This window comes from Medicago sativa, chromosome 5 (genome assembly GCF_051527215.1).
Source record: "Medicago sativa cultivar Bolivia chromosome 5, Bolivia_mono, whole genome shotgun sequence".
NCBI lineage: Eukaryota > Viridiplantae > Streptophyta > Magnoliopsida > Fabales > Fabaceae > Medicago > Medicago sativa.
In genome coordinates this window covers 40,577,045-40,649,133 of record NC_140753.1, presented here as the reverse complement: position 1 = coordinate 40,649,133, position 72,089 = coordinate 40,577,045, and the positions used below count along the sequence as shown (strand labels likewise).

At 36.7% G+C, this 72,089-nt stretch overlaps 5 protein-coding genes and 1 non-coding gene across 6 annotated transcripts; 4 read left to right on the top strand and 2 right to left on the bottom strand.

Annotated features, from left to right (window-relative positions):
• Positions 1-5,168: 5,168 nt before the first annotated feature.
• On the top strand, positions 5,169-5,275 carry LOC146922117 (small nucleolar RNA R71). The gene has a single exon (XR_015012925.1). It is a non-coding gene; the product is annotated as a small nucleolar RNA R71 (small nucleolar RNA).
• A 15,613-nt stretch (positions 5,276-20,888) lies between these two features.
• On the top strand, positions 20,889-21,257 carry LOC146922116 (uncharacterized). Its single transcript, XM_085711466.1, has one exon. It carries the CDS (start codon positions 20,889-20,891, stop codon positions 21,255-21,257), a length of 369 nt encoding a protein of 122 aa, XP_085567592.1.
• A 4,977-nt stretch (positions 21,258-26,234) lies between these two features.
• Positions 26,235-27,593, bottom strand: LOC146922115 (uncharacterized). Its single transcript, XM_085711465.1, has one exon. It carries the CDS (start codon positions 27,591-27,593, stop codon positions 26,235-26,237), a length of 1,359 nt encoding a protein of 452 aa, XP_085567591.1.
• A 12,841-nt stretch (positions 27,594-40,434) lies between these two features.
• On the top strand, positions 40,435-45,599 carry LOC146922114 (uncharacterized). The gene has a single exon (XM_085715218.1). It carries the CDS (start codon positions 43,194-43,196, stop codon positions 44,685-44,687), a length of 1,494 nt encoding a protein of 497 aa, XP_085571344.1. The 5' UTR covers positions 40,435-43,193; the 3' UTR covers positions 44,688-45,599.
• Positions 45,600-61,425: 15,826 nt separating this feature from the next.
• On the bottom strand, positions 61,426-62,991 carry LOC146922113 (uncharacterized). Its single transcript, XM_085711464.1, has one exon. It carries the CDS (start codon positions 62,989-62,991, stop codon positions 61,426-61,428), a length of 1,566 nt encoding a protein of 521 aa, XP_085567590.1.
• Positions 62,992-67,047: 4,056 nt separating this feature from the next.
• On the top strand, positions 67,048-67,560 carry LOC146922112 (uncharacterized). Its single transcript, XM_085711463.1, has 2 exons — positions 67,048-67,270; positions 67,331-67,560. The coding sequence occupies exons 1-2, from the start codon at positions 67,048-67,050 to the stop codon at positions 67,558-67,560; spliced, it is 453 nt and encodes a 150-aa protein (XP_085567589.1).
• The last annotated feature ends 4,529 nt before the right edge of the window (positions 67,561-72,089 follow it).

Here is a 72,089-nt window from a genome sequence, read left to right as displayed (position 1 = left end):
AGCTGCAACAGGGTAACTTGGGCTTGAAGAAAAGCAGCAAAAGTGGCTTCTGGAGGTGGCACGGCCGTGCCACATGTTGGCACGGGCCGTGCCAAGCTTCTGACTTGGTGGGAATATATTTTTGTCCCGTATCTTCGTATTTTCGCACTGTATTTGCTCCAGTCCTCTTTCTTTTGCTCCAAGACACCTTCCACCATATATTCGTTCGTAAAATATAATAAAAAGCAATTTGAAGTAAAATATTCAAAAAGGAAATAAATTTCAATAAAATCAAATCAAATCTTTAATAAAACTAAACTAAATAATGCAATAAAATCAACTAATTAATGACTCATCAAACTCCCCCACACTTGAATCTTTGCTTGTCCTCAAGCAAAAGGCAATAGACATAGCAGCAACAAAAGATTAATCATGGCAATACTATTAAGAACACATGTCTCAAAAGAAAGGTTTTGCTTCAAGTACACTAATCAAAATTTCAAACATTCCTCGTGAACCTATTCAACCCAACATCAAGTCTTAAGTGAGTGTGTGTGTGCAGTCTAACCTTTTTCTTGCTCCTGTATAAGACAGATATTATGAGGAACAGGTTCTATCCTTAATGCTAAAGTAACCGAGAAAAGTCCTTTCTTCATTTCATGTAAGAGTGATGGGAATTTAAGTTAAAATTAAATTAAATTAACAATTAAGCACAAAGAGGCTGCAGATGCTTAGGGGCTATCTATCCTCATAGGAAGTCTTTTTGGATGTGATTGTCCTTTCCTCCTAGATTTAAAATCACCCTAACTAGTGCTGCAAAATTTTATCATCTCCGCATAGGAAGTCTTTTTGGAGAGGGTGTCCTTTCCCCCTAGCATTGATGAATTTATTTTCCTCATTCGAGGGATTTGGAACTTAAGTTCAATTAGGGAGTCACCACCACAATTAGGAAGTTAGGGATTGTCCTTTCCCCCACATGTTGGTGCCATTCTCCCGCCCCATTTAACTTTAACAATTTAGGAATAAAACAATAAAGCACAATTGATTAATTTCCCACACAAACTTATACTACTTTTACTCTAAAGACTTTAAAGGGTCGAAGTTAACACTAAAGATAGAACGTGCTCCTTAAAATACCTATTCATACACTTGCTCAAAGATTGCAACCGGGTGCTTTTCTCATTGGAGAATTTTTCACAATAAAACAAGATATAGGTATAGCAAGAACAAAAGAAACACAAGAAACTACTTTCATGTACAAGAAACAACCTTTAAAGAAGAGACAAAACAAAAAAATTTATGCCATATTTTACATTAAAAACAAGTTACTAGTCATGCCTTTCGCTATAAAAACAAAACAAAAGAATAAAGTTCAAGGGAGTTTGGAAACACTACGACTCTAGACACTTTATTAGCCCCCCCCCCCCCCCCCCACACACACACACTTAGGGGAAGCATTGTCCTCAATGATTCAAAAGAAAAAGAAATTAAAAGAGAAGAAGAAGTAGAAGAAGAAGAAAGTAGGAGTAGAAGAAGAAGAATTAGAGAGAAGAGGGAGAAGAAGGGAAGAGAGGAAGAGGAAAGCTCACATTTGTTTATTGAGGTCCGTAAGGAGGACCTTGAAGTTGGAGGTGTTGCATCATCCGACGGAGCATCTCATTATTTTCATCATTGACACGGTTGCCCTGTTGAACTTCATTGTGAAGGCCGGATATTTCAACACCTTGCCTTTGTTGCTCGGTGCTCATCCTCTCGATCTCATTATGAATCCATGTCCATCGTTGGTCTTCATTAAGTTCACCAGCTTCATGGCCATGGTATTCTTCCTCTTGGTGCAAGTTAGCACCTTCTCCTACATCATGGTGCAAGTTAGCACCTTCTCCCTCATCATCATCTTGCTCACCAAGAACCTGCACATCATCAACACACAACCAATTTTCTTCCACCTCGGTGGTAGTCCGAGATGGGTTAGGCAATAAAAACATGATTGGCACATTTATCTTAAGTTGATAATGGATTGGTGGACGATGTTTAATGAAATTCATAGCAATGAGGGTTTCCCAGTTAAGCTTATTGTTTCCCTCAATTGGTTTGATCCCTTCATCATCACTCACACCAAAACACCTAGCTATGTATGTAATGATGCCACCCACCACTATGTCTCCCTTTCCGGGTGGTCAAGTACCTAAAAAGTCTAGTAATCAATCAAATAAAAACCAGTGTTGACGGGGTGGTTGTAGAGCATTGCCCATAGCATGAACAACTCATCGGTTCTAGTGTTTCCTAGCTCGATTCTACCCCAAATAGTGCAAGCCATGACCCTCTGAAGGTACCTAAGTACGGGGTTATGAATGTTACTAGCTTTGTTGGCTCTAGGAACATAGTTGTCAAGGCCGGTGATACGTTTCCAAAAGGCAGCTGGGTCATAGTTATCCGGTTTTAGACTATCATCCCAATGATCATGAATATACCCCTCATTGACAAAACCTAAGGCTTCACAAAAGTGCTGAAGAGACATATTATAATCAACATTCATTAACCGGAAAACATCTCTATGGTTAGGGTTATCAAAATTCAGCTTATCTTTGGTAAAAACAATAGAGCTCAAAAATTCATAAGTGAAATTCTCATAACCCAGCATAGGTGTTAACATATCAGTCCAACCTAACCTTCCTATTAGCCTAAAAACATCATCTCTAAGCCCTAGCACATTCAAATCATAAGAATCAGGATATCGAGAGGGATGTAAGGTCTTAGAGATAAGAATCTTGTACCTGTCCCGTTGAGAGTTGTCTTTAAACTTGATCCCATGATTCTTGACTTGTGCTTGCTTCTTTGAGGGAGGACCGAAAGAGCTTGCTGGTTCCTTACCACTTCTTCTTGAAGCCATTGACCTTGGTTGTGGATTTGTTTGAAGGTTTAGGATTTTGGAAGAATTTTGTTGGAAAGGATTGGTTTAGGGTTTGGGTTGATGTTTGAATAAGGTTTAGAGGTTTGGTTATGGAGATTAGTTAAGAATTTGTGGTTTTTGGGTTAGGTTTTGAAAGATTAGGTTTTTGGTGAATTATGTGTTTGAGTGGATGAAAGTTGTTTTTGATTGGTGGTTTGTGGTTTGGGTGAAGTTTGTAATTGATTTGTGGAAGAATTGAATTGGATTGATGGAGTTTTGAGGAAGATATGAAGGTGCGAAGATGGATTGTTATGGAGGTTTTAGAGAGAAGTTTGATGGTAGAGAGAGGTTTGTGTTTGAGAATGAATGGAGAAGAAGAGAAAAATTGGGTTTATAGAAGGCTAGGAATCGGGCACGGCCGTGCCACCCTTGGCACGGGCCGTGCCAACATTTTGTGGGTCTTGGCCTTTTTGTGCTTCAAATACTTGGCACGGCCGTGCCAACCTTCTGGTCAAAGAGACTTCAAAAATTTTCAATTTCTTGAATCGTACTTGGACAATTACCTACAAAACAACTTAAAACAAGGAAAAACAAACAAAACAAAAACAATTAAATGCATGGGTTGCCTCCCACGAAGCGCTCTTTTAGTGTCATTAGCTTGACGGTTAGAAAGAGTCCTTAGAATGGATCAAAGATATCATATTGTGTAGATGACGTTATAAAACGTTCTTTCACATTATGATCGTTAAGCATGCAACAAGAGTAAATAGCGGGACCTTTCATAACGTTTTCCAACTCAAATCCTACCATCTTATCACTCACTTGAAAGACTATCCTACCGTTCTTGACATCTATAAGAGCTCCCGCAGTAGCGAGGAAAGGTCTACCTAGGATTATAGGGACGTCTTCGTCCTCTTCAATGTCAACGACTACAAAATCAGTTGGGATGTATATCCCTTCTATCTTAACAGGTATGTCCTCAACAAATCCTACTAGTTTCATGGTAGAACAATCAGCTAACTTCAATTCTATTTCGGTAGGTTTCAACTCTCCTATCCCTATCCTTTTAAGAAGAGACAAAGGCAGCAAACTAACACTAGCTCCTAAGTCACATAAGGCTTTGTTTATGGTTTCATTCCCAATTTCACATGGTATGGAAAAGCTACCTGGATCTCTAAGCTTAGGGGGTGCCTCTTGAATGATTGCACTAGTGTCCTTAGCCAAAGATATTGTCTCACTATGCTCTATAGGCCTTTTCTTTGAAAAAATTTCCTTTAAAAACTTGGCATATAGAGGCATCCTAGACAAAGCTTCTGCAAAAGGAAGTTTAATGCAAATCTTCCTAAGTATGTTGACAAATTTTTCAAACTTACCCTCTAATTTAAGCTTAGTAAGGTTTAGTGGGGATGAAGTTTTGTTTTCTTCAAGCGGTTTTACTTCTTCTATCACAATTTTATCACCTAAAGGCTTGACACTTTCTTTCCCAATGTTTTTAACCTTAGCAAAAGTTTCGCCTAACTTACTACCCCCAAAAGATATAACATTAACTTGGGCTTTGGGATTGGCTTCAGTTTGACCAGGAAAGACTCCCTGTGTTTGGGAAGAGGTAGCCACTTGTTGGGCTATTTGGGCGATTTGAGTTTCAAGCATTTTAGAGTGAGTAGCAATAGAATCGACTTTGGTATTGAGCTTGGAAAGAGAATCATTCAAAAATTCAGTTTGGTTTTTGAGTTCTTGAAGTTGTTTGTTTTGGTTGGCAATAGAATTTTCCAACAAAATTTCCAAATTAGATTTATGAGTGAATCTCTGGTTGTTTGCATAACCGGGTGGTGCTACTTGTCCATAGGGATTTTGGTTTTTATAAAAATTTTGATTTTGTCTCATCCCTTGGTTGTATTGAGCATAGTTCATTTGCTCAATAGCGTTAATAGCACTACCTAGTTGGCAATCAACACCAGCATGACCAGTTATACCACAAATTTCACAAGAAGAAGTAGAAGCAGAATTAATAGTACTAACATTGAGTTTTTCTAGTTTTTCAGTTAGTGTATCAATTTTAGAAGCAAGGTGATCATAGTTAGAGACTTCGTACATACCTGCCTCCTTTTTGGAGGATGAAGAACTAGTGATGGCTCTCTCGTCGGTCCATTTGTAGTGATTTTGAGTCATGTCTTCAATCAAGGCATATGCCTCCGTATAGTTCTTGTTCATAAGAGCTCCACCTGCAGCTGCATCAACAGACATCTTAGTAGTATAAGACAAGCCATTATAAAAAGTGTGGACTATAAGCCACTTCTCTAGGCCATGGTGGGGACAAAGTCTTAGCATTTCTTTGAAACGCTCCCATGCCTCATAGAGAGATTCCCCATCTTTTTGATTGAACCGTGTAATTTGGTCCCTAAGTTTAGCAGTTTTGGATGGGGGGAAAAATCGGGCAAGGAATGCTTGCCTCATCTGATCCCATGAAGTAATGGAACCGACTTCGAGGGAATGGAACCAAGCGCTAGCTCTATCCCTTAAGGAAAAGGGAAAGAGATGAAGTCTTACAGCCTCTTGGTTCTCCTTCATGGTTCCACTAATTCATAGAAAAACAGATATGTGAAGATTGGGATCCTCGGTGGGGGATCCCGAAAATTGGTTTTGCTGCACCAAGTTAAGTAGGGCAGGCTTTATTTCAAAGTTGTCATCCTCAACCGTTGGGTACACAATAACAGCTTGTGGCTCAGTCGTAGATGGCGTTGCATACTCTTTCAGAGTGCGATTAGCCATGGCGGTGTTATTTCGTGCGTCTCTCTTTCGTTTATGCAAATATCTTTCGATCTAGGCGATTATTACCACTCGATTTCTGGTTTTTCGCATAAAAAATTGAGAACCCAAGAAGTTAACGATAACAGAAAAAAGTTAAAAATAAAAATAAAAAAAAGGAAAAAGAAGAAGAGAGAAATCTAATCACTAAAGAAAAGTTAATTAAATTAGTTAACTCCCCGGCAACGGCGCCAAAAACTTGATAGGCCCAAACCGCAAGTGCACGGCCTATCGAAGTAATAGTAGTAAGAAGAGTATCGTTTCGCTAGGGAGTTGTTCAATTCAATTAACCTTTAAAGAATGATTAGAGGAGAAGAAAGTTTAGTAAAAGGAGGTTTATTTGCTGAAGGTAAATAACAATAATGATAAAGAGCCTTGGGATCATTGGTTCATCATAATAACGAATCTTTTCACAAGCAAGCCTTAAACTTATAATTATGCTTTAATCTTAATTTCTAAGGACAAGTTTCTCTTTAGCATATCACAGCTTCTCTCGAAGTCAGTGAGTGTATCCCTCCAACAACCACACCTATTCTCATGGGTGATTGCCTTTGGGACCCTTGAAGATCGAAACTTTATGTGTCCCAAGGTTTGCTAGACTATTCTCATGTTTCGCAAACCTTGTCTAAATTCACTTGTTCGAATATCAAAGCTCCGCGTTCGCTTTATGAATTGATATTTGAGATGATGAATTAACCATTATCAAACCCTCGGCGTTCGCTTCCACAGTTTGATAATAATTAATTCATGTTAAAGCGGTGAATTTAGATTAGGAATTAAGGTAACATATAATTAGGGTTTAAGGCTTGGCTTGATCCGGATTACGTCATTAGACTTATCCAACAATCCCAAGACAAAGAAGTCTACTCATTCATGTTCATCGTAGACATGAGGGAAGAAGAGAGAAAACGGTAAAGTAAATTGCAAAGAAGAAAGTAAATAAAATAAAGACTTTTATTGAAATAATACTTAAAATATTCAAAGGAAAGGTGAATGTTTATGGTGGAGAGCTACTCTATTTATAGCTTTACAATCGACTTAGAAACTAAGCAACTAAAAGGGCAAAACAGTAAAGCTGCAACAGGGTAACTTGGGCTTGAAGAAAAGCAGCAAAAGTGGCTTCTGGAGGTGGCACGGCCGTGCCACATGTTGGCACGGGCCGTGCCAAGCTTCTGACTTGGTGGGAATATATTTTTGTCTCGTATCTTTGTATTTTTGCACTGTATTTCCTCCAGTCCTCTTTCTTTTGCTCCAAGACACCTTCCACTATATATTCGTTCCTAAAATATAATAAAAAGCAATTTGAAGTAAAATATTCAAAAAGGAAATAAATTGCAATAAAATCAAGGGGGCTTCTATGGTGAAGTTACTTTTGTGACTTTTTTGGAAAAGTCGCTTATGTGGCTTAATGGGAGAGTGCCACGTGGATGTCTTTTTAAATCGGTTATTTGGAACAACGATTTTAAAAAGTTTTTGTTTTAAGAAAAAAGATATTTTTAATTACTTTTTTATTATTGTTTTCATTTTTATCCCTTTAGGATTGTGTTCCTGGCTCTGATACCAGATTTGAAGTGGGGTTTTCAGCGGAATTTTCTCGAGCTTCTTTTAGAAGTTTCTCGATGTTATCTAAACCTTGAAAAGGTTGTAGAAGTATTTTTGCTCTTTTTCTTTGAATTTCTATTTTTTGGATAGATGTGTTGACGGAATTTTCTTCTATTTCATTTTCTAGATCTTCAATTAGATCTATATGTGTTATCATTAAAGATTGAGCTTTATATATTATTTTTTTGAATGTTATTAGATCATAATACCATTCTATGTCACTTACTAGATGTTTCAACCTAGTTTTAAATAACCTTAGTTCTTCTTTTAATGTTAAACCAGGCATATTTATTGGTGGATTTGCCAGCGTAGGTTTTCTTGTTCTAACATTTGTTCGGTTTTTATTTGTTTTAACTTTTCTTTGATTTTTGTTAAACCTTGAAAGGGTTCTAAAAGCATTTTTGCTTTTTCTTGCTGAATACTTGTAAGAGTATCCAAATCTTCTATTTCTTCTAATAACTTAGAAATAGAATCTATATGGTAGAGTATTAGATCTTGTGCAGCAAAAAGAATTTGTTTTAACATAATTCTTTCATTTTGAAAATTTATTTCAGAAACTATATCTTCTAGTTTTTTCTTATAGAGTTGTAACTCCGTTTTTAGATTTAATCCAGGCATTTTAACTTTTATAGTTTTTGATTAATATTATTAACCTGTATCGATAAAGTTTTTATAGAATCTTGTAGATCTTTGAGCTCTTTCTCTCTGTTTATTTCGAAATCCTTTCTAGGAGGTTCGAATGAAGTATTATTTAAGGATGAGGTATCATCAAATATATTTTGAGAACTTAATGATTTAAAATCTTTTAGATTAGGTGATGCCATTCGAAGGCTTTGGCTTTTAAGCAATGGTTTTTCTGTTTCTTCAAACATATTCTTTTCTGCTTTTATTAAGGAAAAGCTATTTCTTGCGAAATTTTTATAGATTGGTGATTCCAGAGAAACTAATGGCTTAAACAACTCATCAATATGAATTGTATCTTTTCCTAGGAATTCTATGCTTTGGTGTGAATTACTCAGAGCATAATTAATTCTATAATAAATTGTAAAAGGATGATTACCTTCTTTCATGAATTTTGAATTTTCCATTTTATAATGAAAAACTATGGATCTATATCTTTTAAGGATAATCCTATTTGTAAATTTATATCAAATTTTATTTTTCCATCTTTAAGATTACATTTTCCTTTTGCAATTATTGCATGGTTTTTGTCTAAAATCCTAGAGTCTTCTAGGGCTATTTCTAAAGGTGAATTAATACCTTTCATGAAGGTACTTTTGATTAAGAATTGAATGGTTGATATATGAATATAACCAATTTTTCTTCTTTCGTTTTCGGAAAACGTTTCAAGTCTCTTTATGATTTGTTCTTTGTTTATAGTGGATATAGCTATTCTTCCATTAGTTGTTTCAATAGGAATTGCTTCTTCCCCTGTTACTATTCCAAATTTCAGAATATTTTTTCTTGAAATAAATTCTCTCAATTTACTAAATTTTCTTTTAAAATTTTCTTCAGCAGTTAAAGACAAATCTGCTTCTTCTATTTTATTATCTATTATGCTATCAACATAATAACTAGATGTTCCTTCAAAGTATGAGATTTCAGACATGTTTTATAATAATATACAATAAATTCATACCTGATTATTTCTTCAGAAATATGGTTGATTTTTGCTTCAGCAATTTGATTTCTTCAGCAGTTTTTTCTGCTTGTGTTTGAGTTTTTCCCAACTCAGGGCGAATTTCTCCAGAGTATTACCTCAAGAATTCTCAGCTATAGTGTTTTACCACTATAGGACCATTAGTTCTTAAAACTAAGAGGCAAGCTCATATCAAACTGATATAACTTATATTGCTTCAATTCATGGTGGTTACAAATGAGCTTCGAGGCCCTTATTTATAGGATGAGAGACTCACAAGTTGGCCTTCATAGTTGGCACAACGTCTCTTTCCTTTACAGCACACGGAAAAGAAATGACATGACAGAAAGAAGAAAACGACAAAGAAAATTATATTACATAATTGCCTTAGAGATAAGGCTTATCTCTAAATGGGTCCCATGCCCACTAATTTTCTACATTTTCTTCGTTGTTTAGTGAAACGTCACTATCATACAATGATTCTTTGTCTGCCACGTTTTTTATGTCTTTTGCACACCACTTACATTGGCGTCCTTTGTATTTTTGAAAGTGTCGGCAGCACTCCTGTTGGATTGGGTCGGGTAGACGGCCCAAGTCTGTTTCAAGCCCACTAAAGTTTTCTTCGAACTTTAGAATTTGCTGAAGGTGTTCTTCTCTTGCTTGTTTTCTTGAGTCGCTGTAGACTAGAAAACTTTCTTTTGCAGTGATTACCCTGAAGTTAGGTAATTTTGATCCAAATCTAACGAGAGTATCATAGAATTTTTCCATTTGATGCAGAAAACATTCTGGTCTTGGATCTACATCTCTTCCATCATTTGTTGGATATGAATGATTTGAAATGCCAATCTTGATTAAGTGTCTGGCTTTAATAACTTCATCGTCTTCAAACCATGGATAAGTTGAAGTAAAAGATAAAAAGAACTCTTTACCTTTTGCGAAGCTATTGTTGAATTTATAAGCGATTTCGCCTATATCTTTTGGAAGAAGTTCTAGTTCATGAATTTTTCTTCCTGCATCTTCTTGAAGATACATTGTTTTAATCATTCCACAATCATAGAATGATCTGACTAATTCTTTGCTTACGCCTCGGACTGTTACAGCTTTTACTTCTATCCCGTTGTTGCTGGGATAAAAACATTCTGTTTTTAATTCTTCTGAGTAGTTGGTTAACCATCTCCAGTTTTTGTAGTAGTCTCCAATGGTGACTTCTTTAACAAATTTGCTTTCTCCATAGATAATTCTATCTACAGATATTTTCTTCTTAGTCTCCATTTTTGATGGCTGGACTATATTGTTTGCTGTTGCAACTTCTTTGTAAACAGCGTTGTAGGCTGTTTTTGCTTCTTCAAGGGTCTCATAACCTTTGTATCTGACATTTTTGCCATTTGTATGTAACTTTGTGGTTTCCCAGTTTTGGTAGATACCTTTCATAGGTCCATCAAAAATCACATAAGCTTTCTTTTTGCCTCCAAGTTGACTGTCAATTTTTTGGTTGGTTTGTTGATCAATGGATTCTGTTTCTTTTCCATTTTTTCTTTCATCTTCTTCAACTTTATCAGCCCAAGATGTTTTTGGTAAATCTGCAAGGACAGTTGTTGGGGTTGTTGAAGATTTCCATCCTCTTGGTTCTATTGACTCAATTGGGGTGTTTGACTCTTTTGGAGCTGAGTATTTTACATAGTAGTTGAATTTTCCAGAATCTTGACCTAGCAGATCCCAGTTTTCACTATTTTTAGATTCTGAAACTGTTGATGTTTCTTTTTTACAAAGTTTTTCAAGGTTTTGAATTGTTAATATCATCTCCCCCTCTTCAGAAAGAAGAGTTTCAAAACGATTTTTTGCAGAGGCAATTTGCTCCTGTTTTTGTCTGAGAGAATTCTGTAGTGTTTTTATAGCTGCTTCCATTCTCTTGTCAATGCATCTGCAAAGCAATTCTTTTCAGATTTTATATATTCAATATATGGGTGAAACGGCTGGAGTTTCATCTGCCATCTTACAAGTCTTCCATATTTATAATTAACACGAAGGTCATATTTCCAAAATCCGGTTACATATTTGGAATCTGTTCTTAATAAAAATCTGGTTGGAATTAATTCCATTTGCCATTTTGTTAAAACTTTAACACAACTTAATGTTTCTAATTCATGAATTGGATATCTTGTTTCGGTATCTGTAAATGATCCTGAAACATATTTACAAAGTAAAAGATCTTCATCTTTTATCTTATTTTTAATATTTTCATAAGAATAATCAATCTTAGTATCTTTTGATACTAATTTTTCTGATGAATCAGATAGTTTGTCCAATTTCTCTTTCGAGCTACTAGACTTAGCGTACTGGGTTGCTCCAGTATCTTTCATTCCTTGTTGATGGGTTACATCATCAACATAGTTTCCCGAATCATCAAGATTCAATATCGCTTTACCATTAGGTAGAGCTCTCATACAACCTGCCCAGGTTGTTTTATCAGCATCAATCTCAACAATTAAAAAATCATTTTCTGTTGGATTGTATAGGCTGGGTAAAACTTTAATTTTTCTTTTAATAGTTTTTACAGTTAGAGTATCTTGTTCAGTCCATGACCATGGAACCTTTTCAGATATCTTTTTCTGTAAAATCTTTCTTTTAGTTGCCAAATTTTTGAAAAATCCTTCATTGGCAATATAATTCAAACATCCTAAAAATCTTTGAATTTGTTTTCGATCTTTCAATTCATCAGGGAAAGCTTGAATCTTTTCCTGAACATGTGGAGATAAATCGAGAGTGCCATTTTCTTTAAAAATAAGGCCTAAATACTCGATTTCTTTTTTTTGCTAATTGTGATTTCTTTTTTGAAATAACAATTCCCTTTTCTGAAATTCTATTTAAAACAATTTCTACATCTTTAAGATGTTGTTCTTTAGTTCCTTTTGTAAAAACTAAAATGTCATCAATATATGCCAAACATATATGTTCTAATCCTCTAAGAGCATTATCCATAAATCTTTGGTATATAGATGGTGCTTGTTTTAGTCCAAATGGAAGGACATTCCATTGGTAATGACCTTGTGGACATGAAAAAGCTGTTAAAGGCTTAGTTCCTTCTGAAAGTCTGATTTGATAGTATCCTGATTTTGCATCAAAAGATGAAAACCAATCACATCCTTTTATTTTTTGCAAAATATAATCCTTTCGTGGTAATTTATAAGAATCTCCGATTGTAGCATCATTGAGTTTCTTATAATTTATCACCATTCTAGATTTTCCTCTTTTTATTTCATTGTGATTTGTCACATAAAAAGCGGGTGCTGAATGTGGACTTGCAGATGGAGTAATTAACTTCTTTTCTTGAAGTTCTTTTATATCTTTTTGAAATTCTAATTTATCTTGTACTGAATAAGGCATTTTATATCTTACATTAATCTCCTTATTGGGATCTCGTAATTTAATGGTAACAAGTTCATGATTTGTATTTTTTAGATTATCCAAAGGATCTTCTGAACATACAGTATCAAGTTTTTGTTCTATTTCTTCAAGATTTAAAAAGAACTTTCCTTCCTCCCAAATACTCTTTAGGTTTATAAGATTTTCAGAAATTAATTGAATAATCTCATTTCTAGTTATAATTTTTGTAGTTATAACTTTTGTCTTTTCTTTGGGGTTTGCTAAATTTTTCCAAAGTAAAGAAATAGTTTTTACATTTTGCACAAATGGTGCATATAACTTTAAAAAGTTATTTCCAATGATTAGATCTAATCCTGAATCATGGAGATAAATTGTTGGTATGAAGAATTCATGACCTTCTATAGTAATTGAGATGTTTCTCAAAACAAACCATATTTGATGTTTTGACTTATCTTTAACAATTATTTCTTTGGGTTTTTGTAGCTCTTCCCAATTTCTTGATATATTTCGTTTTCCAAAACATAACGTTGCGCCTGTATCTAAATAGGCTAAAATTTCCTTCTTGCGAAATTTTACTTTGATAAAGGTAGCACTAGGGTTTCCTTTACTCAAAATCTTGGTTTTGCTCATCTTCGGAATCTGTACAAAGTTCATAGAAACTTTGTTGCTCCCAATCAGAATCTGAATCTGATTCTACTGGTTCATAACCTATTCTATAGATCATGTTTAAAACTTGTTTCTTTTCTTTAGAAACTTTCTTTGGACATTCATTAGCATAATGTCCTGTTTCATGGCATAGCCAACATGTGCATGATTTGTTACCTTTAGGACAAGTTTTATTTTTTCTAGGGTATTCCCTTTTTCTTCTATAGAATCTTTTCTTCCTATGTTTCTTTTTATCATAGGAAAATCTTTTAAATTTCTTTCTTCTAGGATATTTTATTTTTCTCCTATTTTTGTCACAACCATATGCTCCAATTTTTCCTTGGATTCTATCACAGCATAATCCTATTTGTGCATCTCGTTTTGATTGTTTCTTTAGGCACTGTTCTTGCATCCAATTTCTAAGGATAGAAATTCTAGCTCCTAAAGTATTTTTAACCTTTCCTGAGGATACTGCATTATTAAATTCGGTTTGAATTATTTGGGACATTGCCATAGGTAATTTTTGGTAGAATAATTCGACAACCCTTTGGCTTTCTCTAGTGTCTTTATTTAAATCATAATATAATTGTGAAAATTCACAAATATAATTTTCTATGTAACAAGGATTACATATGGATAAATTCATTATTCTCCATAATTTTTCAGTGTTAAAGGCGATATTTGAATCTATCGTATCTTGCCATCGTTTGAATTCATTTAAAAGCCATTCAAAGACTTTATTTATCATATCCATACTGTTTTCTGCAGTTTGTTCTTCTTCAGGTTTTTCAGCCAGAAATTTATATGCATTACCTTCTGTTCTACACAAAAGATAATTAAAAATCTGATTTGGTTTTAGACCTTTTAAATCACTATCTAACTGTATTTGGATAGTATTTTTATTATACCAGTTTTTTATGGCTTGGACAAGATTGTCAACACAATCAATATTTAGAATTCCACTTCCATCATTTACACTATGTTTGGGAATATAATTCATAGGAATTCTTTGGAATTTAGCTTGAGAAAATTCTCTATGGAATTCTGTATTCCAATTATAAGAGGGTCCTCTTTTTGTTCCTGAGCTTTCGCCCATTTCTAATTGTTCTATTTTAACGAAATTTCCATCGTCTTTTGATTCATCATCAGAACTAAAGTCGTAGACAAAATCTTCTAGATCTTTAGGTTCAGGTTCTTCCTTAATGGAATCTTTTCACTTATGTCTAAAGTAGCCATAAGTTGATCTAATTTTTCGAGTTGATACTCTATATTTTCTTCTATACTCATTTCTTATAGTTAAAAAATAGAGTTTTTTCAATTTCTTCAATCTTTTCCTTATTCTTCCCCCCTTCTTGAAGAGAAAGATGTTGTTTACAACAATTTTTTATCAGATAATTAATCATGTCAGTTATATTGTTTAATTGAGGGTTAAAAGAATGATATATATGAGGATATTTATGATTCTCATTTTTGTTATAACATGGAAAATCTCTTTCCATATTTACCCAAGTTTCATAGGGTCTTTCTAATCCTTGCTCATAATCTTTTGTGAATAAACTATTTTGTTTAAAGATTTGAGGTAAGGTTTCAAGAAAAGAAATTTGTCTTTCAAATCTCTCATTTAATTTCTTGGTTTCGTCAAGCAAAGCCTTGACTCTGGTTGTGAGTGTATTGTTTTCTTCACTCATCTAGCTAATTCTTTAAGTTTATCCTTTAAATCTTGAGCTAATCCTTTATATTCATTATATAAAAAATGATCTTCATTTTCATGGCTTTCATATAAATATTTATCTAAAAAATATTCAGCCGTTTTATCACACCATCTAATTTGTGCTTTTACTAGTGTAATATCTTGATAATTTGGACATAATATAAAGGGTTGTAAAATACACTTCCCTGTTGGTCCTTTAATAAATTCCATTATTTACTTAGACTTTTAAAGCCGGTTTTTGAACAAACTGATTTAAAAGATTTGACTTTATTGGAAAAGTCATTTGGGTGACTGCACCGTAGAATTTCCTTAAAATCAAATCAAATCTTTAATAAAACTAAACTAAATAATGCAATAAAATCAACTAATTAATGACTCATCAAAGCGCAGAAAGTTGATGTTAAGTTTGTGGACTTGTTGGTTGCTGATAATCAGACTGAAGATCGTGACTTTAAGGTCGATGATCAAGGCGTGTTGAGATTTCGAGGTAGGATTTGTATTCTAGACAACGATGAGATGAATAAGATGATTCTTGAAGAGAGTCATAGAAGTATCTTGAGTATTCATCCGGGAGCTACAAAGATGTATCATGATTTGAAGAAGTTGTTTTGGCGGTCTGGACTGAAATGTGATGTGGCACAGTTTGTGTATTCATGTTTGATTTGTCAGAAGTCGAAAGTTGAGCATCAAAAATCTGTTGGATTGATGACACCTTTAGATGTGCTAGAGCGGAAATGGGATAGCATATCCATGGATTTTGTGACGAGTTTACCGAATACTCCTAAAGGGAATGATGTCATTTGGGTGATTGTTGATAGATTGACGAAGTCGGCTCATTTTATTCCGATTAATATTAGTTTTCCTGTAGCACAGTTGGCTGAGATTTATATTCGAGAAATAGTGAAGTTGCATTGTGTTCCTTCGAGCATTGTGTCAGATAGAGATCCAAGGTTTACTTCTAGATTTTGGAAGAGTTTGCAAGAGGCTTTAGGTTCTAAATTGAGGTTGAGTTCGGCGTATCATCCACAAACAGATGGTCAGTCGGAAAGAACGATTCAGTAGTTGGAAGACTTGTTGAGAGTTTGTGTTCTTCAGCAAGGTGGAACTTGGGATAGCCATCTACCGTTGATAGAGTTCACGTACAATAACAGTTACCATTCTAGTATTAGAATGGCACCATTCGAGGCTTTGTATGGTCGGAGGTGTAGAACTCCGTTGTGTTGGTTTGAGTCAGGTGAGAATGTGGTTTTAGGACCAGAAATTGTCCAACAAACTACTGAGAAGGTAAAGATGATCCAAGAAAAGATGAAAGTGTCGCAGAGTCGACAAAAGAGTTATCACAATAAGCGTAGAAAAGACCTTGAGTTTCAAGAGGGAGATCATGTGTTCTTAAGAGTTACTCCCATGACCGGTGTGAGTCGTGCATTGAAGTCAAAGAAGTTGGCTCCGAGATTTATTGGACTGTATCAGATATCAGAAAGAGTTGGAACAGTGGCTTATCGAGGGAGTTTACCACCACATCTTTCTAATTTGCATGATGTGTTTCATGTGTCACAACTTCGAAAGTATGTCCCGGACCCATCTCATGTGATCCAAAGAGATGATGTACAAGTTAGAGATAACCTTACGGTTGAGACCTTACCAGTGAGGATTGAAGGTCGCGAAGTGAAGAAGTTAAGAGGCAAGGAGATACCATTTTTTAAAGTCGTTTGGGACGGAGCAACTGGTGAAAGCTTGACGTGGGAGCTTGAGAGTAAGATGCTGGAGTCTTATCCAGAGTTGTTTGCGTGAGGTATATTTTCTAGGACGAAAATTCTTAATGTTGGGGAGATTTGTAACGCCCTCCTTGATTATTTAATTATTTTAATGAGTTTTAGCATATATTTATATGTGGTTTATGTGATTTATGAGATTTACGTGATTCATATGATTTTTGTGTGAATTAAGTGGATTATATGATTTATGTGAGTTATATCATTTTTAGAGATATTATGAGGTGATGTGACTTATTTTATTATTTAATAAAATAAGATTTGAAAATAAAATAATTATTGAGATGTGGGGCTGTTTTATAAATTTAGAGAGTTTAGTCGTTAAGAGGAAATAGAAAGAATAGAAGAAGGTGTTATAAATAGAGAAGTTAGGTTTAGAGAAAGACATAATGTACTATCAGTTTTGGTGGAAAAGGAAGAAAAATCAAGAGAAGAGGAGAGAACCCTGGAGGCTGCCGATTTCATCTATTATAAGGTAAGGGTGAGACTATCTTTCACTAATATTAAGTTTGTAAATCATTACGTTGCATCTAACATGCTTTAGGATGAGTTTGTGAGATTATGAGAAATTAGGTTTTGAGTGAGGATTGATGATTATATGATGGAAAACCAATGAATTCATGTAAGAATCATGTACAGACCTTAGATAATCCATAAGGTGATGTTTAGAAGTTGTTTTGAGGTTAGAACCATGTGATTAGAGGAAAATTTGTAAAAAACTGAATTCTGTCCGAGCTGACATTCATCGCTCGCAACGGCGAGTAACGTAACTCGCCTCGCGAGCTATGAACTTCATCGCTCGCCTCGCGAGTAAAAGAGCTCGCAACCACGATCAACCCAGTAGAAAATCTGATTTCATAAATTGATGTTTTGGGTCAAGTTTTATATGGTTTAGAGTGACTTAATAGTTATAAGAATGATTAGGCAAGTTTTTGGATTTAATCTGGGCATGAGGAAGTTAAAAATGGGATTTTTGGGTGTAAAATGTCAAGAACCCGAGAGCTACCAGAATCTAGCTCACCTCGCGAGCACCTGAGCTCGCAACAGCAAGTAGTCCAATTTGTGAACTCGCAACAGCGAGTAAATGAGCTCGCCTCGCGAGCAACTCAATAACAGACAACCTTGTTAGGTTTTTGCGATCCTTTTCGCACGTGTAGTCTTGAGATGAACTTGGATTAGGGAATGAAGGTTGTTTAGAATATTAGAAGCTGTCCAGAAGCCTAAGTTGAGATGGCTAAGATTATTTAATGATGTGATATTGTTATTTATGCACTATATGTGTTATTTATGATGCTTATGTTGATGTGATGCTTAAGATGCTATTGTTATCATTTGATACTGTTATGTTATGATGCTGATATGATATGACTTTATAAGTTCTGCATATGTTACTATTGATCTTTATTAAGATATAAATGTCGGTCTAAGTCAAGGAGTTATAAGATGTTCATGAAGTTTCTAAGACGTAAGATGTTGAGTCCATGCATACTCATTTCAAGATGAGGGCTCATGCCCTAGAGATTTTGCTCAACCAGAGACGAGGGCTCATGCCCTATGAGCTTTTGCTCAATAGCGACGAGGGCTTATGCCCTAGGAGTATATTTATACTCATAAGCGACGAGGGCTTATGCCCTAGATTGGTACCACATGCATTTGCATTTCATGATGATTCGAGATGGTTTAAGATGTTAAGAGTTGCATAGTCGAGTTTAGATGCATTGTCGAGTCAGGATGTTAAATTGTGATGTTTTAACGAAGTGACTAAAGATGTAATATGATTATGATGTTATGTGACGATGATTATGACTGATGTATGATGATATATTTGTTAAGATGAATTGATGATAAATATGTATTTGAAAATAATTGTTGAATTATATGAAATTTGAGTTGTTAAATGTAATTTATGATTTATATACTTAATATTATTGTTTGAGAAATCTCACCCCTTCTGCTTGAAAATGTTGTTCTTCGTATGGGTAACTTTCAGGTAATCAAGATTAGGTGTGGTCGTGAGTAGACTCCTCACAAGTGTGTCCTTAGGTGCTCTGATACGTAACGGGATGGGAGTTTTGACATGTTTTCTATTCCTTACGTATTGTTTTATGATATTTTTAATGAAGTTGTTAGATTGAACTGATTATGATGTTTTAGACTATTTATGAGACTTTTATGATGAGGCCTTATGTGCCAAAGACTATTTTTAGATGTCGAATAATTCCGCTGCAAGATATTAAGTACTTTGTTGATTGAATTTTTGAAGGATAAATTATTATTTAATCCATTTATTATTTTTATAAAATGTGACATTCCGTTTACGATGAATTACTCTGATTTTATTATGAAATTTTTATGTTGGGAAAACGGGGTGTTACAAAAAGGGTTGGAACCCGTAACAATTTTTGACAGAAACTGAGACAACACGCTTAAGCGTGCTGCAGCGTGCTCTAAGCGTGCAGCTTTTGGGGTTAGGACGCTTAAGCTTGCTCCAAGCGTGCTAAGTCCATAAGCTACTGGAACTTGGACGCTTAAGCGTGCAGACCACGCTTAAGCGAGCAGCACCCTGTTCAGTAACTTTTGATTTTTCGTTTTGTGCACTTGGGGACCAATCCGAGCTTTCTAAAATGTTTCTGTTAACTTGTTTAACCTCTGTTTATGCACTTAATCCTACTGGAACTTCATTTGAATCAAATTGGACTTGAATTTGTGAAATTCGTTAAACTTTTGAAAAATGGTCCAAACGTCGATTTTTCCGAAAACTCGTTTTTCTCCGGAAATTAAAGTAGGATTAAAGTTGTATAATGTTTATATGATTTCTAAAAATGGTTGAGATTGGTTTCATCAAGTCTTAACTTGTTTTGCTTTGAAAATGAGAATTTTTGTGAAAAGTGACAAAGAGATATGAACTTTGTGATTTTCATGAATTCGTCGTATTTGGCCGGTGAAACGCCAAGGTATCCTCTACTGCACTCATAGGTGGCCTAGAGGTATACTTAGTTGAGGCATTGGAACTTGTTTACTTGGTTTTGGCTTAAAAGCTCAATTATTTCTAATGTTGTGATTTTGAAAGACGAATTTTGTTGAAAATGTTTTAAGAGTCGATTGCTTTATGAATCCTTTATGGATGGTTGATATAATTTATGTGGAGATGATTGATGATGTATATATGTGATAACTATTTGTTGGTTGAAATATGGATGTTGTTGGTGATTGTATATATGTTAAGTGGTGATGAATTGTTGTCGATGCATGTATACTAAATGTTGGTGATGGTGAGGTGATTTGTTTGTGTGAACATATGCATTTGTAGTTGAGTCATATGTTCATGCATTCATGACTGATGGTGGCGAATTTTATATCCAATTGAGGTGATTACGATCTTTTTGTTGCATCGAAGGTGACGATCTTGAGGTGAATATCGTATTGCATGAGTCTTGATTGATGAATTGAATGATAAATGTTGATGATGAGTGTGCTTGTGAATTCATACTTGCAATGATTGAGGTTGTTATATGAATATGTATATGGAGCTTAAATGTTCATGATGATTAGAGGAGAATTGAATTGTTTATTTATGTCAAGTTAATTATATTGGTTATGATTGATGTCATGCTAACCTCCAGTAGTTTTGACCGCCTACTTGTCTGTATGGATGGGTAGACGTTGTGCAGGAGTAGCCCGCTTGCGGTGAGTGCTTGGATAGCGGGAGCTAGCCTCCGTAATCATTTCGGCGTCGTAGTTTAGGGCTCTGATTAGGATGTGTCGGTGTCCTATTGTTATTCCGTTAGATTATTTTATTTTAAGGTGTACTCATTGTTGAGATTTCGAGAATTCTATGATGATGTTATTTGACCATGGCATATGTATTGATTTAGAGATGTATGATTTGTATCCGCTGCGACTGATGAGATTTTATATATGCATGCATGTTGTTGTTTTGATGAGGCGTAGCGTCTATTTATTGAATATTTATTATATTCGCGTGTTTTATCGCTTTAATAGAAATAGGGCGTTACAGAATACAGGTGTCGTAATTGTTCAGGTGAACAAATATTGTAAGGTGCAGGATTTGACAGGTCATCTCAAGCATTATAGTGGAAACTCTCACAAGATTGTGAGTAGTTGACTAACCCACATTGGGTGAACCACTATAAATCTTTGTGTGTTCTTTCACTCTTCCCTATACTCTTTAATTTCAGTATACACTTCACACACAAACACATTTATTTTCTTTAAGAGTTTCTACAAAAGTACTTCAGAACTTTCTGAAGTCATTTCACTAACTTAACAATTCCAAGTAAACAACTTGAGAATTAATTTTAAGTTACAGGTTAATTTTTAAAGGGTCACAATTACAAACCCCTCTTCCTTAGGACTATTTTATTTACTTCATTTGGTATAAGAGTCTGGTTCTAAGGGTTTGAACACTTAAACAAATGTTAGAGAAAAGATTCAAGAAGTATGTCTAAAGTCAAGTACATAGCTGAAGGAGGATCATCAAATAGACCACAGCTTTTTGATGCTTCAAACTACTACTTCTGGAAAGACAAGATGGAACTCTTTCTCATATCTCAAGACACAAATATGTGGGGAGTTATTACAGATGGATACTTTGTTAAAACAACCAAAGTAGGAGTTTTCAAAGAAAAGAGTGCATGGTCAACAGATGACAAAGCTCGGGTATTGTTAAACTTTAAATCTGGACTCTTTCTATCATGTGCACTAACCATGGAGGAAAGTGAAAGAGTTGATGAATGTAAGAATGTTAAAGAGGTATGGGAGAAACTAGAATTGAAATTGGAGTCAGAAAGTTTGAAGTCTTTAAAATGAGTGAGAATGAAACCATTGATGAAATGTATGCTAGATTTACTACAATAGTAAATGAAATGAGATCTCTTGGAAAGGCATATTCCACTCATGAGAGAATCAAAAAAATATTGAGATGTCTTCCAAGTATGTGGAGACCTATGGTCACTGCAATTATTCAAGACAAAGATTTAAAATCTATAAACCTAGAAGATCACATTGGTTCACGGAGAGCTCGTGTAGTTGTACTTCAAGGAGAAAAACCAGTGAAAAAGGTAAAATCACATGCCTTGAAAGCATCTCAGTAACTGAGGATGATGTGCAAGAACCACAAGAGATAGAAGAAGTTCATGAAGAAGAAGTTGAAGATGAACTTGCACTAATCTCCAAAAGAAAACAAAGAATGCTGATGAGAAGAAATCAAATCAGAAAGAAGTTTCCAAACACCAACAATAGCACCAGAATTGAAGATGATAAAAGTCAAGTCACTTGTTTTGGATGCAACAAAACTGGACACTAGAAAAGTGATTGTCCTGACATTAAGAAGGTGCAAAGAAAACCACCCTTCAAGAAGAAGGCAATGATGATTACTTGGGATGACATGTAAGAGACATAACCTCAAGAAGATGAAGAAACCCACATGTGCTTTATGGCTCAGTCATATGATGAAGAAGAGGTAATTATCTATAAAACAGATTCTTTATATGAAGATCTTGAAAGTAAAATAGATAGTCTCTTATATGATTCAAGTTTCTTAGATAATATATGTCATTCATTAATCAAGGAACATACTGAACAAAAAGAAGAAAAAGAGAAACTTCAAAACAAGTATGGAATCTAGAAAAACCATATTTTGTAAGACTCTCAATTCAAAATGTATGAACAACAAAAAGAGTTGAACAGAAAACATAATAGCATTTCATCTAAACCTTCTGAAGTACAAAAAGAAAACACTCTTTTGAAAAAGGAAGTTGAAGATCTAAAAAATGATCGTACATGTTTTATAAAGTCCACAGAAACTTTTCAAAACTTTTTGGGATCACAAGGTGAAAGTGCTAAAAAATCTTCTTTAAGATTTAAGGATCCAAACAAAATTATTGAAAGCTTTGTACCTCAAAAGGACGAGATGATATCAAAATGTTCTTACTGTGATAAGCTAGGACATAGTGAGTCAACATGTTATCTTTAGAAAAATAAGTTTAATCTTAGTTCAGAACGTTCTCATCTCAATAGATCATAAAGTTCACAAAAGGTTGAGAAGCCTAAGAAGACATGTTTCTACTGTAACAAATCTGATCCTACAAGACAAAGTGTTACATTAAGAAAAGATATCTTAGATGAACTAACCCTCAAGGACCCAACATTACATGGGTACCTAAAATTTTTGTCTTGTCAGATGTAGGTTTTACCTCAAGGTGCAAGAACAAAGCCATGGTACTTGGATTGTGGTTGTTCTAGACACATGACAGGTGATAGGAACTGTTTTATAAGAAAAGAAGGATGGAGAACTAGTGACATTTGGAAACAATGACAAAGTTAAAACCAGAGGTAAAGGTACTATAGGTAAACTTAACTCTGCTAAAATAGAAAATGTTCCGTATGTAGAAGGTTTGAAACACAATCTACTTAGCATAGGTCAATTATGTGATAGTGGATTTGAAGTTGTCTTTAAACCTAACATATGTGAAATAAGAAAAAACTCCTCTAACAAACTATTTTTCTCTGGATCTAGGAAAAAAAAAACTTATATGTTTTAGATCTAAATGATATGCCAGTTGAATCATGTTTTATGTCTCTTGAAAAAGATAAATGGATTTGGCTCCGAAGAGCTGGTCATATAAGTATGAAAACCATTGCTAAACTTTCTCAATTTGATTTAGTTAGAGGTTTGCCTAAGATTAGCTTTGAAAAGGACAAGATCTGTGAAGCTTGTGTGAAAGGAAAACAAGTAAAAAGTAGTTTTAAAACAATTAAGTTTATTTCAACTCAAAAACCTCTAGATCTTCTTAACATTGATCTTTTTGGTCCAGTTAAAACTGCAAGTCTAAATGGCAAAAGATATGGTTTTGTTGTTGTTGATGACTTTTCCAGATTTACATGGGTTCTATTTTTAAAACACAAAGATGAATCTTTTGAAACATTTCAAAACTTTTGTAAAAGAGTTCAAAATCAAAAAGGTTCTAATATCATCACAGCAAGGAGTGATCATGGAGGTGAATTTGAAAATGCATCTTTCAAAACATTCTTTGATGAAAATGGTATTAAACATAATTTTTCTTGTGCAAGAACTCCACAACAAAAAGGAGTTGTTGAAAGAAAAAACAGAACTTTACAAGAAATGACTAGAACAATGCTAAATGAATCAAATGTTGAATATTATTTTTGGGCGGAAGCCATTAACACATCTTGCTTCATTTTGAATAGAGTTTCAATAAGAAAGTTTCTTAACAAAACCCCATATGAACTCTGGAAAAACATCAAACCTAGCATATCTTATTTTTACATATTTCGTTGTTATTGCTTCATTATGAACAAGAAAGAAAATTTGGGTAAGTTTGATCCTAAATTAGATAAAGCTATCTTTTTATGATACTCTACAACTTCCAAAGGTTATAGAGTGTGTACAATCTAAAAATCCAGACAACTGAAATTAGTATGCATATCATATTTGATGAATATGATGAACATTTTCAACCAAAAGAAAGTGAAGACACTCAAGTGCCAACAGTTCATAATGTTCCCATTCAAAACACTGTAAGTACAATGGAGAAAGAAGATGATCAGAATGTTCAGGATTAAACTCTTCAAAGTCCACCTAGAAGTTGGAGAATGGTAGGAGTTCATCCTGTAGATCAAATCATTAGAAGCACAACTGATGCTGTAAGCACCAAAATGTCCTTTCAAGATAAAAACATGGCAATGATTTCTCAATTGGAACCTAAGTCAATCAATGAAGCCATTGGTGATGACTCCTGGATTGAGGCCATGAAGGAGGAACTTTCTCAGTTTGAAAGAAACAAAGTATGGAACTTCGTTCCAAATAATCAAGGCAAAACCATCATTGGAACAAGATGGGTTTTTAGAATCAAGCTTAATAAAGAAGGTAAGGTTGTCAGAAATAAAGCAAGCTTAGTTGCTCAAGGCTACAACCAACAAGAAGGTATTGTCTATGATGAGAATTTTGCACCAGTTGCAAGGTTAGAGGCTATCAGAATTCTTCTTGCATATGCTGCACATAAAGGCATTAAACTTTTTCAAATGGATGTGAAAAGTGAATTTTTAAATGATTTTCTAAATGAGGAAGTTTATGTAAGTTAACTTTCTGGCTTCATAAATGTGGAAAACCAAATCATGTTTTTAAACTCACTAAAGCACTTTATGGTCTTAAACAAGCTCCTAGAGCTTGGTATGATAGACTTAACGCATAACCCTGACATAATCATAGTTTAAGTTTATGTGGATGATATCATTTTTGTTGAAACCAAAGAGAAAATGTTGTTGGAACAAAATGTGCTTGACATTACCCTTTAGAGTTTTGATGATAACAAGGTATTAAAAAAATTTCAATTGGATATGCTAATATTTGTTCAAGTGTGCAGGACCATAGACAAAAATTTTAGTGTCTATTTAAAATATAGGTTATGGAAGAACAAATGAGAGCAATGGAATCAACTAGAAGGAAGTTTGAAGCATCTGAAGAAAAGTGCTCCTGAAGTGATGATGTCATCAAAAGCAATATAACTAGAAGCTGAAGTTCATCAGAAGATGAGAGACTTAAAGCTTCAAAGGTTGTTCAAAGGACTTAATCATGTCTAGCATTATAGAAGATCAGAAGAGTGAAGCAACGACTAATTCAAATGAATTTGAAGACATTGGATGCTTGTTCTTTGAAGAGCGTTGACAAAGTACAACTGTACAAAATGTACAACCACTACCTCCACTACTCTGTTTGTGTCTCTGCTGTAACACCCCGTTTTCCCAACTTAAAAATTTCGTAAAAATTGTCAGAGTTTATCATCATAAACGGAGCATCACATTCAACAATACAACATTTCCAACAGTCATCATAATAGAAAATACCATTTATTAAAGCAACCTGTCTTTATAAAATCCAATAATCAAATGCAGCAGAATTTAGTTTACATCATCTCATAAAATTCTTGGCACTAAAAGGCCACAACTTAACATCTTAAATAGTCTTCATAAAATACTTCGACATTATTAAAAAGAAATACGTAACAAGGAAAAACAAAGCATCAGACAATCCCCATCTCGTTACGTATCAGAGCATCCTAGACGACACGGCGGAGATTACTCACAACTGCACTATTCTTGGTTACCTGCAAGTTACTCATACGAAGAGCAACATTTTCAAGCAGAAGGGGTGAGATTTCACATTCATTAATGGCAAATAACAATTCGTAAAAACTAATCAACATACACATGTTTAACATTAAATAAACATCAGTTAACATCATCTACTAAGGTCAGATCAAGATTATTATCATCAAGAACAGCAACAACAACTCAAGTAATCATCGTTTATATCATGTTATGACGACTCTACGATGCAACAACGACTCCTAATCTTAAACAACATCAACTTAGACAACTTCAACATGCATGTGGTACCACCAAGGCATTAAGCCCCCCATCTCTCTAAGGTCATATTTGGACCTGTCGGGCATTAAGCCCCCATCTCTAAGGTCATAAAGGACCTGTCAGGCATTAAGCCCCCATCTCTGACTATGCAACGACACACCTCTAATGCACCAACTTCATTTTTTTTAAAATGTTAAATTCATTAACAAGCATTCACAAGAATTCATCATATCAAACAGCACTCACTGGAACAACAATTAAATCAACAACATCTTTCATTTATATAGCAGAACCTACCCCATCATAGAAACCAGTCAAAATTGCAAGAATTTGCGAAACAGCAGGTATGTACTGCACTAGCTCGCGAGGCGAGCTACACTACTCGCAATGGCGAGCTCATCAGGGAAGCTCGCGAGGTGCACAACATTGCTCGCAGTGGTGAGCTAGAGGGTTACTCGCAGTGGTCATCATTCTAACTTGTTTGAGGACATTATCAAGTTGAGAATTTAGTAATATTACCTCTTTGTTTAGATCAGAGATTTTAGTCAGATGATCAATCCTTTCTTCCTGAAGATGGTCAATGATTTCTTCCTGCTCCATCACACGCCTGGAAGTGCGATCATGTATGTCTTGATAACCACGAGGCACAGTTACTTTCTCATAATCAGAATCATCATTTTCAGATTCAGGTTCCACTCTCCCAGTCATAGCACTGACACGTTTAACAGCATCACTATCAACATCTCCATCTGTTCCTTCATCATCAGACCAGGACACAATCATCCCTTTCTTTTGCTTCTTGAGGAAAGTTGCACATTCAGTTCTGATGTGACCATAACCTTCACACTCATGACATTGCACACCTTTGTATCGACTGTTTTTCTCTTCATTTTTATCATACCTTTGATTACCTTGTTGCATGTCAGTGTTCCATCTGATGTTTCGCCCATTACCTCTGGATCTGTTACTTACTTGTCTGAGAATCTTGTTAAACTGTCTCCCCAGCATTACAAAGTCCTCTGGCATATTTTCATCCTCCATGCCTTCTTCCAGTCCTTCATTATCAGCTGTGTTTGCTGTGAAGGCTATGCCTTTTCCTTTCTTCTCAAATTTGTTATCAACAACAAGCTCAAAGTTTTGAATAGAACCTATGAGCTCTTCCACCTGCATGTTGGATACGTCTTGGGCTTCCTCAATGGCCGTGACCTTCATGTCAAATCTCTTTGGCAGAGATCTGATAATTTTTCTTACCAATTTTTCATCTGACAGTTTTTCTCCAAGAGAGTCAAATGAATTGGCAATGTCAAGGACATTCATGTAGTAATCCTGTATAGTCTCATCCTCTTGCATTCTTAGACTTTCAAACTTGGTCGTCAGGAGTTGAATCCTTGAGCTCTTTACCTTGGAGGTACCTTCATGAGCGGTCTTCAGGATGTCCCAAGCATCTTTGGCAACATCACATTTTTTGATAAGTCTGAACATATTTTTGTCCACTCCATTGAAGAGGGTATTTAAGGCCTTGGAGTTAGCAAGAGACAGTTCATCTTCTGGCAGTGTCCACTCATCTTCTGGCTTCAAAACCGTAGTTTTATTCCCATCTTTGTCAAGAACAACTGGATGTTCCCAACCTTTCAACACAACCTTCCAAGTCTTGCTGTCAATAGACTTGAGATAGGCACTCATACGTGACTTCCAGTAGTCAGAGTTTGTTCCATCTAGTAACGGCGGTCTGTTAACAAAACCTCCTTCTTTCTCCATATTGCCAGAATAGATCTCCTCTGGATCTCACCCAATAACAGGCAGGGTGCCTGCTCTGATGCCAATTGTTATTCTGGCATGTTAGACTTACAAAGTTCCAAACGATGTTCCAACACAGGACACAAAAAAGCAGATGTTGTATATGATGTTTAGAATATTAAGCTAACAGACACAAACATAAAAAAGCAAATAATAGACAGGAAAGAAAAGAGGCACAGAGAAATTGTTAACCCAGTTCGGTGCAACATCACCTACATCTGGAGGCTACCAAGCCAGGAAGGAAATCCACTAGTGCAGTCCATATTCAAAAGCTCTCAGGAAACCACGTTTGCACTTATGACCTAGGAACTACCCCAACTAGACTTCAACCTAGGAACTCCTAGATCTGAGATCCCATCTCACTCCCTTACAACAGATCACAATCCCCTATGATTCCCAAATTACAGACACAAATCAAATGAGGTTACCCTCAAAAATAACAACTTGCAACCTTGCTTAAAAGCTTAGGTGCAGTTCACAATCTACCTAGCTCCTTGCTTAAAAGCTTCGGAGTAGTGCACAGTGTTACAACTCAAAGCACAGTCCTAAACATGTATCAAGATGATACACGAAAGGCTCACAATATATAAGACTCAAAACCTAAACAAAAACTCTATTTGTAAACCAATGTCTTGAATGATATCTTCAGGTCTTGCAACCTTCTTTATATACTGAAGCAAGGCGTGTCATTCCCTCAATCATGCTTCAGATCGGATCAGTGACTTCTTCATTAAGCAATATGGACGGATAGAGAAACTCCTATAAAATAGGCTTATTAAAAGTCACATTAAAAATACTTTCCTAAGTCATTTCAACAATTCCTTAAGAAATCACATAAGTTCTGATCTCTTCATAATTACACACGGTTCATACCAACACATGCTGGTGTGGATTCCTTCAATCAAGCAGGCGCGTGCGTAAACATAGGTCAAGCCAGGAACGTACAGAACAACTCTTGATGTTGGAACATTGTGTTCCACATCTGAAGTGAATATTTGTTTTAGGCAAAAGTGAAGCCAACATACAAATATCCAACACAGATCAACATTATTATCATCAAGAACAGCAACAACAACTCAAGTAATCATCGTTTATATCATGTTATGACGACTTTACGATGCAACAACGACTCCTCATCTTAAACAACATCAACTTAGACAACTTCAACATGCATGTGGTACCACCAGGGCATTAAGCCCCCATCTCTAAGGTCATATTTGGACCTATCGGGCATTAAGCCCCTATCTCTAAGGTCATAAAGGACCTGTCAGGCATTAAGCCCCCATCTCTGACTATGCAACGACACAACTCTAATGCACCAACTTCATTTTTTTTTTAAATGTTAAATTCATTAACAAGCATTCACAAGAATTCATCATATCAAACAACACTCACTGGAACAACAATTAAATCAACAACATCTTTCATTTATACAGCAAAACCTACCCCATCATAGAAACCAGTCAAAATTGCAAGAATTTGCGAAACAGCAGGTCTGTACTGCACTAGCTCGCGAGGCGAGCTACACTACTCGCAATGGCGAGCTCATCAGGGAAGCTCGCGAGGCGCACAACATTGCTCGCAGTGGCGTGGAAAACCACTCGCAGTGGCGAGCGGGAAGTTTGCTCGCAATGGCGAGTTAAGACACTCGCGAGGCGAGCGATGACAGAACAGTCGGTCGCAGGCCTCTGTTCTCACATCTCAGTCATCCAATTTCACTACCCAAGCCCCTAAATCACCAGGAATCAACATCTAAACATTTTCTATGACTAATTAACATCCTTCTACATCAAATTACACAAAGTTCACTTAAAATCTCCCATTTTTAATGATTCTATACCTAATTCCCAAACCCTTAAACCTACAACAATTGACCACCTTCTATGAATCAAAACTTGTTAATAATGAGAGTTAGTCTCACCCTTACCGTAGATTATCTTTCTGAAATCCGAAGTTGCATTCTTCGTTCTTAGGGTTCTCTCTGGTTTCCCTTCTTTCTCCTCTTTTCTCCCAATTGTACGTATTCTGTTTTCTTTCCTAACTCTTACTGACTCTTAACCTATTTTATAATTACTCTTCTCACCCCAAACTACTCTCTTCCCTTATATCTTATTTATTTCTAATAATTATATTCCTCCCCCACTTAATAATAATATTTATACATATAATATTCTACTAAAATGCAATAAATCAATTAATTAATAGATATTAAAAAGTGGGCGTTACATCTGCTACAGGACAAGAATAACAGCTATGCCTGCAACGATGTTCCTTCACACTTAGAATGGATTTGAAATTTATCCTTCATCGGACAATAACCATATCAGGCAAAAGATCATTGGTGATTGATCAAAGCTTCAAACAACTCTTTTTGATGTGCTGGCAATTCACAATGTCTCTTTCACACCTCTATATAAAGGACTGACTTCTGGTTTGTGGAAGGAACATGTATAATTTCATTGTGTCTTTCTTCTCTCTCTCTCTCTCTCTCTCTCTCTCTCTCTCTCTCTCTCTCTCTCTCTCTCTCTCTCTCTCTATTTTATACGCTGCATTTAGAATCTGAACATCACTTCAGAAGCTGAACTCTATCTGCTTCTAATCAGTGACTTCCGTAGGAGAAAACGAAGAAAAAGCTAACACAATTCAACCCCCCTTCTCGTGTTTTTCTCACCTTCAAATGTGTAAAGAATTTTCCAATCTCATGAAATGTGAATTTAAGATGAGCATGGGTGAACTTGGTTTTTTCCTTGGTTTACAAATCAAACAACATCCAAAAGGAATATTCATACGTCATGAAAAGTATGTCAAAGATATTCTTAAAAAATACAAAATGAATGAGGCAAAAATCATGGTCACCCCTATGCATCCATCTTCAAGTTTAGATAAGGATGACTGTGGAAAATCTATTTCTGAAAAAGAATATAGAGTCATGATAGGTTCATTATTGTATTTGACTGCTAGCAGACCTGACATAGTATTTGCAGTAGGTTTATGTGCTAGATTTCAAACATGTGCAAAAGAATCTCATTTAACTGCAGTTAAAAGGATTTTTAGATATCTAGTAGGTACTACTGATCTTGGCCTGTGGTGTAGAAAATGTTCTAGTTTTGATCTTTTGTAGCCTATTGTGATGCTGATTATGCTGAAAACAAAGTTGAGAGAAAGAGTACAAGTGAATCCTGTCAATTCTTGGGATAAGCATTGATTGGATGGTCTTGAATAAAGAAAAACACCATTGCACTCTCCACAACTGAAGCTGAGTATCTATATGTATCAAGTTATTGCTCTCAAGTTTTGTGGATCAGAAATCAGTTTGAAGATTACTTACTAAGGTACACAAGTGTTTCTATTTTATGCAATAATACAAGTGCAATTAATCTTTCAAAAGATCCTATTCAACATTCTAGGTCTAAGCATATTGAAATAAATCATCATTTCATTAAAGACCATGTTAAGAAAAAGGATATTGCATTAAGCTTTGTTGATACAAATAATCAACTAGCTGACATTTTCGCAAAACCTTTAGTTGATGGTAGATTCCATTTTATCAAAGAAAAATTGTTAATCATGAAAAATCCCAATAACGATTGATTACTGATCACTGACGGCCTTAGACTTATCCCCTTGATGTTATCTGATTCAATTTAGATAGATCAATCTTAATTAGAACGTTCATCAGAATGTTCATGAGATCAGAATGTTCATCAGGTCAGAATGTTCTTAAAGTTCAAAATGTTCAGGTTTTGGATTCTGGCTCAGAAATCTCATGCGTGAGATTTTGTGTGATATATATCCAGAAATCCCTTCAAAAGAATCTCATTTAACTGCAGTTAAAAGGATTTTTAGATATCTAGTAGGTACTACTGATCTTGGCCTTTGGTGTAGAAAAGGTTCTGGTTTTTATCTAAAGAAGATTCACCAGATGGAGATTCAGATGAAGATCCTACTGAGAAGATGACAATGCTCTCCAACAAGCTTGAGTATCTAGCAAAGAAGAACAAGAAGTTTCTGAGTAAGAGAGGTGGCTACAAGAGTTTCAAGAAAGAAGATTAGAAGGGATGCTTCAACTGTAAGAAGCCTGGATATTTCATTGTTGATTGCCCTGATCTTCAGAAGGAGAAGTCAAAGGACAAGTCAAAGAAGTCAAACTTCAACACAAGGGAATTCCGGAAGCAGATTAAGAAGAGTTTAATGGCAACCTGGAAAGATTTAGACAGTGAATCTGGCTCTGAAAAGGAAGAAGCAGAAGATGAAGCCACTACAACATTTTTGAGTTTAGACCGCACTTGACTTATCCACGGATAAAAAAGTGTAGCTTAAAGTAGGAACAAGCCATGGATTTTAGAAGCGTGGCTTACAAATTACGTATACAGTAGACTAAATGACTAAAAAATAAATTTGTGCCCTATACCCTTTCAGACAACGACGTAGCCACAAACATTAACCGTGCCCTATTTCATTTTAAAAACCATGCCTTGAAACCTTCATTTTGTCTCAAATGAAGTAGCGGGGATTGTAAAATTGAAAAAATTTCATTTTACGCGCAACTTTTTTATTGGCGCTATGACAAAAAAGAAATCCCTTCAAAAGAATCTCATTTAACTGCAGTTAAAAGATGATTTCACAATTTTCCCTCTCTGACATGCACCACAGAGTGCATCTGAATGATAGTCAATGTCTGGTAGCCCTTTCACAAGTTGTAACTTACTAAGCTTAGAGATTAACCTCCAGTTAGCATGTCCCAACCTTCTGTGCCACATCCATTTCTTATCATTCACTGATAGTAGGCAAATCACCTTCTGATCAACCAGTTCAGTAAAATTGATTTTATAGACATTGTCAACTCTCTTTCCCTTGAACACAATGGATTTGTCTTCCTTGTTGATTACTGTACAGTTGGGTTTTTCAAAAAGCACATCATAACCATTATCACAAAATTGACTAATGCTCAAAAGGTTATGTTCAAGACCATCTACCAACCATACATTATTAATTGAGGTAGAGGAATTACCAATAGTTCCTGTACCTATGATCTTGCCTGACTGGTTGCCTCCAAATTTCACATTTCCTCCCTCTTTCATTGTTAGGCTGAGGAACATGGACTTGTCTCCTGTCATGTGTCTTGAGCAACCGCTGTCTAGGTACCATGATCTTTGCTTTGGCACTGCTCTTAGACATACCTGCATCATTGACATTTTTAGATTTAGGTACCCATTGTTCTATGGGTCCTGGAAGATTAGTACTTAAGGCTTTACTCTTCACTTCTTGTACCTTGTGCTGTGAGTTGGGTTGCTTCTGATTAACCATCACCTTAGGTTTTGGTACTTCAGAAGCAGTAACTGACTTCTTCTGAAATTTAGACTTCAGAACCCCAGATTTTGGTTTCACCAGACTCTGAGGAATAGGTTCTGATCTTTTCAGGATCCTAACCTTTGAAATCTTGGAATCAGATTTGATCATAGCCTTTGACTTAGAGTTCTTTGGCTTTGAAGTAATCTTAGCCTTAGAACTAGAAGCTTCAGGTTCTGATTGAACAACAGTTTCCAACTCAGCCCCTTCTGGTACAAAGAATGTTTTCAGACCTTCCTTGATGCATTCACAACAAGACTTTAGATTGGTTTTCTCAAGTTTCACCTCTGGAAAACCAATTCCTCTGCCATTGTTCTTGTAAATGCTATAAATCATAGAAGCTACTCTGCTTCTGTCAATGCCAGATATAATGAAATCTTCAAGAGCAATTTCATGATTACTTAAAGGTTTTTCATTACACTTTTCTTTTAGCTTCTGACATAAGAACCTGAGCTGATCTTCATATGTTTTACACATGAAGTCAAAACCCCTAAGTCCTTGTTCAGAAGCTTTCAGATCCAATAGAGTTGATTTTTGCTGTTGTACCAAATCAGCATATTTTTCTTTTAAATCCTTCAACTCATTGGTTCTTACTTCAAAATGTGTAAGAAGTTCTTTAAGTGACTCAACAAGTTCATCTCTGGGAATTTTGGAATATACCTCGTTTTCATCTTCTGAGTCTGAATCTGATCCAGCTTCTGAAGTTGCTGTTGCTACCAACCCAACAGCTACCTTTGCATCTTCATCAGCTTCCTCTTTATCAGATCCAGATTCACTACCCAAATCATCCCAGGTTGCCATTAAACTCTGCTTAATCTGCTTCTTGAATTTGCTTGGTTTGAATGTAGACCTCTTTGATTTGTCCTTTGACTTTTCTCTTTGAAGATCAGGGCATTCAGCAATGAAGTGTCCCGGCTTCTTACAGTTGAAGCATCCCTTCTGATCTTCTTTCCTTGAGCTTCTGGAGTTACCCCTTTTGGCGAGAAACTTTCTGTTCTTCTTGGCCAGATATTGAAGTCTGTTTGAGAGCATGGCCATTTCAGCAGCATCTGGTTCAGAATCTGAACTTGACTGTTCTTCCTCTTCAGATTCAACCACTCTGAGTGCTTTTGATGACTTGCCTTTGGATGGAAGAGCTATTGATTTACTCTTCTTAGTAGACTCATGTTCATTAAGACTTAACTCATGAACTTTGAGAGAACTAACAAGATCTTCGACACTTAAAGTGTTTAAATCTTTAGCTTCCTCAATGGCAGTCACCTTCGGTCTCCATCTGGCAGGTAAGCTTCTGAGAATCTTGCTTACATGATCAGAAGCAACATAGCTCTTCTTTAGAATCTGTAGCCCAGAAACTAAGGTTTGAAACCTTGAGTACATCTCCTCAATAGTTTCATCATCCTTCATCTTGAATAACTCATACTGATGTACAAGCAGAAGAGCCTTTGCTTCTTTGACCTTCTTGCTCCCTTCATAATTTGAACAGAGAGAAGCAAACATAGCTTTAGCAGTGGATTTGTCACTCATTTTCATGTACTCTGCTTTGGGTATGGCAGTGACAAGAGCTCCTCTGATAATATGATGCTTCTTGTAGAGTTTCCTCAGTTCTGGAGTATATTTCTTTCTATCCACAGCAGCTCCTTCTTCATCAAGGACTAAATCACCAACACCATCTTCCAGAATATCCCATAATTCTTCATCTAGGCTCATGATGTAACTGTAAAAATTGGTCTTCCACCAAGAGAACTCTTCAGCATCTCCATTGAACTTTGGAACTTTTCCAACACTGGTTTTCTTACTATCACTATAATCATGTGAGACATTTTTATAGCTAGTATCACTAGAACCATTAGGAGGAGGAGTAGTCATGTTTTTCTCAGATCTTTGACTGTTGCACGGTTAAGTGTTACACAACAGACCAAGGCTCTAGATACCAATTGAAGGTGAGAAAAACACAAGAAGGGGGGTTGAATTGTGTTTTGAAAAATTCTTCGTTTCTCCTAAACAACTGAATACACTGATCAGAAGCTAAGTGAGACAGCTTCTGAAGTGATGATCAGAATCTAAATGCAGCGGAAAAAACAGAGAGAGAGAAGAAGAACGACACAAAGCAATTATACTGGTTCCTTCCACAATCCGGAAGTAGTCCACTCCCCCTTGCACTTCCAAGGAGATTTCACTAAGAGTAATATCTGATTACAATTGCTCAAGCACACAAGCAAGAGACTTCCAATGCTCAAGCACACAAGCAAGAGACTTCCAATGCTCAAGCACACAAGCAAGAGACTTCCTAACTAAACAAAATTACACAGAAAATTGTTTAAGGTTGAACACTTGATATACAATCAGAGGTGTTCACAATACAAATCAGATACAGACTCAATGGACTTAAGAATTTCTAAGATATGACTTTGAGACACAGAAATTCTAAGTGAATGCAGAACAATTTCAGCAGAGGTTTGGTACTTGTGAAAATCTTGTGAGTCTTTCGTTCAGCGTTCTTGCATTACCAAAACTCTAAATCTTCACATCTTTATATAGAGGTGTGAAAGAGACGTTGTGAAATTGCCAGCACACCAAAGAGTCGTTGTTGAAGCTTGATCTTTCACCAATGATCTTTTGCCTGATTTGGTTGTTGTCCTATGAAGAACCAATTTGAAATCCATTCCTTATCCAAAGGAACATATATGCAGGCGAAACCGTATTCTGGAGCTGTTTTCTTGTCTTGTAGCGTGGACACAAAACAGAGTAGTGGAGAACGTGGTTGTACAATTCGTACAAAGTACAATGTCAACGCTTTCGTCCAAATTGCAAGCACAAGCCTTCAAACACCTTTGAAATGACCGTTGCAGAATTCCACTAATTCTTTGTTTGTGTTTTCGAATCCAATAGACAGCTTTTGCATTGATAATTCTTCAATTCATGAATCTTTTGCAAATCCAGTTGAAATTCAGCTTCTGGTGAAATAGCTTCTGATGAGGCAGCTTCTGATGATGCAGCTTCTGATGATGCAGCTTCTGATGATATGACTTCTGCAGCTTCTGATGATGCAGCTTCTGATGATATGACTTCTGGACTTCTTGTCTTCAGGAGCACTATTCTTACTTCAGAAGCGTCTTAACTTCAGGAGCACTATCCTTACTTCAGAAGCGACTTAACTTCAGGAGCGCTTTTTCTCTTCAGTAACAAGTTGCCTTCAGGAGCGTCCAAGCTTCAAATTTTTGTTGTTTCCTTTGCTCTTTATTTGCTCATTCAGAACCAATGATGATGTAACTTTATAATTATGGTCCTGTACACTTGAACAAATATTAGCTAGTCCAATTTACAATTTTTAATACCTTGTTATCATCAAAACTCTTTAAGGTTCATTGTTAAACACATTTTGTTCCAACAGATAGAACTTAGGGGGAGCTTACAAACCTCACCTTAAAGACTATCAGCCTCAGGGGGAGTCAGAGCTTACAAACCTCAAAACCTCAAAGTCAACTTGTTAATTAGATTAACAACAATTGATCAAATTTTAAATACTATTGTTTGTCATCATCAAAAAGGGGGAGATTGTTGGAACAAAATGTGTTTAACAATATACCTTTAGAGTTTTGATGATAACAAGGTATTAAAAAATTGACAATTGGAATTGCTAATATTTGTTCAAGTGTACAAGACCATAGACAAAAATTTATATCATACAAATGTTCTGAATGAGCAAATAAAGAGCAAAGGAATCAACAAGATTGAAGCTTAGAAGCTCCTGAAGGCAAAGTGCTCCTGAAGACTAGAAGCTCCTGAAGACTAGTGCTCCTGAAGACTAGAGGTCCTGAAGTGCCACGTCATCAGAAGCGGCCTTATCAGAAGCTATTTTCACTAGAAGCTGAAGATCAACTGAATTTGCAGAATTCAAGGATTCAAGAGTTGTTTCATGGATTGAAACTCGTCTAAAGATGGCAAAAGACTATTGGAACTTTGCAACGGTCATTTCAAAAGTATTTGAAGGCATTTGCTTGCAAAATGAACAAGAGCGTTGACATTGTACTATGTATGAACTGTACAACCACCTTCTCTACTACTCTGTTTTGTGTCTCCACTACAAGACAAGATAACAACTCAGAAGATACAACCAAGCCTGCAGAAATGTTCCCTCTCAACTGGAATGGATTTGAAATTGATTCTTCATAGGATAATAACTAAATCAGGCAAAGAATCATTGGTGAAAGATCAAGCTTCAACAACGACTCTTTTTGGATGTGCTGGCACTTACAACGTTCATTTCACACCTCTATAAATAGGAGTGAATACCTAAGGAATGAACAAGACTCTACAACAATTTGAAAGCGTCAAAACTCTGTTGAAATCATTCCACATCCAAAGTTCACTTAGAATTTTTGTTTTTCAAGTTCATATCTTAGAAATTCTTGAGTCTTAAGAGTCTTATCTGATTTGTATTGTGAACACCACTGATTGTATATCAAGTGTTCAATCTCAAACATTTTTCATTGTAATTTTGTTTGATTAGAAGTCTCTTGCAGTTGTGCTTGAGCATTAGAAGTCTCTTGATTGTGTTCTTGAGCATAGGAAGACTCTTGCAAGTTGTGTTTGAGCATTTGAAGTCTCTTGCTGTGTGCTTGAGCAATTGTAATCAGATATTACATTATAGTGAACTCTCCTTGGAAGTGCAAGCGGGACATGACTACTTCCAGTTTGTGGAAGGAACCTGTATAATTGCTTGTGTCTTTCTTCTTTCCTTTCTCTCTGTTTTTATTCCGCTGCATACGCTCCTGATCACCCAATTCAGAAGCTGTTCTTCAAGTTTCTGAACTTAAGTGTTTTGAGTTTTAGAGAAAATGAAGAAACGTCCAACACAATTCAACCCCCCTTCTTGTGTTTTTCTCCCCTTCAATTGGTATCTAGAGCCTTGATTCTGTGGATAACACCTAACAGTGTAACAGTCCAAGATCTGAGAAAAACATGTCTGGTGAATCATCTGTTTCTGGCTCTGGTTCTGGTGCTAATCATAATGATGTGGCTTATGATTACAATGGTGACAACAAAAAGTCCAACTCTGGAAAAGTTCCTAAGTTCAATGGAGATCCTGAAGAATTTTCTTGGTAGAAGACCAACTTCTACAACTATATCATGAGTTTAGATGAAGAACTATGGGATATACTTGAAGAAGGAGTTGGTGACTTGGTTCTTGATGAAGAAGGAGCTGCTGTTGATAGAAAGAAACATACTCCTGCTCAGAAGAAGACCTACAAGAGGCATCATATTATCAGAGGAGCACTTGTCACTACTATTCCTAAAGCAGAGTACATGAAGACGAGTGACAAGTCAACTGCTAAAACAATGTTTGCTTCTCTTTGTGCTAACTATAAAGGTAGCAAGAAAGTTAGAGAAGCAAAGGCTCTATGTTGGTTCATCAGTATGAGTTGTTCAAGATGAAGGATGATGAAACTATTGAGGAGATGTACTCAAGGTTTCAAACCCTAGTATCTGGACTACAAATACTGAAGAAGAGTTATGTTGCTTCTGACCATGTTAGCAAGATACTAAGAAGCTTGCCTGCTAGATGGAGACCAAAGGTGACTGCCGTTGAGGAAGCTAAAGATTTAAACACTTTAAGTGTTGAAGATCTTGTTAGTTCTCTCAAAGTTCACGAGTTAAGTCTTAATGAACATGAGTCTACTAAGAAGAGTAAATCAATAGCTCTTCCATCCAAATGCAAGTCATCAAAAGCTCTCAAAGTAGTTGACTCTGAAGAAGAATAACCATCTGGTTCAGACTCTGAAGAAGATGTTGCTGAGATGGCTATGCTCTCCAACAGACTGCAATATCTGGCTAAGAAGAATAGGAAGTTTCTGACCAGAAGGAGTAACATCAGAAGCTCAAAGAGAGAAGATCAGAAGGGATGCTTCAACTGTAAGAAGCCTGGACATTTCATTGCTGATTACCCTGATCTTCAGAAAGATAAGTCAAAGGACAAGTCAAAGAAGTCAACTTTCAAACCAAGCAAATTCAAGAAGCAGATTAAACAGAGTTTGATGGCCACCTGGGATGATTTAGAAAGTGATTTTGCATCTGATAAAGAGGAAGCTGATGAAAGTGCAAAGATAACTGTTGGGTTAGTAGCTACAGCAACTTTAGAAGCTGGATCAGAATCAGATTCAGAAGAAGAAAATGAGGTATATGCTAAAATTCCCAAAGAAGAGTTGATTGAGTCTCTTAAAGAACTCCTTACACATTTTGAAGTAAGAACCAATGCGTTGAAAGATTTAAAAGAAAAATATGTTGATTTAATGAAACAACAAGAATCAACTCCATTGGATCTGAAGGCTTCTAAAGAAGGACTCAGAGGTTTTGACTTCATATGTAAAACTTATGAAGACAAGTTCAGGTTCTTATGTCAGAAGCTGCAAGAAAAGTGTAATGGAAAACCTTTAAGCAACCATGAGATTGCTCTTGAATATTTTATCATGTCTGACATTGACAGAAGCAGAGTTGCTTCTATGATTTATAGCATTTACAAGAACAATGGCAGAGGAATTGGTTTTTCAGAAGTGAAAACTAATGAAACCAATCTTAAATCCTGTTGTGAATGCATCAAGGAAGGACTGAAAACAGTTTTTGTACCTGAAAGTGTAAAAGGTGAAACTGTGGTTCAGTCAGAACCTGAAGCTTCTGGCTCTAAGGCTAAGATTGCATCAAAGCCAAAGAATCTTAAGTCTAAGGTTGTGACTAACTCTGAATCCAAATCCTCAAAGATCAGGATTCTGAAGAGATCAGAATCTGTTCCTCAAAGTCTGTTGAAACCAGAATCTAAGATCCTGAAGTTTGGTATTCAGAAAAACAAAACATTTTCTTCTTCTGAAATACCAAAACCAAAAGGTGTTAAACCTAAGGTAATGGTTCATCAGAAGCAACCTAAAACACAATCTAAAGTACAAGAAGTGAAGAGTAAAACTTCCAGTACTAACCTTCCAGGACCCATAGCACAATGGGTACCTGTCATACCCCAATTTTTGACCTAAGGATCCTGCATTCATCCATTAACACGTGTCCTTTGGCCCCGATCAGTCTTTGACTTTTCGGTGGAAAATTCGGCAGAGAGGTATTTTAAAATACCTCATTTTTAGTTCCGAGTCGGGTCCTCTTCTCTTTTATTTTCATTTTTCATTTTTAATTAAAATTTCCATCCTTTATTCTTTCTTTTTTTTTAAAAAAAAAAATTTAATTATAATTTTTGTTTAGTCTTTATTTGTTTAATTATTTCATTTTTAGGTAAGTCTTTTTTTTTTTTTATTCTATTTTAGTCTTATTTGTTTAATTATTGCATATCATTTTTAGATAAGTGTTTGCATAACTTTAGCGTTATTTTTTTTTCTTTCCTCTTTTATTTTTTTTAGTATTATTTGATAAGTCCAAAAAAGGAGTTCCAATCCACAAAAATTCTTTCACACGCCTGCCTCATGGAATTCTAGTCCAAATCCATACAGCCTGTTCGCACCTCCAACGCGCTCTTCCTCTATCCGATCCCGAAACCCAGGAACAAATTCACTTTCCTTCTGCACAAGCCAGGGATTCGGTTTCATCTAAACCCAGCACTCTAAAAGGACCAATCTGCAGCACAGTTAGGGGGCGGAATTCACCAATTTTCCACGCACAATTTTCATTGAAAACCTGCAAAATGACAACAGCAATTCAAACGCAGCAAACAACCTTAAATCCAACACCTAAATTCAAACCCAGTCACATTACAAACATCAACCCAGCAGCACTCAAACCAAGCATCCTGTTCGAACTAAACTCACGCCACTCCAAACCACAAAAAGCCATCGCACCAATCAACAACAGACCAACAATTTTCAAGCGGCGACATTCACAATCCCCACAACCAGTCACGAACCCATAACTAAAACAATAACATCTACACCCGACATTAACCTAACCGGCGAATCAGAACCACCTCAATTCGTCACCGACGAGCAGCAAAGCGAAGAAGGAACCAAACAGACCGTTTCACGACGTAACGGAACCGCAAAAGCCAAAAATCAAACCGTGTCACAGCAGCCGATCAAACCCATCACCGAACGAACGAACCGACGCCGTCGTTGACAGCGTACAACAACTAGACACGACACAACAGCAAGCTGTTGCAAGCCGCAGCACACCTCTTTCACAAGTCGACGAAAACGAATCGCGGCAAAAAGGTAGTTGCTTGCATACATCTAGTTTTTTTACATGTGTATTTGTGTTTTGTTTCCAGATCGAAGAAGAAAGGAATTGAGGGAGGAAAAGAATGTCTGAGAAAATGGAGAGAGAAAGACGAATTGAAATGTGGGAAGAGATAAAGAAAAACGTTTTATAACCTCCCTGTATCATATGCGCGCAGGCACACACACTAACAGTACACCCTCGTATTTATGGCCATTTGATCTCAATCTAATGATCCTGATTGAATCCCCATAGGCCCACGCCCTTAACCTAAGCCCATTAACTCTTTTACTTACTGCATGCCTCTGAATATTGCCGCACCCCCCTGCATGCATTTTCATATTTATTTCGTTTATAGTTTGTGAATTGTTCATGCATTTTATTTTCATTGTATATATTCCACTTGCATCTCATTTTAATTCATGGTACATTCCTTTTTTTAGCATCTTTAATCATCATCATTTATCTTATTAGTTGTTTAGAATGTAATTAGGCTTCAATGTAATTTATTTATTTTTATCGCAGACCTTAGAATGTATTAATAGGTTTTTTGTAATAGTTTAGATGCATGTGTGCGTGTGTGGGTGTATGCTTTACTTGTTATACTTTGTAGTTTAGGACAATGGTCTTTGTGGTGATCCAATGTCACCACAAAGTGCCCACGCTTTTATTTTCTTGCTCCGTTAGTGGTAGTTCTAGTTTAATCATTATTCAAAAAAACAACAAAAACATGCAAATAGTTCAAAAACACAAAAAATATTTTTTTTAAATAAACCTTGATCTTAAATCGAGTGACGTCTTTTTATTTTCTTTTCTTAATCAAATATCAATCAATCTAATTTATTTTGAGTCCATTTTCTTCAATATTAAAAAACACAAACAAATTCATTTTGCCATTTGGCTTTTCCATTTTAAAACCTTTTTCAAACTAATAAAAAACACACAACCAATCAAACGTCAGTTTTTTAACCACGAACTACGTGATTTTGATCCCTCACGGGTACGTAGGCAAGGGACTTGTCCTTCCAAATCAATAAAATGTAGATAAACTAAGTCTTCTTTCTTTTTATCATTTCAAATCCTTTTTTTTCCAAAAAAAGCAAGTTATAGCACATTATTTAAATAAAACCAAGAGGTTCCCGTAGAGTACTACGGACATAAAGGGTGCTAACACCTTCCCTTTATGTAACTAACCCCCGAACCCTAAATCTTTTCAAAATGGGGTGTTTGAACTTTTTTCCCCTTTTCTTTAAAAATTAAATGTTCAGTCGTGAAATAAAACAGTGAGTCAAAAGCTAATCAAATAGCCTTGATCTCCAAAAAATGATGCGACAGAAATGGCGACTTCACTGGGGACCCCCTAAGAGGGTTGAGCCTAACTTGGTCTTATTTAATTTTTGTGCTATAACTTGCTTAAAAAATAAAAAAAATAAAAGATGGAAATACGTGTATATATGTTCTTCCTTCTTCTTTCTTCTTTCTTTTAACGTGAGTGGTGAGATGAGTCCTAACCTGGACTTGAGTGAAACATAAGATAGGAGTGGTAGACTCATAGTGGCATACTGAGAGTATTCTCGTGTCTTGTCACACGTGAGATAACCACACTCAGCGGAGGAGCTTGAAGTGATATATGTCAGCGGGTGTTGTCACGCTTAGACTTTATTACTCTTAAGTTTCCGTTGAACGCTAAGGACCTTTAGTAACCCTTAACCCATCTTGGCCTTTTTAGGACGTAGTGTGGTGGCTAACCGGGTGTTGTCTCGGTATTAGTCGACACGCGATACTACACTCGAATTAGACTTTCCTACGAACGATGTTGGACCGGGTGTTGTCTCGGTATCCGATAAAGTTCAAAGGCGGTTGGAATTCGGGAACTTTGGTAGAACCCTTGTTACAAGTACAAATAAAACCATAGTCCTTACCAAATGGCGTTGTTACCCTTGACTCCAACATGTGGACTTAACCTCACCATATTATCACTGTTTATGTTAGCACAATCGTGCATACATGCATTCATTCATTCATGAAGACTTTTTCTCATTAAAAAATATCGAAGGACTTAAACAAGTTTTTGTAAACATTGTAGATATGGCTACTAGGAGTATTAAGAAGTATAGCTTCCAAAGCCAAGATCTGGGAAGCTTGAGGAGTTTAGGAGATGTCATCACTAATCCAGCAGGTTTTCAGTCTCACCATGGGAAGTTGCTCAAGATTCTCAACACAAAGTTCGACGAAGGGATCCTCAAGACTTTGGTCCAATTCTATGATCCTTTCCTCCACTGCTTCACCTTCCCGGACTACCAGCTTGTCCCCACCCTTGAAGAGTATTCCTATTTGGTCGGTCTACCCATACTTGATATAGTACCTTTCCGTGGTCTCGAGGGGGCCCCTAAGGCATCAGATATTGCAAAAGCCCTTCACCTCAAGATATCCGACATAACTGATAACCTCACTACCAAAGGGAAAGAGAAAATCCAGGGGCTAACTTCCAAATTCCTAATCAGTAAAGCCAACATTTTTGCTGCATCAAAGAATACCGTTGCTTTCGAGTCCATCCTGGCCTTGCTCATATATGGCCTTGTGCTTTTCCCCAACGTTAATGGTTTTGTCGATGCTAATGCCATCCAAATTTTCCTCACCAAAAACCCTGTCCCTACTCTCCTTGCTGATACTTACCACTCCATCCACCATAGAACCGATAAGCAGGGCGGAACCATTCTTTGTTGTGCACCTTTACTCTATAGGTGGTACATCTCACACCTACCTCAATTCTACCTCTCCAAAGACAAAGCTATATACTCCGAAAAAATCATGTCCCTTGCTCCAGCTGATGTAGTTTGGTACAACCCAGCTTACGACACCGGAACCATCATTGACTCATGTGGAGATTTCGGTAATGTGCCTCTCCTCGGTATACATGGGGGAATCAGCTACAACCCTATCATTGCTAGACGCCAATTCGGGTATCCTATGAAAGAAAAGCCTTGCAACATTGCATTTGAGGGCACATTCTATCTCAACCTCACCGATAGCAAAGCTATGAGAGACCAGTTCGTGAAAGCTTGGCGTACCATCCGCAGGAAAAACAGCAATCAATTGGGGGATAAGTCGGACCTCACTTATGAAACCTATACCCAATGGGTTATCGACAAAGCTGTTAAGCATAGGATGCCTTACCCTCTACCGAGGTACTTGTCATCAACTACCCCAGAACTACCTTTACCCTTACCCCTCAGTACCCAAGAGAAGTACCAGGAGAAAATGGCTGACTTAAACCGTGTGTGTACTACTTGGAAAAGGAAGTACGAAGAAGCTATGTCTGAAGTAGGGGATAAAGATGTGGAAATACTGCAACTCAAGCATAAGCTCCTTAACAAAGAGCGACAATTGATCGAGAAAAATGCTCAGATCCAAGCCCAAAGTGCGACGCTTGCGCAATTTATCAGCAAGAAGGAGTGCATGGATTTCTTCGCAGGGGCGCACCCAGATTTCGAGGAGTAGTCTACTACAAGAGCTCAAGAGTTTCCCACCTGTTTCACCACTTTATGTTATTTTCTAGCTTTTTGTGATGTACTTTGGAGTCCATCCCTTGGCTCAGTTTTGTTAAAAGAGAATTATCTTGTAGTACTTTAATTAGTCAATGAAATTTTCAATTATGATGTTTACAAATTTGCTTTTATAAGTCCTTCGATAAAAAAAAAGTGTCTATTTTTGCATAAGCATCATGCATCATTTTGCATTTCATAGTCTCAATTATGAGTCTCACAAAATTTCTTTTCCATAGAGGTCAATCTGTTTCAAAAGTGGTCCGACTGTCCTCGCCCAAGGCCAACTCGCACCTACGACACTCGTGCAAACAAAAAGGGAGAAGTGTGGACAAGAGATCACAACGCTCCAGGGCGAGTCAAAGAATCTGCAGTTCCAGCAGGGGCACGAACGCCAACATCAACAACAGCCTCGACAACAGGCTCCAAAGATGCAGTTTGACCCAATCCCAATGACGTATGCGAAGCTGCTTACGATCTTGCTCATGAAGAACCTTGTCAAAACTAGAAAGCCTCCTCGAGTGCCCAACGAGTTGCCGGTTGGGTATCAACCTGACCTCTCCTGTGCCTTTCATCAAGGAGCACCTGGCCATGACATTGAGCACTGTCTCTCTTTGAAGATTGAAGTCCAGAAGCTGATTGAAGCCAATATATTGCTCTTCGAAGATTGAATTCGGACTTGCAAGCCACATTTGGGTCGTTTTTGATCTTCCTTCTACTACTTATCTGTTCAAATAATGCGTTGGTTTGTTGTTTGCTGCTTTTCAAAAAAAAAACCTTTCGTTCTGCCCGAGACGAAAGTGAACTGGTGTAGGGCTTTTTGCTTTAAGCATTTTCATCATTAATAAAAAGGTCGTTTTGATCCCGACTTTGTTTTTTATTTTGTACTTTGTTCTGGAAAAATGGTAATACAAAAAACCAAAAAATATAATCATTCTCAAATATCTGCATAATCATAACTTACACTTGTCAAAATCAATAATCAAATCATGCATTAATAAACCCGTTGAACACGTTAACCATGTACTCTCTTCCAACTTTGAGTTCCCTGTGTCCGAAGCTGAAGAAGGAAAATGAAGAGATTCCCGACGAGATCTCTCACATATTGGGGCATCTTAGCCATTGAAGCTGCAAACAAAATATCAAGGAGATTGTCCAGAAGATGACATTCAATTACAAAGACTGGCTCAGCGTGCTACCATTCGCTTTGCTCAAATATCGTACTTCAGTACACATTTCAACAGGGGCAGCCCCCCCTCCTTCCCCAATATGCAACATGGAGGTCGTGCTTTCCGTGAAGGTCGAAGTCCCGTCAATAGGAGTTCTGCTAAAGTCCAAGCTTGATCGAATTTAAACACATGACGACGTTGTGCAAACATATCAAAAGAGGTTTGAAACAAGCTTCTAACAAAAAGGTTCGTCCCCATGAATTTCAAGAAGGAGACTTCATGCCTAAAAAGGTAATACTTTTCAATCAGACTCCAGGGGCAAGTGGATGCTTAACTATGAAGGCCCATATACAATGACTTTTGCAACTACGGATGGTGACAAACTCACGCGTCCCATGAATGCCGGTGCAGTCAAGAAATACTCTGTCAAAAAATAAAAGCTCGATAAGTCGCAAATCATAAAAAGCGGCTTAGGCAAAAATGAGCGTCTCGGTGGACTGAAAACCCGAAAGGGCGGTCCAGGCAAAAATTAGAGACATGAACAAAAAATGATGATTATCCTGATAGGTTGAAACCCGAAAAGGGCGATCTATGCAAAAGTTAAGGATCATGACAAAGTAACTGCATCCAGTCAAGCACCATCCACTTGGGGGCATCCAGCTATCAAAAGACCTCTGATTTGAAGCATCTGCAGATCAAAGACTCGGAACTGGGGCATTCAAAGTTGTCAGGGAGTATAACGGTTATTGTGTTCAATGTACCTTCCAATATATTTACCATTTTCCAAATTTTTCAAAGATCCGTGGAGCCATGCCATTGGCAGGTCCCCACTCAATTCATCAAATTTGAGCCTGTGCCCAATTATTTGGAACTCTCATTTATTCTATTTGCAAAATTTCTTCTATTTTTGATGGCAATACTCGAAGCAAAATTTTTCAAAATACAACTTTTTTTACATCTTTTGAAAAGTGTGAACAACAAGCACACTCTCTTTGAATTCGTGAGTAGGTGAAGCGTACATCAGCATGCACCTTGAGAACGGTTACATTCCAAAAGAGAAGCGTGGCTAAGCATTATGGAGAGGACCTCTGCTTCAAGCAAGATGCTTTCACAGTCAAAACAAAGAAATATATACAAAAAATAATACAAAAAAATCAATGCTCGCTAAGTTGAAAACCTGAAAAGGCGGCTTAGGCAATAGAGAGCGTCCCGGTGGACTGAAAACCCGAAAGGGAGGTCCAGGCAAAAATTAGGGGCACAAAAAAGGAAGATACTCCTGGTGGACTGAAAACCCGAAAGGGCGGTCCAGGCAAAAGTTAAGGATTTTTTTTTTAAAAAAAAAATACAAAAATGACTGTCGAAGCATGACAAGGGAAAAACATTCCGCGCTGATTTACAAATGGCGACTTCTTCCAGGCTGATGGTTAAACAATGGGCTTTCTCCCCAAGAGGCATCAGTTGCCACCTTATGCCAGGTTTTACACCGCCAACGGCTCGATTTGTTCACAATGATATCATCTCCAAGGAAGTTTGCCGAGTGTTTGTATTGCGATGTCAGTCCGCCTCCCATCCTACCTGTCTTGTCTCGTTTCATCGGGTCACCAGCCATACAAATTTGTACATACAGTCATACAGGGTACAATTCATACAATCATACATTCATACCTTAATACTTTCACATATTCATACCCAGCATATGCATAATATCAATTCATACATGGTTGCATCAGTCACCCAGAGTTTTGTTTGGCCACACCCCTTCGATTCGGTCCTTACTTATCATTGTGCCAAACGGCGAGTTCTACAAACGAGCAGTTGGCAATCATCTTATTATCATCAAGAGTGCCATCCCCAGTGTGTCTGGTCAAGAGATGTCACCCGTCAGTATCAAGTGGCAAGTCCTAAACAAACGGACAGCTTGAGTCTATCTTTATCTTGTTTCAAGTGGCAAGTCCTAAACAACGGACAGCTTGAGTCTATCTTGAGTCTATCTTTATCTTAATTCAAGTGGCAAGTCCTAACCAACGGACATCTTGAGTCTATCTTTATCTTCTTTCAAGTGGCGAGTCCTAAACAACGGACACCTTGAGTCTATCTTTATCTTCTTTCAAGTGGCGAGTCCTAAACAACGGACAGCTTGAGTCTACCTTTATCTTGTTTCAAGTGTCAAGTCCTAAACAACGGACAGCTTGAGTCTATCTTTATCTTCTTTCAAGTGGCAAGTCCTAAACAACGGACAGCTTGAGTCTATCTTTATCTTCTTTCAAGTGGCAAGTCCTAAACAACGGACAGCTTGAGTCTATCTTTATCTTGTTCCAAGTGGCAAGTCCTAGACAACGGACAGCTTGAGTCTATCTTTATCTTATTTCAAGTGGCAAGTCCTAGACAACGGACAACTTGAGTCTATCTTTATCTTCTTTCAAGTGGCGAGTCCTAAACAACGGACAACTTGAGTCTATCTTTATCCTCTTTCAAGTGGCGAGTCCTAAACAACGGACAGCTTGAGTCTACCTTTATCTTGTTTCAAGTGGCAAGTCCCAAACAACGGACAGCTTGAGTCTACCTTTATCTTGTTTCAAGTGGCAAGTCCTAAACAACGGACATCTTGACTTTACCTTTATCTTGTTTCGAGTGGCAAGTCCTAAACAACGGACAGCTTGAGTCTACATTTTATCTTGTTTCAAGTGGCAAGTTGTAACACCCATACTAGACGTATCTAGAAAGTCTAGCACGTGCGTTAAATTGAGTACTGGATACATTAAGATTTACAACTTAAAAAAAACTTCGAATGAATAATCTTATACAACAAATGCGTTTGTGCAACAAAAATACAACTCAGCTTTTCATAAATATACTATAAGCAACCTTGATTAACCATACATCTTGTAGCGGTACAAACGAACACTTGTCGCATCATCCATTCGGCTACTAGCTTGCTAATCCAACCTGTTTATCTGAAACAAATAAGGATTGGGATGAGACATAATGTCTCAGTGAGTTCCACCTAACCCTAGGCTATAGGTAACCTCAGGGGAACCTACGGTTACCACGTGTCTACAATACAACCTGACGGTTGATTATACGTGTGTGCAGTCTTGTATACTTAGACGGTTGTGCATACTAGGGCCGTCATAAAAACATCTTACTTGTTAAAGGCTTACTACCATCATATGTGTCATGGCGGTCAAGGGAACCTAAGACCACTATGCCAAGATACGGTAAATGCATCGAGGGCTTCATGTAACATGTTCATGACACAATCCTATGCCGGACGATTAGGGAAACCTAAGAACGTCATCGGCATCACATTCTTTACTTAACTTGTACTTGTACCTAACATAATCGTACATTAGTTCGTACGTGGTCATAAACATATTCATGTCATACATATATTCGCATCTAAGTTCATTATTCATTATGTTAGCGTTGAACAAACATTCTTATCTTGGTTCATTTTACGGAGAGCCACGGGTGGAGTAACCCCGAGAACAATCCCATACGTGACCGATGTACGTACATCGGACTCCCTCGGTGTCGTGCGGGTCCCTTGCGGCTTAAACCGTTCCCCTTAGGTCGAGAACCGCTCGTATCCCCCTGGCGTGGATAACAAGAGACACGAGCACCTACATCTTGTTAATTTCAGTGACATGCGGGTCCCTTACGGCTTGAATCGTTCTCATATTGAGAACCCCTTGTATCCCCCTGACGTGGATAGCAAAAGACATGCCACCTACTTATACTTGTCATGGTCTTGTCGCTTATTTAGGTTAAACCTATTCATGCTTAAAGCTTACCTCGGAACCTTGATCGATCCGAATAGCGGTAAGTGTTCATACTTGTTCATGGGCGTAGAAATATTCTTCGGAATCTAACTTATACATGCATTCATGATTAACAATCTAATTCTCGACAACTAGTCGAGGCTCTAGTTCATTCCCCTACTTGAAATATAACTTGCTACCCGATCGTGAAACGGATATTTCTCTCATATGTCATGTTTTCCAATATAAATAAATACTTGCTTTGCTTTCAATAAAACATTTAGAAATCTATTCCTTGGAGTCTTGTTTTGAGGGGTTTACATTTATAAAAGATTACGTGAATGAAAGCCGAACCGGAGCACGACAAAAAGGCGAGACGAGAAAACAGGGCAGCAGCCACTGTTTGCTCTCCTTGAACTCGCCGTGGCGAGCTGGTGGCGAGCAGCCACCCCTTCCGGCCTTTCTTGCTCGCAATGGCGAGCTCTTTACTCGCCGTGGCGAGTTGATATAGCTCAGCCCTGCATAAAACATGTTTTTGTCCCAAAATCCTCAAAACAAAGCTTCCCAAGGCATATATTGACTCTATGGACCATAAAGAACTTGCAAAGTAGTCTTGGAACAAGTATTCACATGTATTGGAAGCATGACATAAAAAGGAGTAATAATTTCTAAGCATAAACCCTACACATATATGTTTTCTTGCAAGCATAATCACACAATCCCAAAGGGTAGGAAGCTAACTAAGGAACTCACCTAACAAAAGTCTTGTGATTGTTCCAAGCTCCAAGCTCAACAAATTTCCAAACCCTAGCTCTTGATTCCAACTTCAAATCATTTCCTCTTGGATTCTTTACCATGAAATAACCATTCCATAAACAATTTTAAGCTGCAAGCATCACCTTCTCTTGTTATGAACAAACCCTAAGTCTTCAATCTTCCCCCTTGTGAAGAAAAGGGTGAAAACCATACTTGAACCATGCTTCCTTGCTTAAGAGATCATGATGGAACTTGGCATGAACTTGTCATGGGAGAGGAAGAAATTTTTGAAAGGATTAATGAAGGAGAGAAGAGGGAATGGCGTGAAAGAAGAGAGAAGGTAGAGCAATTCCCAATTCCAAGAACCTAGAGAGAGAAAGATTATAGAAAATGAGATATTTTTGGTCCAATTTACTTAAATACCCCTTTCTCGAGCAATTACTATAATGCCCTTGCCTTGCACGTGCTTATACGTCACTGATACTTAGCTCGTGTTGACTGACATTTCATAATAAACATTTCCATCATACTTATTTCCCTTAAATACATGTCATCTGACGCGTTCGGCGGGTAATATTCCGATACTAACAGACGGGATATTACACAAGTCCTAAACAACGGACAACTTGAGTTTACCTTTATCTTATTTCAGGCTGCCAGTCCTAAACAACGGACCGCTTGAATTTACCTTTCGTCATGTTTCAGTTTGGAATCGCATTTTATTTTCTTCAGTGTCACCCCCAGCGTTAGCTGTTTCAGTGGTGTCACCGATCAATTTCTATTTCGAAAGTGTCATCCCCAGCGTAAGCTGTTCTAGAAATGTCGCTAAGAGTATTATCTTCATTAAGCTATCGTCCCAGACCAATACAATAGTAGACAATCTTTTCCCCAGTGAAACAACATTCCCTAGCAGAGTCGGATCCCATTCTTCAACAAGTTTGGGTGTCCCGTCGTTGTTTCTTGTCTCAGTCAAGTCAACTTTGTCGTCCTGCATTAATACAAGCATTTCACGAGCATTCATAGCATCTTAGGTCCAAAATTGGTGTACTTTGTATTTAAGTCTCTTCGCTCCGATCGAATTAAAGATTCCATCTTCAAATCTCTGGACGAAGAAACTTAAATAGGGGCATCTGTGATACCCCAATTTTTGACCTAAGGATCCTGCATTCATCCATTAACACGTGTCCTTTGGCCCCGATCAGTCTTTGACTTTTCGGTGGAAAATTCGGCAGAGAGGTATTTTAAAATACCTCATTTTTAGTTCCGAGTCGGGTCCTTTTCTCTTTTATTTTCATTTTTCATTTTTAATTAAAATTTCCATCTTTTATTCTTTCTTTTTTTTAAAAAAAAAAACATTTAATTATAATTTTTGTTTAGTCTTTATTTGTTTAATTATTTCATTTTTAGGTAAGTCTGTTTTTTTTATTATTCTATTTTAGTCTTATTTGTTTAATTATTGCATATCAATTTTAGATAAGTGTTTGCATAACTTTAGCGTTATTTTTTTTTTCTTTCCTCTTTTATTTTTTTTAGTATTATTTGATAAGTCCAAAAAAAAGAGTTCCAATCCACAAAAATTCTTTCACACGCCTGCCTCATGGAATTCTAGTCCAAATCCATACAGCCTGTTCGCACCTCCAACGCGCTCTTCCTCTATCCGATCCCGAAACCCAGGAACAAATTCACTTTCCTTCTGCACAAGCTAGGGATTCGGTTTCATCTAAACCCAGCACTATAAAAGGACCAATCTGCAGGACAGTTAGGGGGCGGAATTCACCAATTTTCCACGCACAATATTCATTGAAAATCTGCAAAATCACAACAGCAATTCAAACGCAGCAAACAACCTTAAATCCAACACCTAAATTCAAACCCAGTCACATTACAAACATCAACCCAGCAGCACTCAAACCAAGCATCCTGTTCGAACTAAACTCACGCCACTCCAAACCACAAAAAGCCATCGCACCAATCAACAACAGACCAACAATTTTCAAGCGGCGACATTCACAATCCCCACAACCAGTCACGAACCCATAACTAAAACAATAACATCTACACCCGACATTAACCTAACCGGCGAATCAGAACCACCTCAATTCGTCACCGACGAGCAGCAAAGCGAAGAAGGAACCAAACAGACCGTTTCACGACGTAACGGAACCGCAAAAGCCAAAAATCAAACCGTGTCACAGCAGCCGATCAAACCCATCACCGAACGAACGAACCGACGCCGTCGTTGACAGCGTACAACAACTAGACACGACACAACAGCAAGCTGTTGCAAGCCGCAGCACACCTCTTTCACAAGTCGACGAAAACGAATCGCGGCAAAAAGGTAGTTGCTTGCATACATCTAGTTTTTTTACATGTGTATTTGTGTTTTGTTTCCAGATCGAAGAAGAAAGGAATTGAGGGAGGAAAAGAATGTCTGAGAAAATGGAGAGAGAAAGACGAATTGAAATGTGGGAAGAGATAAAGAAAAACGTTTTATAACCTCCCTGGATCATATGTGCGCAGGCACACACACTAACAGTACACCCTCGTATTTATGGCCATTTGATCTCAATCTAATGATCCTGATTGAATCCCCATAGGCCCACGCCCTTAACCTAAGCCCATTAACTCTTTTACTTACTGCATGCCTCTGAATATTGTCGCACCCCCCTGCATGCATTTTCATATTTATTTCGTTTATAGTTTGTGAATTGTTCATGCATTTTATTTTCATTGTATATATTCCACTTGCATCTCATTTTAATTCATGGTACATTCCTTTTTTTAGCATCTTTAATCATCATCATTTATCTTATTAGTTGTTTAGAATGTAATTAGGCTTCAATGTAATTTATTTATTTTTATCGCAGACCTTAGAATGTATTAATAGGTTTTTTGTAATAGTTTAGATGCATGTGTGCGTGTGTGGGTGTATGCTTTACTTGTTATACTTTGTAGTTTAGGACAATGGTCTTTGTGGTGATCCAATGTCACCACAAAGTGCCCACGCTTTTCTTTTCTTGCGCCGTTAGTGGTAGTTCTAGTTTAATCATTATTCAAAAAACAACAAAAACATGCAAATAGTTCAAAAACACAAAAAATATTTTTTTTAAATAAACCTTGATCTTAAATCGAGTGATGTCTTTTTATTTTCTTTTCTTAATCAAATATCAATCAATCTAATTTATTTTGAGTCCATTTTCTTCAATATTAAAAAACACAAACAAATTCATTTTGCCATTTGGCTTTTCCATTTTAAAACCTTTTTCAAACTAATAAAAAACACACAACCAATCAAACGTCAGTTTTTTAACCACGAACTACGTGATTTTGATCCCTCACGGGTACGTAGGCAATGGACTTGTCCTTCCAAATCAATAAAATGTAGATAAACTAAGTCTTCTTTCTTTTTATCATTTCAAATCCTTTTTTTCCAAAAAAAGCAAGTAAGTTATAGCACATTATTTAAATAAAACCAAGAGGTTCCCGTAGAGTACTACGGACATAAAGGGTGCTAACACCTTCCCTTTATGTAACTAACCCCCGAACCCTAAATCTTTTCAAAATGGGGTGTTTGAACTTTTTTCCCCTTTTCTTTAAAAATTAAATGTTCAGTCGTGAAATAAAACAGTGAGTCAAAAGCTAATCAAATAGCCTTGATCTCCGAAAAATGATGCGACAGTACCTAAATCTAAACTTGTGAAAAATTCAGATATGTCTAAGAGCAATGCCAAAGCAGAAATCATGGTACCTAGACAGCGATTGCTCAAGACACATGACAGGAGAGAAGTCCATGTTCCTCAATCTAACAATGGAGGAAGGAGGAAATTTGAAGTTTGGAGGCAACCAGTCTGGCAAGATCATTGGTACACAAACTATAGGTAATTCCTCTACCTCAATTAATAATGTGTGGTTGGTAGATGGGCTTGAGCATAACCTATTGAGCATTAGTCAATTTTGTGACAATGGTTATGATGTTTTGTTTGAAAAAGCCAACTGCACAATAATCAACAAGGATGACAAATCCATAATATTCAAGGGAAAGAGAGTAGGGAATGTTTATAAAATCAATTTTTCTGAACTGGTGGATCAGAAGGTGATTTGCCTTCTGTCAGTGGATGATAAGAAATGGATGTGGCACAGAAGGTTGAGACATGCTAACTGGAGATTAATCTCTAAGCTTAGTAAGTTGCAACTTGTCAAAGTCCTTCCTGACATTGATTATCATTTAGATGCACTCTGTGGTGCATGTCAAAGAGGGAATATTGTGAAATCATCTTTTAAAACAAAAGACATTGTCTCTACCTCTAGACCCTTAGAATTACTCCATATTGATTTGTTTGGACCAGTTAGCACTGCATCCTTATATGGAAGTAAATGTGGATTAGTCATTATTGATGATTATAGCGGATGGACTTGGGTAAAATTCCTGAGAAGTAAAGATCATGCATATGATGTATTCAGTAACTTCTGCAATCAAATACAATCTGAAAAAGAAACAAAGATTTTGAAAATCAGAAGTGATCATGGTGGAAAGTTTGAAAATGAGCCATTTGAAGCTTTTTGTGAAAAACATGGAATTGTCCATGAATTCTCTTCTCCTAGAACTCCACAACAAAATGGGGTTGTAGAAAGAAAGAATAGAACTTTACAAGAAATGGCCAGAACCATGATCCATGAAAACAATTTAGCAAAACATTTTTGGGCAGAAGCAGTGAATACAACATGTTATGTCCAGAATAGGATCTATATCAGACCTATCTTATAGAAAACAACATATGAACTCTTTAAAGGAAGAAAACCCAATATCTCTTACTTTCATCAATTTGGATGTACATGTTACATTCTGAATAACAAGCTCTGCCTAAAGAAATTTGATGCCAATGCCCAAAGAGGATTCTTTCTAGGTTATTCTGAAAGGTCAAAGGCATACAGAGTGTATAATTCAGAAACACAATGTGTTGAAGAATCAATGCACGTTAAATTTGATGACAAAGAGCCTGGAAGTAAAACTCCAGAGCAAGATGAAAGTTTTGCAGAGATACGAATTCCTGAAGATACTCCAGAATCTGATCAGATAACTGAACCTGAAGATAGTCCAAAAGCTGAACCCACATCAGAAGCTCAAGAAGAAGTTGCTTCTGATGAAGCACAAGATGGCTCACATCAAGCAGATCCCTCTAGAAACACTTTCAAATACAATTCTTTACATCCTGAGGATCAAATCATTGGAAACAAAGAAAGTCCTCCAAGAACAAGATCATACTTCAGACAAGAAGATTCAATGATTGGACTGATATCAATGATTGAATCTACAATAGTTGATGAAGCACTTGGATGGATCTTAGCTATGCAAGAAGAGTTGAATAAATTTCAAAGAAATGATGTGTGGGATCTGGTACCCAAACCTTCTCAGAAGAACATTATTGGAACAAAATGGGTATTCAGAAACAAGTTGAATGAGCAAGGAGAAGTAACTAGAAACAAAGCAAGACTTGTTGCACAAGGTTACAGTCAAACATTTGCTCCAGTTGCAAGATTGGAAGCAATCAGGTTACTTCTTTCCTATGTAGTTAATCACGGCATAATATTATATCAAATGGATGTCAACAGTGCATTTCTTAATGGTGTCATAGAAGAAGAAGTGTATGTCAAACAACCTCCTGGTTTTGAGGATCTTAAGCATCCTAATCATGTTTATAAACTGAAAAAATCACTATATGGCTTGAAACAAGCTCCAAGAGCTTGGTATGACAGACTAAGTAATTTCTTAATCAAAAATGATTTTAAAAGAGGTCAGGTTGACACAACACTCTTCAGAAGGACTCTTAAGAAAGACATTCTTGTTGTGCAAATATATGTTGATGATATAATATTTGGTTCTACTAATGCATCTCTTTGCAAGGAATTTTCTAAGTTAATGCAGGGTGAATTTGAAATGAGCATGGGAGAGCTGAAGTTCTTCCTTGGCATTCAAATTAATCAATGCAAAGATGGAGTTTATGTTCATCAAACAAAGTATACAAAGGAGCTTCTGAAGAAGTTCAAGCTTGAAGATTGTAAAGTGATGAACACTCCAATGCATCCTACATGCACCTTAAGCAAAGAAGATGAAGGAGCAAAGGTAGATCAGAAGCTATACATAGGTATGATTGGTTCTTTGTTATACCTCACTGCATCTAGGCCAGATATTTTATTCAGTGTATGTTTGTGTGCAAGATTCCAGTCAGATCCTAGAGATTCACACTTAACTACTGTTAAGAGAATCTTCAGGTATCTGAAAGGAACAACTAATCTTGGACTCTTTTATAGTAAATCCTTAGATTACAAGCTAATTGGATTCTGTGATGCTGACTATGCTGTTGATAGGATTGAAAGAAAGTCAACAAGTGGCAATTGTCAATTTCTGGGTGATAATCTTATATCTTGGGCTAGCAAAAGACAAACAACTATTGCTATGTCTACAACAGAAGCATAATACATTTCAGCTGCAAGTTGTTGTACACAACTACTTTGGATGAAACATCAATTGGAAGATTATCAGATTATTGCTAACAGTATTCCCATTTATTGTGACAATATTGCTACTATTTGTTTGTCTAAAAATCCAATTTTGCGTTTGAAATTCTGGCATGTTAGTCTTACGATGTTCTAAGAGATGTTTCAACACGAAACACAGATAACAGATGTTGTGTATGATGTTTAGAACATTAAGCTAACAAACATAATAAGATAAAGATAACAGACAAGAAAGAAAAAAAGAGGCACAGAGAAATTGTTAACCCAGTTCGGTGCAACGTCACCTACTCTCGGGGCTACCAAGCCAGGAAGGAAATCCATTAATGCAGTCCGTATTCAAAAGCTCTCAGCAAACCATGTTTGCACTTATGACCTAGGACCTATCCCAACTAGACTTCAACCTAGGAACTCCTAGATCTGAGATCCCATCTCACTCCCTTACAATTGATCATAATCCCCTGTGATTCCCAAATTACAGACTCAAATCAAATGAGGTTACCCTCAAAAATAACAACATGCAACCTTGATTAAAAGCTTAGATGTAGTTCATAATCTACCTAGCTCCTTACTTAAAAGCTTCGGAGTAGTGCACAGTATTACAACTCAAAGTACAGTCCTAAACATGCATCAAGATGATACACGAAAGGCTCACAAGATATAAGACTCAAAACCTAAACAAAACTCTATTTTTTAAAACAATGTCTTGAATGATTCTTCAGGTCTTGCAGCCTCCTTTATATACTGAAGCAAGGCGTGTCATCCCTTCAATCATGCTTTAGATCAGATCAGTGACTTAATGCTCAATCAACATAGCCGGATAAGGAAACTCCTAGAAAGTAGGCTCATTAAAAGTCACATTATCATCTCCTTAAAAAACTTTCCTAAGTGTTTTAACACTTCCTTTAGAAATCACATATGTTCTGATCTCCTCATAATTGCATATGGTTCAGACCAACTCAAGCTGGTGTGGATTCCTTCAATCAAGCAAGCGCATGCGTAAACATAGGTAAAGCACAGAACGTACATACCAGGTCTAGATGTTGGAACATTGTGTTCCACATCTGAAGTGAATATTTGTTTTAGGCAAAAGTGAAGCCTACATACAAATATCCAACAATCTCCCCCTTTGGCAAATTTTTGGCTAAAACAAATTAAGTCCACACCTGTTAAAACAGAGAGATAGCACACGCAACCTTTCCTTCAATCTTCACAATAAAATCTTCCTTGAAGAAAGGTTCACATTCTCAGATTTCTAAAAGATACCAAAATATAGTTCTTCAGTCAACACACATAATCTTAAGGACATGGAAGAAATATATTACAGGTCTCAGATTCTGCTTCCAATATTTTTACACAACAATTAACACATGGAAAAAGCAGACAAGAGAAACTAGAAGGTATCAGAGAGAAAATCAGAGTCTTGCAGCAGAGGACGTATAAGGAAAAATAAATTCATGTACATCCTTAAAAGACAATCAACTGTCACAACACGCTACTTGGAGAAATATAGGAAAACAATATTCAGTAGCTCAAACCAGCAGGATGTTCCAACATCCACAAGAACATTCAGGGACACAGAAGTTTACTCCCCCTCAAGGAGCACAAACAGATATCTTTTCCTCCCCCTGAATACTAGCAAATTTTTTTTTTAATTAATACAAACAAACAAGAATACCAGAAAAATAAAATCACCAGAAAGCCAGAATCAAATGTCTCAACATCCGTAGGCACATAGTCAGGAAATATACAGCATGGATATATCTACTCCCCCTTTTTAGCCATAAAATATGCCAAATTGAGTAAAAGCATAAATTATAGCTAAAAGTACCTGACACTCGGAGCAGTGATTGCTATTCCTCATGGATGCAAACACCCAGCTTGCTTCTTAGTTTCTCAAATTGCTTGACATCTAAGGCTTTTGTGAAGATGTCAGCCAGTTGTTCTTCAGTTGTCACATGCTCAAGAGTTACTACCTTATCTTCAACAAGATCCCTCATGAAGTGATGCCGAATGTCAATGTGCTTTGTTCTGCTATGTTGTATAGGATTCTTGGAGATGTTTATAGCACTTAAATTATCACAGTACAATGTTAGAACATTTTGTTGAACATCATACTCTTACAACAATTGCTTCATCCAGACTAACTGAGAGCAACTACTTCCTGCAGCAATATATTCTGCTTCTGCTGTTGATAGAGACACATAATTTTGTTTCTTGCTGAACCAAGACACTAGATTGTTCCCAAGAAAGAAACAACCTTCTGAAGTACTCTTTCTGTCATTTGCTCTACCTGCCCAATCTGCATCACAATAGCCAATCAACCTGCAATTTCCACTGTGAGAGTAGAGAATTCCATAGTCTGTGGTACCATTTATGTACTTCAGAATCCTCTTGACTTGAACAAGATGACTCATTTTGGGCTCTGCTTGATATCTAGCACAAACCCCGACAGCAAAAGTTATGTCAGGTCTGCTTGCTGTAAGATATAGGAGACTTCCAATCATGCTTCTGTACAGACTTTGATCAACAGCTACACCATTTTCATCTTTGGATAACTTTAAGTGAGTGGCTGTTGGTGTTCTTTTATGACTAGCATTGTCTAGCCCAAACTTCTTCACAATATTCTTGGCATACTTGCTCTGGGAGATGAATATTGTGTCTTCCATCTGCCTGACTTGTAGACCAAGAAAGTAAGTCAGTTCTTCCACAAGACTCATCTCAAATTCAGACTGCATCTGATGAACAAAATGTTGAACCATTTGATTCGACATTCCTCCAAACACAATGTCATCAACATAGATCTGTGCTATCATGAGTCTTCCTTTGTCCTTCTTAACAAACAAGGTCTTGTCTGTTCCTCCCTTCTTGTATCCTTGATGGGTCAGAAATTCTGTGAGTCTTTCATACCAAGCCCTAGGTGCTTGCTTCAACCCATACAGTGCCTTTTTTAGCTTGTACACGTGATTAGGAAAATTTGGATCAACAAATCCCTTTGGTTGCTCAACATAGACTTCTTCATGGAGATACCCATTTAAAAAGGCACTCTTCACATCCATCTGAAACAATTTGAACTTCAGGATACAAGCCATTCCCAAAAGTAATCTAATAGATTCCAGTCTGGCTACAGGTGCAAATGTTTCATCAAAATCTAATCCCTCTACTTGTGTATAACCTTGTGCTACCAGTCTTGCCTTGTTTTTGGTAACAGTGCCATTTTCATCTGACTTGTTTTTGTAGATCCATTTCGTACCAATGACATTTATGTCATTTGGTCTTGGCACCAGATCCCATACTTCACTTCTTTTGAACTGATTGAGTTCTTCTTGCATGGCTTCAATCCAGAAATCATCAGTGAGAGCTTCTTTCATGTTGTTGGGTTTAAATTTGGATACAAAACATGAGTTGGAGATAACATCATTAGCTCTTCTGGTTCTGATTCCTTGATCTGGATTTCCAATAATGAGTTCTTGAGGATGATTCTTCTGAATTCTAATTGAAGGTCCTTTGCTTGTTTCTCCATGCTCTAGCTCAGTGTCCTCAGAGTTAGTTTCAGGTTCTTCAACAACTTCAGGAATTACATTTTCTTGAGCGGATGTTTCTGGATATGCTTCAACACCTGGTACAACTTCAAATGTTGGTTCTTTAACCACATCATCTACTACCACATTGATGGATTCCATAACAACTTGAGTTCTGTTGTTAAATACTCTATATGCCCTGCTGTTAGTGGAGTAGCCCAGAAAAATTCCCTCATCACTCTTTGGATCCATTTACCTTCTGTAATCTCTATCTGCTAGGATGTAACACTTACTACCAAAGACATGGAAATATTTTACAGTAGGCTTTCTTTCTTTCTATAGTTCATACAAGGTAGTTGAAGTACCTGTTCTCAATGTGACTCTGTTATGAACATGACAAGCTGTATTCATAGCTTCAGCCTAGAAATAAAGGGGAAGGTGTTTAGCATGTAGCATGACCCTGGCTGATTCTTGTAAAGTCCTGTTCTTCTTTTCCACCACTCCATTCTGTTGAGGTGTTATGGGATATGAAAATTCATGCCTGATTCCTTCATCTGCACAAAATGCTTGAAACCTGGAGTTTTCAAATTTTGTTCCATGATCACTTCTTATTCTGACAATACCTCTATTTTTCTCTCTTTGAAGTTGACTGCAAAGTTCTTTGAGAGCTTCAAAGGTGTCTGATTTTTCTCAAATAAAGTTCACCCAGGTGAACCTTGAAAAATCATCAACAACCACCAGAACATACCTCTTTCCACCAATGCTTGCCACTTGCATGGGTCCCATTAAATCAATATGAAGAAGTTCAAGAGCTTTAGAGGTTCCCAGATGTTCCAACCTAGGATGGGACATTCGAGTCTGTTTACCAATCTGACATTCTCCACATATACTCCTTTCAGTGATCTCTAGTCTGGGTATGCCTCTGATTACTTCCAGAGAGATGGCTTTCTTAATTCCTTGCATGTTCAAATGACCTAGTTTTTGGTGCCACAGTTTGCCTCTTCATCTTTGCTTAGCATGCATGAAGATATGAGAGCATGTTCTTGAGATATCCATAAGTAACAATTTTCCTTAGACCTAGTACCCTTCATACTCACCTTACCCTTCTCATCTAGGATCTGGCACTCAGTTTTAATAAAGTTTACACTTAGCCCCTGATCACATAGTTGACTAATATTAATCAGATTGACTGCCAACCTTTTGACCATGAAGACATTATTCAGTCTTGGTGATCCTTCACTAACTAAGTCTCCAATCCCCACAATCTTCCCTTTAGCACCATCCCCAAATGTTACATAACTTTTGGCATAAGGTCTGACATTTCCTAGAAAGTTGTCCATCCCTGTCATGTGACGAGAACACCCACTATCAAAGTACCAATCTTCACTAGAGGATGCTCTTAAGGAGGTATGGGCTATTAGACCTAAGCATTTAGGTTTCCACTCCTTCTTGACCCCTCTCAAGGTTGAAATAGATTGATGTTGTCTAGGTACCCCATACAGATCAAAACAGAAAGATGTTTTATGACACTGTCTGTGGCAAAAATGACACTTCCAAGAGAGATTCTCATTTATTGAGTCAGTTTTAGGATGTTGTACAGAATGTTCCAACGTTGGACCTCTATCAGTGACATTATCTGTTCTAATAGAAGCTACAAACTTAATTTTCTTTACTGGTTTTCCCTTCTTGGCTTTATGATAGTGTTCTAAAGCCTGAACATAGCTACTGTTTTGTTGTTCCTGTTTCAGGTGTTCATGTGTAAAGCCTATGCCATTTGGTTTACCTATCACTTGGCCTTCTAACATCCTATCTAGAACATCAGTTCCAATTGTCATAATTCTAACTTGTTTAAGGACATTATCAAGTTTAGAATTAAGTAACATTACCTCTTTGTTTAGATCAGAGATTTTAGCCAGATGACCAATCCTTTCTTCCTGAAGATGATTAATGATTTCTTCCTGCTTCATCACATGCCTGGAAGTGCTTTCATCATGAATGTCTTGATAACCATAAGACAAAGTTACTTTCTCATAGTCAGAATCCTCATTTTCAGACCCAGATTCCACTCTCCCAGTCATAGCACTGACATGTTTAGCAGCATCACTTTCAACATCTCCATCAGTTCCTTCATCATCAGACCAGGAAACAATCATCCCTTTCTTTTGCTTCTTGAGAAAAGTTGCACATTCAGTTCTGATGTAACCATAACCTTCACACTCATGACATTGTACTCCTTTGTAACGGCCGTTTTTCTCTTCATTTTTGTCATACCTTTGATTACCTTGTTGCCTGTCAGTGTTCCATCTGATGTTCCGCCCATTACCTCTTGATCTACTGCTTACTTGTTTGAGAATCTTGTTAAACTGTCTCCCTAGCATAACAAAGTCCTCTAACAGATTCTCATCCTCTATACCCTCTTCCAATCCTTCATCATCAGCTGTGTTTGCTGTAAAGGCAATGCCTTTTCCCTTCTTCTCAGATCTGTTATCAACAACAAGCTCAAAATTTTGTAGAGAACCTATGAGCTCTTCCACCTGCATGTTGGATACGTCTTGGGCTTCCTCAATGGCTGTTGTAACAGCCCGATTTTCGTTAGATTTATTTTATTATTTATTTGTGTTTGTTATATGTGCTCTTATGTGATTAATTGCCTCTGTGTGTATTTTTGGTTGGGGTTCGTAGAATTCGGTGTTAGAAGGGTATTTTAGTCATTTTGGACTTAGGGGTATTTTGGTCATTTTGAGGGCAGGGGTAATTTTGTAATTTTTGCCGAAGGTTATTTTTAGTGCTTAGTGAGGGTTTTATTTTACTAAGTGTTGGAGAGTGTAGTAATTATTTTATTTACCGTTAAGTGACCGTTAGTGTTATATTTTACCGGTAAGTGAGTAGTAACATTTTTGAGGTTGAATTAGAAATGGGTTAGGCCCATTAAGGTTTGTGAGATAAGCCCATTAAGTGAGCCTTTATAAACTTGTGTTAGTAAAGAGATAGGGTTACAAACATTTTCATTTCATTTCATTTCACAATTAGAGAGAGTTAGAGAGAAAAGCTCAAGAGGAGAAAAAGGGTTTTGAAGAGAAGGGACTAGAGAGAGCTAGAAGAGGCTAGAGAATCAAGGGTTGGAGCTAAAGTGAGGCACTAGCTAGTGATTGTGGAGAATTAAGGTAAGAGGGTTAGGCTTCACTCATAATTTCATAACTTTTCTCTTTTACCCATTTTCATGAAATTGATGAATTGGTTTTAATTGATGTAAATTCGTGCATAATTGTTGTTGTTATGTTTAAGAACATGATTTGTATGATAATTGTGTTGTTGTTGTTGAATTTGTATGTCAAAATGGATATATATGAATATGATATGATTTTGTGTGAAATTGATGAAGAATGAAGTTGTGGTTGTTAAATTGTGGATGATTTCATGATTAGATGTTGTTGTTGTTGTTAGATGTGTTGTTGATGAATTGATGCATTGGGTATCATGAATTGGAGAATTATGATGAGATTTGTTGTTGTGGTTCAAATTTGTGAAGTTATGTTAAGTTGTTCATGTGAAGGACCAAAATGAAATTTTGATATATGAAGTTGTTAGCTGAGTTTTTGATGTTGATGGATGAATTGAATTTGGTAGAATTTCTGTTTTCATGTTGTGATTTTGTTAGTCGAGTCGTTTGGGAGAAAACGGGATTTTCGTGTGAAAATTCGAGTGTTAACCGTTTTGAAAAATTAGTATGATGTGAGGTTTTGGAAAATGATTTTGGGATGGTTGAAACTTGAATTTTTCTGTACATTATGATAGAGCTAAGTGTTAGGAGAATGTAGGCGAAAACGGCATCGAAAACGGATTAACGGTTTGATTTTTATGCTCGAAAACGTGAAGGTTAAAAATTTGATGCTGTCTGTCAAACTAAGAACGTGCCACGATGCGGGACCAACGTGCCACGATTCTGCCCAGAAATTTTAGTGTTTTTGACTCTGGAAAAATCGTGCCACGATGGGAGACCCACGTGCCACGATCCTGTTTGACAAGGAACCCTAAAAATGCATTTTTCTTCAATCCAATTGCTTCCAAACTTGTTCCAAAGTGTAGGGGCTTTATCCTAACCATCTAGGGGTGTTTTATGAAGGAAATAACTTTGTTTAAAGGGGTCTATTGAGTTCTTATGTTGCTTGGCATTGAAATGAATTAATTAAGAGACGAACTTAGTGAATCGTATAATTTCGTTGTGTTTGGCCGATGAATTGCTTATGTAATCTCTATTGCACGCATATGTGACTTATGAGAATACATGGCATAGACAATTAGGCTTGTTTACTTGGTTTTGACTCAAATGTTCAATTAACTCAATGTTGTGATTTTGAGAGACGAACTTAACTAGAAATGACTTTTGAGAATTAATTGATGGTGAATCCTTTATGGAGAGTTATTATATGTTATGTAAAGATGATTGGTGGTGTACTTATGTGACAACTACATGTTGTGGAATTTTTGAATATTGTTGGTGACTGTATATATGAAATGTGGTGGTGAATTGTTAATGATTGCATATATACAAGTATTGGTGATGGTGAGGTGATTATTGTTTGTGTGAACATATGCATTTGTAGTTGAGTCATATGTTCATGCATACATGACTGATGGTGGTGGATTTTATATCCAATAGAGGTGATTACGATGTTTTTGTTGCATCGAAGGTGACGACCTTGAGGTGTTTTGGTACCACATGCATCTAGATGAGTCTAGAGACATTGCATAAACTGTTGGTGGATTGAATTGCATTAAGAGGTGTTTGATGGTTGATTATTGCTAATTGTACTTGCGGATTGAATTGTTAATTGTTGATTGACAAGGTGAGGTTGTGATATGTGTATGATACACTGTGGATACGAACTTGATATAATGATATTGAATGATCTTGGATTGCTTATATGTTGTGAATATTGAAGAACTATGTATGAATTGTCATTCTTTATCCTTGATTATACCTTTCATTTTCAAAGTTCTTATTAATCTTATATGGATTATGATGATGTAATGCTAACCCTCAGTGGTTTACCACCTACTTTTCCGTATGGACGGGTAGATGGAGTGCAGGATGCTTAGTCTGTTCTTCTTGATGATGCCGAGGAGTGAAGTTCCTCTTTATTTGCAAGTGTCTAGATTAGGGCTCTGATCTAGGATAGTTCTTGCATGTTGCTTTATTAACTATGTATTTTGGAGTTGAGATATTGTTGTATTTGAGATATGGAGGATATATTTTATTATACTGAGATTGGGAGTTGTTTATGAATTATATGTATGTCCGCTGCTATGTTGTGTAACATGATCTTTATGCATGTATTTATGTGGTTTGATTCGAAGACATAGCATCTATTTCTAGAATATGTTTGTATATTCTCGCGTTTTACCGCTTATTAGAAATAGGGTGTTACAAGTTGGTATCAGAGCCTGGTCAGTCTTGTCCAGACTAGTCTTGTGTTGTTGTGCTGTTGTTCTTATCTGTTGGTTGGTTTTGTGTAGAAGTGAGATGGCTGGTGGTAGAGATGATGCGGTCATCCCTTCAATCATGCTTCAGATCGGATCAGTGACTTAATGCTCAATCAACATAGCCGGATAAGGAAACTCCTAGAAAGTAGGCTCATTAAAAGTCACATTATCATCTCCTTAAAAAACTTTCCTAAGTCGTTTTAACATTTCCTTAAGAAATCACATATGTTCTGATCTCCTCATTATTGTACACGGTTCAGACCAACTCAAGCTGGTGTGGATTCCTTCAATCAAGCAAGCGCGTGCGTAAACATAGGTAAAGCACAGAATGTACAGACCAGGTCTGGATGTTGGAACATTGCGTTCCACATCTGAAGTGAATATTTGTTTTAGGCAAAAGTGAAGCCAACATACAAATATCCAACAGCATTTAAGAGCTAAGCATATTGAAATCAAACACCATTTTATCAGAGAGTATGCTCAAAAAGGAATTTTAGATATACAATTCATTGATACTGAGAATCAATGGGCTGATATATTTACCAAGCCTTTAACTGTTGAAAGGTTTGATATTATAAAGGAAAATTTGAACATGCACTTTGTGTCTGATTAAAAGCTTGCTTGCTCTTGAATAGGATTTTTGGTTCTGAAGTCAGTTCAGAAGCCATGGTTCATCAGAAGCTCTTTATTGAGGTTCTGAGGAAAATGTTCTTCTGATGATGACGTCAGCTTCTGAAGTCCAGAAGCTGGATTTTATGCTTCTGAATAGCAGAGTTAGTGGAAACGCTGGAAGTTACTTTTTGGTAATTCCTGACCCACTAACTTGGCAGTTTCTCTGAGAATTTCTGACGTGGCTTATTTGTATTGGTGTATAACTTGAAAGGGCAATGATGCGTTTATGCTTTGAAAGTACTATCTTGCACCCCCCAATGTCATTAATGCTATGTTTGTTTGTCCCATTTGTATGTGAAACGTTTTTACTCAAATCACTTAGTCAATTCACACACTACTCACTTCACAACAAACACTTTCTTCTTTCAACCTTTCTTTGCGAAGTAAGCGCAAACTCTCTGAAACTCAAACCTAGAACCCTAAGATCTTCATCATCATCAATGGCTTCATCTAGTTCGCATCAAGTTATTCCAGAATCAACATCCAACATGCAACAACAAGGCGCTCCAGAATCTGGTTATGTAATCAAATCAAAAACTATGTCCATTCCGTTTGAATCCTTGGTCGTTCAAAAGGAATCACCAGTGGATTTCACCTCGCTCAAGAAATACAAAGTGGACATGAAGGCATGGATAAAAGCTCAGAAGTTGTTCGGTTACTTTCGTATGTTGAATGGACCAACATATGAGAATCTGGTCAAAGATTTCTGGTTAAGGGCTGAAGTCTACGATCTGGAAGCTGCAAGGTTGGAAGAAAGTCAAGTTGTGTTAAGAGATTCAAGTCTGAAAGGGAAGACTAGAGAAGTAATGGGTCTTGAACCATTCAAAGGTTTAGAAATCAGATCAGCAGTGATGGGTATTCCTATAACCATCACAGAAGAAGTGATTGCCAGAGCATGCAGAATGGATTCTGAAGGCAGATTTCAGTGGAACGTCAGCAAGAAGAATGTCTAGTTGGAAAGCTTCACTAACTTGCTGCTGAAAGGAAACCCAGCTGCTAAGTTTGTAGACATGGATGATAATCACAGGTTGCTCCTGAAGTTTATCACTGACTCCTTCTTTCAGAAAGGAGGAGGGCTTTACCAACCGAATTTGGACCACAAGCTGGTACTGTATTTCTTGGCTGCTTTCCAGAAGATAAATCTTCCAAGATACCTTATGCATCATCTGTGCTGGGCTATCAAAGAAGGAATCAATAAGAAAAGAAAGCAAGTACCATGTAGGAGGCTGCTGTCTGAAATCTTCTATCAAGGCAAATTGCTGGAGATTCTGAGAAGATTCAAGCCTGCTTCTGACAGTTGCTTCAAGATTACCACTTTTGAGAATATCATCAATAGCAGGACTCTATTCTACATGAATATTATCAAGGAAGTTTCTCTCGACGAGAAGGGTCTGGAAAAATCCACGGCTGAATCAGAACTGATGATGGATTTTCCTTCCATCTCAAAAGAGAATAATCCTGAAGTTTTGGCTGGATATATAGCTGCTGATGCCAGAGAATCTAATGCTAACATTCAGGATAAAAATGTTCCTGACGCTCCTGAAGGAATCAAGGGCAAAAGGACCAGAATCAATACTAAGACTGAAGCTGCTGGTGCTAAGGCCAAGAAACAGAAGGCTGCTAAGTCTGAAGCAACTAACTACGACAGTGCTCTTGTTTCTACTCATAAGAAAAGAAGAGGTAAAGGAGATACCTCAATCACCAAGGAGAAGGTGCAATTAGCTCTTGAAGAAATAGAGGCAGAAGAGCAAAAGCCTAAGAAAAGGAAGCAAGCTTCTGAGCAAATTGTACTTCCAATGTTTGAGATGACTCCTGCCTTGCAAGAATGGCTAAAGAACAAGTTGATCAGATGATAGCGGAAAAGAAGGAAAAGACTGCTCAATACAGACTGGAAAGGGATGAGAAGCTCATGGCTATTAGGTTGGATAATTGTGATGAATTCTTCGTGAAGAAGATTGATGAGGTTAAGGCAATTGCTGGTGAAGCTGCAGAAGGTGCTGTGGAGGAAGCTCAGATGGGTCTGGAGGAGATTCAAGGAACATCAGAAGCTGGTGCTTCAGGATCTATTCCAAAAGCTACTGCTCTAGAGTCTACCTCAGAAGCTGACAACTCAGTCAAGGTAACTTAGATTTCATAACCCTTTATCACCATCTCACCTGTTAAACCTTCATCATCAATTCCTACTGAAGACACCACAGTATTAGATAATCTTGAAAGTCACTATTCAGGTGAACTATCAGAAGCTAACCTAAGCTTACAAAGAGCCTCTGAAGTTGCTTCTAAGGAAGTTGCTTCAGAAAGCCCCCAACAACAATCACCTGAACCACAAATGACCTCAACACCACAAATACCACAACCTACTTAACAAAAGACTATTCCAGTTTCTGACCAAACTCTTAGTGTTTCTGACCAACCTTCATCTTCATCAGATATTCAGATTCTTGAACAATCACCTTTAGACATTCTGAAATTTGAATACATTGAATCTGAGTTATTAAAGATCAGCACAGAAATGCAAGCTCTATTGCAACTAAGAAGAGTTCCTACTCTATTTGTTGACTATGAGGATCGTTGGAAATCTCTGAAGAGCAAAGCTTCTAAACTGCTAGATGTTGTAAGCAAGAAATGTCTTAAAATCCAAGCTGCTGCAGTGAGACGTCACTTGAAGAATATGCACTTAGCTGAGCAAGCTAGAGGTCCAATTTTCTATCTAGCAAATGAACCATTCTATTCAGAATCAGAGTATGTATCAAGAGAAGCAAAGGTATTCAAGATGCTGAAGCAGAGAATGATAAAACAGCAGGAAGAATCTAAGGCTAGGGAAGATTCTCTCCTTCAGAGACAGTTAGCTCTTGAAGAAATGGTTAAGCAACAGTCTGAGCTTCTGAAGAAGCAATCTGAGGATATTACTCACATGATGGGATTGATCCAACAACAACAACCCAACCCTTAGATGCAAACCTTAGTTGTTTTGTTGATCTTAATGTTATTCTCTTTTTATGCTTCTGAATTCATCTAAGCTCTGAATCTCTTTTTGCTTCTGATTAATATTGAATATCATCTTATGTTTTAAATAGTATTTTTAAGATATGCTCTGATTAACCTTGAATTTTTGTTTTTACTCTGAAAATGGTTAATATGCTCTGATTATGTTCTTATATTGCTTTGAACCTTTTTTACTATATGTTTTTCTCATCTCTTCTTTTTGTTTATTTTCTTTTTGCTAATGAGAAAAGGGGGAGTATATGTGATAGTATTTAAAGGCTCTGAGCCCCATTAATTCTATTTGAAAATTATTTTGAAAAACTTCTATCATTCTTACCTGAAAAGTATAAGCTCTGAACGTAAGAAGGAGTATCAAATTTCAAATAAAACTAATTGAACCATTCTTATTATCTATAATCTACTTTTCATTTGAAATAATATTGCGCGTTAAATGAATTTAATTAACCTGGATAGAACTTAGGGGGAGCTTACAAACCTCACCTTAAAGACTATCAGACTCAGGGGGAGTAATAGCTTACCAACCTCAGACTCTGAGCATACAAACATCAGAACCCCAAAGTCAACTTGTTAATTAGATTAACAAAAATTGATCAAATTAATTTTAAATACTATTGTTTGTCATCATCAAAAAGGGGGAGATTGTTGGAACAAAATGTGTTTAACAATAAACCTTTAGAGTTTTGGTGATAACAAGGTATTAAAAAATTGACAATTGGAATTGCTAATATTTGTTCAAGTGTACCTTGTGACCTTTCGTCTTCCAGGATGAAAACTCGATTTAAACATTATTTTAGTCAGGTTACTCGAATATATAACCAATGAACAAGTAACATGACTAAAATATTGTTTAAATAGAGTTTTTATCCTGGAAGACGAAAGGTCACAAGGTGTGACCTTTCGTCTTCTAGGATGATAACTCGATTTAAACATTATTTTAGTCAGGTTACTTGAATATATAACCAATGAACAAGTAACCTCACTAAAATATTGTTTAAATAGAGTTTTTATCCTGGAAGACGAAAGGTCACAAAGTGTGACCTTTCGTCTTCTAGGATGATAACTCGATTTGAACATTATTTTAGTCAGGTTACTTGAATATATAACCAATGAACAAGTAACCTGACTAAAATATTGTTTAAATAGAGTTTTTATCCTGGAAGACGAAATGTCACAAGGTGTGACCTTTCGTCTTCCAGTATGATAACTCGATTTGAACATTACTTTAGTCAGGTTACTTGAATATATAACCAATGAACAAGTAACCTGACTAAAATATTGTTTAAATATAGTTTTTATCCTGGAAGACGAAAGGTCACAAGGTGTGACCTTTTGTCTTCCAGGATGATAACTCGATTTGAACATTACTTTAGTCAGGTTACCTGAATATATAACCAATGAACAAGTAGCCTGACTAAAATATTGTTTAAATAGAGTTTTTATCCTGGAAGACGAAAGGTCACAAGGTGTGACCTTTCGTCTCCAAGGATGATAACTCGATTTGAACATTATTTTAGTCAGGTTACTTGAATATATAACCAATGAACAAGTAACTTGACTAAAATATTGTTTAAATAGAGTTTTTATCGTGGAAGACGAAAGGTCACAAGGTGTGACCTTTCGTCTTCCAGGATGAAAACTCGATTTAAACATTATTTTAGTCAGGTTATATAACCAATGAACAAGTAACATGACTAAAATATTGTTTAAATAGAGTTTTTATCCTGGAAGACGAAAGGTCACAAGGTGTGACCTTTCGTCTTCTAGGATGATAACTCGATTTAAACATTATTTTAGTCAGGTTACTTGAATATATAACCAATGAACAAGTAACCTGACTAAAATATTGTTTAAATAGAGTTTTTATCCTGGAAGACGAAAGGTCACAAAGTGTGACCTTTCGTCTTCGAGGATGATAACTCGATTTGAACATTATTTTAGTCAGGTTACTTGAATATATAACCAATGAACAAGTAACCTGACTAAAATATTGTTTAAATAGAGTTTTTATCTTGGAAGACGAAAGGTCACAATGTGTGACCTTTCGTCTTCCAGGATGATAACTCGATTTAAACATTATTTTAGTCAGGTTACTTGAATATATAACCAATGAACAAGTAACATGACGAAAATATTGTTTAAAAAGAGTTTTTATCCAGGAAGACGAATGGTCACAAGGTGTGACCTTTCGTCTTCCAGGAAGATAAGTCGATTTAAACATTATTTTAGTCAGGTTACTTGAATATTTAACCAATGAAAAAGTAACTTGACTAAAATATTTTTTAAATAGTGTTTTTATCCTGGAAGACGAAAGGTCACAAGGTGTGACCTTTCGTCTTCCAGGATGATAACTCGATTTAAACATTATTTTAGTCAGGTTACTTGAATATATAACCAATGAACAAGTAACTTGACTAAAATATTGTTTAAATAGAGTTTTTATCTTGGAAGACGAAAGGTCACAAGGTGTGACCTTTCG

Bases quoted from the DNA above. Each gene is read 5' to 3' on its own strand.
- LOC146922116 (XM_085711466.1), top strand. From the start codon at position 20,889: ATGTCTAAAGTCAAGTACATAGCTGAAGGAGGATCATCAAATAGACCA.
- LOC146922115 (XM_085711465.1), bottom strand. From the start codon at position 27,593: ATGGAGAAAGAAGGAGGTTTTGTTAACAGACCGCCGTTACTAGATGGA.
- LOC146922114 (XM_085715218.1), top strand. From the start codon at position 43,194: ATGCATTCATTCATTCATGAAGACTTTTTCTCATTAAAAAATATCGAA.
- LOC146922113 (XM_085711464.1), bottom strand. From the start codon at position 62,991: ATGCAGGTGGAAGAGCTCATAGGTTCTCTACAAAATTTTGAGCTTGTT.
- LOC146922112 (XM_085711463.1), top strand. From the start codon at position 67,048: ATGGCTTCATCTAGTTCGCATCAAGTTATTCCAGAATCAACATCCAAC. The intron at 67,271-67,330 runs GTATGTTGAATG...TAAGGGCTGAAG, and splicing joins GAAGTTGTTCGGTTACTTTC to TCTACGATCTGGAAGCTGCA.